This window comes from Salvelinus sp. IW2-2015, linkage group LG25 (assembly GCF_002910315.2).
Source record: "Salvelinus sp. IW2-2015 linkage group LG25, ASM291031v2, whole genome shotgun sequence".
Classification (NCBI taxonomy): Eukaryota; Metazoa; Chordata; class Actinopteri; order Salmoniformes; family Salmonidae; genus Salvelinus; species Salvelinus sp. IW2-2015.
In genome coordinates this window covers 13,243,713-13,315,801 of record NC_036865.1, presented here as the reverse complement: position 1 = coordinate 13,315,801, position 72,089 = coordinate 13,243,713, and the positions used below count along the sequence as shown (strand labels likewise).

The window sequence follows — 72,089 nt, the reverse complement described above, 5'->3', positions numbered from 1 at the left end:
AGTTATATTCCGGATTCTGACATTGCTTGTTCTGATATTTCTTAATTCCTTTCTTTTTATTTTTGGGATTTGTGTGTATTATTTTGTATAGTTAAGCATTATTGATCTGTTGGAGCTAGGAACATAAGCATTTCACTGCACCTGTGAACACCTGCAAAATATGTATATGTCATCAATAGAGTTTGATGATGTGTTATCACGTGATGCTGCCTTCCAATCCTGTCCCAAATGGAAGTAACCTAACTGGAAGAGTTCTACTTCTAAGGTGCCTTTGYAGGTAGGTAGGCAGCAGCCTTTGGATTGGTTAAATAATAACAGTAGGCTACACCAACGTTAGTTTCAATTCATACAAAGTGTCAAAGCGATTGCCCAGCACGGGGCGCGAACTCCTGATGCTCAGAGCCAAAGTGTGCTGCCCAGATCACTGCACTATGGGAGTTTACAATGCTCTAGCAAGCTGTGATGATACCTGATGGTATGAGGTCGGTTGGTTGGCAGAGCCTTCCCCAAACTATAGCCCCCTAGGTACGGTACTGCATTGTATAGCCTACAAACAAACATCGCTTCCAGCTGCCTCCTGACAGCCATTTTCAATATTCATTCAAATCCTCCTGCTGCAGGACTATTTTCCTCCTGCGGCATTTTAAGATCTGACATCTGTGACTAGCAGGTAGCCTGGTGGTTAGAGCGTTGGGCCAGTAACTGGCAGGTTGCTGGATCGGATCCCCTGAGCAAGGCAGTTAACCCACTGTTCCCCGGGCGCCGTGGATGTCGATTAAGGCACCTCTCTGATTCAGAGGGGTTGGGTTAAATGCGGAAGACACATTTCAGTTGAATGCATTCAGTTGTACAACTGACTAGGTAACCCCCTTTCCCTTATTATTTGTCCAGCCTCCCTCATTCACTCATTACTCACTCTAAGTAGAGTAAAACTAAATTTACTTTAGATTAACATGTATTGTTTTAATACAATAATTCTTACATTGCATTAATAGAAGCAACACCACCAATGAAATACGTAGACTCATGTGCACCAGAACAGTACATTACATAARAGGAATAGAGAGCACATAAGTCTGTCCTTGTAGATGTGTACAAGCACATTCGCAATGTCAATGTGTCCCAAACCACATAGAACTCTCTCCTTTTCCCCTGTTTTGAGTAGTGGGGTCATAGCAGGCCAGTGCTTTATGGTTTGTGTATTTTGGGATCAGAGGAAAATGGCTTCCCTGAATAAATAATCAGCACATTTGCGAGCCATCACCATCGGCAGCACACACAGGGAGATGAGAACTGCATCGCCCAAGATATATTACCCACAATGCTTTTCAACAAGGCAACTAATTAGAAGAAGAAAGGTCAAGTAAAAGCAGAGTGTGATTAGAGAGAGAGAGAGAGTGTGGAAAAAGAGAGCGGAAAAAATTTCACATACTGTACATAGTCGCTTTTGGACCGATGCCAAAAAGGCTTTTTTCTGCCACTAGAGCTGCTAGTAGCTTGTAAACGGTGGCTTCAATATTTAATGAAATGCTTATGTTGCAGCACCTGGACATATCCGCTCAGCCGCCCAACAGGGCGCTCCCAGGAGGGTCATTACCACAGCCATTTTCAGAGAGGGCAGATCCCAGGCCTGGGTGCCAACCATGATGCCTGTCTTCTGGAATCTACGCTCACTAAAACAGCAGGGGAGGGGGATGCACTGCTGCTGGGACCAGCGTCTGAGAAGGTGTGTGTGTGTGTGAGAGAGAGGGTGAAGAGGAGAGAGTAGTAGAACACGGTGGTGTAGTGTGGGGCCAGTGTATTCCCAGTGAGTGCGGTAGGTAGTATAGCCTGGGGCTTCTCTCCTGGCATCTAAACACCACAGTGGTCCTGCAGGGGGACATTGAGCATGGTGAAAACAGACTGAAGTATGCTTTCCTGTCAACACAAAAACACTTACAGTATGTGTGACGTTGCCTCGGCTGCAACCTGTCATGTAAACTGTACAAACTGACACTAACACACACGCACACACGTAAACACACTCTTTTGGGATCAGCAATGAAACATGGGAGGTCATAGAGACGCTTGCACTCATGAGTCCTTCACACACAGACTCACACACACACACACACACACGTGCCCTTTTCCCTAGGATGGACTGGCTGGGGATAATGCTGCTTTCATGCATTCCTCTACCTCCCGGCCTCCTGACTGTCCGGCACTGCCCTGGCACACGCACACACACACACACGTCCCTGGGTAAGTGAAGTCCCATCCTAATGGAGTTTAATTACTCACACCACATCCATCACAGCTCCAGTAGGAGCCCACAGTATTTTATCACCACTTTTAGGGGTTATTAGTACAAATACACTGTCACACTGCATTACCAGAGGAGCGCTTTAGGTGCCATCTCTCCTGAACATTCATTAAAATCTCTATCAATATCTATCAGCGCCTGCTCTCCCCTCGCACTCTCTCGCTCCCATTACAGAAGGCCGGGCAACTCTTCCCCATCGCCCCGGCCGGCTGCCGACACTCTGCATACCTCTAAAAGTTTTCACTTCATTTATCGCCCCTCTCTTCCTCTGTTCCGCCCATCGCCGGGCGATTGATGGAGGCTGGCAAGGACACCGGTGGCAGCGGCTTTAAGAGACCGCGTCCTGAGAAACATGGATCAGATGACTACTTTTAGGGGAAGCAGAGCACATTATTCATTCTGCACCATTACCAACTGGACAAAGGTGAGGGGATTAAGAAAGACTAAGCTTTTGCAAAGTTTTGGAAGAAAGGGACAGTTTGCAGTTCTGGAGAATGAACTAAGTTGGGCATCCATCACATAGTATCAGACACCAATTCACAGTACATTACAGTATCAGAACTGACATTCTGACAGAGTCTAATGGATCATTATGGTTAAGGCCTTTGGACAATGTTGGCAGTGTAGCTACTGCCCATATCTGAATGAATGGTTGTACCCTAATAGCTTTCATCAGACAGACAGAGAAGTTAAAAAAGCCTGACACCTCTAAGTGGCAGCTGTTGTGTTCGGGTGGCGGGTTGATGCCTCTAAATGTTATTTCCAGGTAAATGCACACAGCTTGGGGCCCTAAGTGGAACAATTAGCATCCTTACATGTCTGTTTAGGTATAGGACACAAACACCTGGTGCTGTTACCATGTGGATGTTCCCTTATCATCCCCCTATAGGAAATATTATCCCCCATCCAGCTCCTACTCTCTGTTCATGTCTGTGCCACTCAACTCTCTGGTCATCAGCTTGAGTGAGTTCCCTCACGTTAGAGACGAGAAAACTAAGACTCCAACTTGTCTTAAAGTTCATTTTTCCCCCGGTTCAGTCCCCCTCTGACCAGGTGCCTGTTTATTCAACTTGAATTATTTTGTATTTTTTTCCGTCCACGAAATAAAAATCTATAAGCGGATTCCCCAAGCTCTCATTATCCTGTTGAACATATTTTATAGTGAAATAAAAGGGCAGTGTAAAGAACGCTGGAATTTGATCCCTGCTGCTCGGGCGAAGCTAAGGTCAGGGAAATTAATTTTACTGACTGTTGAGGAGGGAAGACGAAGGCAAATAAAAAGAAAGAGAGATCGAGAGAGAAATATTGCAAACACAATCAAAATCGTGTAACATGAACCTCTTTTTTCAACTGCGAGTACAGTATTTCACCAGTTGATGTATTTCATATAATTAAAATATTCATCACTACACTAAATCTACTTGATTTAATTTGCTGTTCATACATTATTGAGATCTAGATCTATACACTGAGTGTACAAAACATTAGGAACACCTTTCTAATTGAGTTGCATCCCCTTTTTGCCATCAGAAACATTCCTGGACAATCCTATCCTTATGCTGAACAAATCAATTCGCAGATGGATATACTGCTGCCATGAAGGGATGCACCTGATTAACAATGATGTTCAAATATCCTGTGGCATTCAAACGTTCCTCCACTTTAATCAAGGGGACCAATAAGTGCCATGAAAACACGCCCCGCACCATCACCACCAGCCTGCAATGTTGACACGCAGCATGATGGATGCATATACTCATTTGGTTTTCTCCATACTCTAGTCGTCCCATCAGCGTGAAACAGCAGGAGCCGAGATTCATCAGACCAGGCAATGTTTTTCCAATTCTCCAGTGTCCAGTGTTTTCGTTCCTTAGCCCACTGCAACAGCATTGGAACTCTGTAAGGTCATCAGCTGCCATACCCCATTTGTGTCAAGGTACGACGAGTTGTGCATTCTTTCATGTGTCTTTGGGCACCAATGTTGTACTGGACTGTCAGTTGACTAACTGTAGCCCATCTGTTGCGCTGCACAATTCGTGTCAGCCTCCTTTGTCCCCTTTCGTCAATTACCCGTTTTTGACCACTGGCCTGCCGTTGGGTGGTGGAACATTATTGATACACAATGGAAACTGTTGAGTGTGAAAAACCCAGCAGCATTGCAGTTCTTGACACACTCAAACCGGTGCACCTGGCACCTACCACCATACTCCGTTCAAAGGCACTAAAAAATGTTGTCTTGCCCATTGACCCTATGAATGGCACACATACATAATCCATGTCTCAATTGTCCCAAGGCTTAAAAATCCTTCTTTAACCTCTCCTCCCCTTCATCTACACGGATTGAAGTGGATTGTGACATCAATAAGAAATCATAGCTTTCACCTGGATTTACCTGGTCAGTCTACACACATTGCTACACTTGCTATCCAAAATAGTTGAAATAAGTCTACAGATTTCTGGTAGAAAGAACACACATGTTGTGCTGTGCTAGTGTGTGTGTGTTTGTGTGTATCAGTGTGTGTGTGTGCGTGTGTTTACACATCTCCTCAGGTAGTGTCAAGCAGTTGGACTGCTTCTAAGCTGAGGATTCTGGATGCGAAAAAGACATGCGATGAGAGGAAGAGGAGGAGAGAGGAAGAGGAGAGAACCTCTGGCCGCCTGCCACTCATCTGGGCACCTTCCTAAGCAGGGCAGAAAATAAAACACGCTGGGAAAGAATTAAATAAAAGAGAGGAAGAAAAATGATTTCTTATAAATAGCAGGGCTCGCCAGAAGGCAGAGGAAATGAGAGCAGCGAGCTCTGGAAAGGAGCTTGAGCTTGACACGGGGCTTAAAATTGAGAGGGGGCGGAAAGAGGGACCTACTGTGCGAAAATGTCTCCAACCAAAGCGCAGATTAGTGTTCCAGCCTTCTCCACTGCCAAGATCCGCCAGAACAACTAATCACCTTCCAATTTTTTTCTCTTCTCCTTCCCTTCTTTCTCCCCTTCTCTTTAAAGTATCATTTCCCCCTCACCGTCTGTATGCCTAAAATGAAGCATAGAATGTTCTGCCAGGGCCGGTCAGACACATCAGACTATCTGGGTGCAGTGAGGTGCTGCTGCTGCTGCTGTGTGTGTTAGTCACTGACTATGCCTGTCTGTCTGTGTATGCTTTGTTAGAAAGCAACGGGACTGCAACTACAAAGGAATCTATATAGAGGTGTAGCAGATAAATTATCTCCCTCTGTCCCTTCATCCTTCATTTTATGATGACCTTTCATTCTCTTTCCTTCCATTTTGCCATCCATCTCCCTCTATCCCTTTCTCACAATCTATTTCTCCTGAAAAGATTGCGGCGGCGACAAGAAATCCTGCAGAAACCACATAAACAAGTCAAAGTGATCACATCAAGATCATTCGGTGGATCAGAAAGACAGGAGCGATTAAGCCTTCGTTCTCCCGGGTCGTGGAAGAGCGTTCCAGAATGCTGGGAGTAAAAGAGCCACTTCATAAACAGATGCCTGGCATACGATTTCACTGGGGGAGTGTGAATACATTTCAGTTATAAATACTCCCGTCTCTGTATAGGTGCGAGCATATGTAATTAGACACTGCAACAGAAAACCTACTTGTGTTCTTCTCTGTCTGCATATTTTGTCCACAAATAATGTACTACAAAGGCAGATCGTGCCTGTATATTCATTTACAAAATAACAGTTTGCTGATAAGACTGAGGCATGTGATAATCAATTAGCTAAATGTTAGACAAAAACCAAGCTGCTTTTTGGGCGTTTGTTGTTTGAGAAGACACAAAATGTCTACTTTAGCAAAACTCTCGTCTCTGAATATGAATTCCACATTAGCCCAGATAAGACCAAAGACAAAGAGGGAAACAGGAGATATATTTGTAATGAGTTAGTTTCGAGGGTTGTTCGGCAGTACAAGGGGTTTGTTTTACAGAATGGAAAGAGGGTGTCTAAATGCACCCGCTATTGCTGTTTATAAACAGACATTGGTGAAAATGAGCTTGCCACATACATTTGTCAGAAATCTATTGACAGTCAGAAAAATGTAAATAAAAATGTTATGACATTGAAGACGAAAACAGTAAATGGATAGACTTGGAAATCCTGTGTGCAATCTATTGTTTTGTGCAATCTATTTTTTAATACAGTAGAGTAAATTGTTACATATCACTTGAGCACAGCTTGACAAGAGAGATGAATGTTTTTAGTTCCACCTTGGTGATCCTGGAGAGCATGCATTGACCGACAAATGAAATGATCCCTGCATACTTGCAGATGTCTCACAAATATGCAAGTAATTTACCGTTAAATTCCATAACAGGAAAGTCTAATTGTACAGCATGTACAACTTAATTGAATTGTTCTACAATTACTGTACTGTAATGCATTTCCAGTGGTACCAGTATTCGTTTTTGTCCGGGCTAATACAGCAGTTATCTATCTATTAGTTTGTAATTAAGAGCACTACCTATTCACAGTATTAGTAATACTACTGAGTAGATATATTATAACTTAGTCCTTCCCAGTTATACCTTTAATAGTAATAATATGAGGAAGAAGAAGATGAAAATAATACTGTACATGTAGTCTGGTGTTTTCTCTAGTCGGGACAACCCTGTGGTTTTTAAAATGCCATACCACTACTGTACAATATCTCCTTCTCTCTCAAACTACGTCCCCGTGCCATGGCACCTTGCCCTCTGCTGGKCAGATATTGAACTACCACTGACCCTGCCACTGTCTTTCCAGCAGGCTGTCCCTGACAGGGAACAAAGGCAGAACACTGTGCCAAAGAGGGCTATCATTCTCCACCCAGGGACACGGGTTGAGGGAGGACAAGAGTGCAGGGTAAGGGGTTTCATGGTACAGAGGGTAGCAGTGGAGCTGAGGATGGTGGTCTCTTCAGCAGAATGGACTMGGGAAACTACTTGACTGGGACAACGATGGGGACGTGTTGATGTACACCCATAAAACTATTCTCACCGTTATATCCCAGCATTCTGTAGCAATCAAAAGTCAACTGTACGAATCAAAGATCACTTCAAATGGACAGCTTTAATCTGAATGTGGGGTGTTTTGTAAATGCAGAATTTTTGGAGATGACTTYGAGATTTCTCAAATGTTCCATTAACAAAGCTTCCATTAACAACAATGGTAAAGATAATGACACAATCTTAAATATGAATATCATTAAAAGATAACTCAAACTCAGACTAGAATAGTAATAAAAGTAAAGTAATAGAAGAGGGTTTGTTAAACAGCCAGACGCCCTTGGCTGAGGCCCAGCCAGGCAGCAGAGACGGTTTCAGGAGGAAGAGACTGGCACATTTAATTTTCCCCTTGTTTTGATTTGGCTTTCACGCCAAGGCAAGGTCTTTCATAATGGCACCTTGACTGTGAAGAACTTCATCCCAAGCCTCGCTATCTTTACCATGTGACAAGGTGCTGCTTTGTAGCCAGGAGAGTGGAAGGCGCTTTGAACTGCAGACTGACAGCGCGAGGGAAGCCGTTCCAAGCGTAAATGTAAATTATTGTTACTTACGCGTTTAACCCGACACATACAATCTCATTCAGGACCCAGAACAGGAATTCTGACATCATGTTGCCCTCTTTTGGTCGGCATGTGCAACTGCAACTCTCTCCTCACTGCAACATTCTCCTTATCTCAACATTCAAGATTAAATTACTAGATGCCCAGAAAAAAATATTATAGAATTAACTAAAGCAAGTAAGTGACAAATATTGCTGAAAATTAAAATTGTACAAAAAAGTTCAATTTCAATTCTCAATTCTTCAAGAAACTGATAATACAACAACAAATTATATAATTTTGGTTCAACTGAAAAGGGACCATAAACACAAACAATGAGAAGCATTCACAGACAATGAGAAGCATTCATACCAGTCACAGGAACAAAATAATGAATGTATTAACCTTGCTGTGGAAACACCTGCTAATATTTCCACATGTCTATTTATCTACTTGGACTTGAGGACAGACTGGGTGTTAATGGACTGACAAGCAGCAATGACCCCATCCGGTAAACAATAGACTACACAGTCAGACCAGCCTAATGCTGGTCTGAGATCAGCAACAATTCACCAGCAGCAGTCACATTAGGAGACGGTTACCAAGGTGATCAAAGAAATCTCAGTCATCTAAGCTACGGCACTACAGAGAGAGCATGCCCTCTTTCAACAGCAATGCCAGCCTCACCAGGAACCGTTTCAAAGAAATACACCACTTTAGATAACAAACACTGTAGAAATTCCCAATTTCCTCCAGCTCTCTCTCTCTTTCTCTCTCTCCACTTTCCTACCCCCTCCCACCCGCTCTCCACATCACTTTCCCAACTCACCTCTCTCTCCTTTCCTCCAGCAGATCRCTCCGTCCAGGGCTCAGCTTCACTCCTTCACTCACTCTCCAGCATCCAGCTCCTCTACATCTTCTGCAAAGAGAAAACATAAACCCGGACTTTAAGTCTCTCTGTATCCTTTCACACTGTCTTTACACCTGTCTGTTTGCAGTCCCCGTTTCCTTCCTTGTCTCCCCCCAGAGAGGAGAAGTGGAGAGGTGGGCAGTTTATTTGGTAATCTCACCCAACTGCAGATCTAAATAAAGATGGTCTTCAAATTCCATTACATGTCAGATAGTCTGCTGCAGTGGAAGGACTATAAATGTGATTTAAGCACGGCACAATAGTGAGAGAGAGGAAAGAAGACCCATCTTGTTTGGTGACAAGGTTTCCTTGTTGAGTATTCCAGTGCCTCAGAAATGCTAAGATCATTTTCTGGCTGGTGCAATTCAACATACTAACACTGAATCGAAGTGAGTGGCAGAGATTGCCAATAGGCAAATTTGCAATTCATTTAGTCCAGGTGCATCATAGGCTGAATCAATAAGCCTCTCTCAGCATATCATTATTGGCATAAGTATTATAATTACTTATGTTATAACATTTTTCTTAATATGAGGGTAATATGATATGTAATTCAACCCCTATTGAAGAGAGGGAAAATAAGATCATCATAAATGCATRTTTTTTTTTTTTTATCAATTCCAAGTGGATATTCCGATATCGCCCCACCACTGCCCTGTGGTTTTCTCATGCATATCAACCAATCATTTTCTGCATTCATCTGGAAAAATATATAAATATATCAACATATTTCACAGTGCCCCTGTCCAAGGAAAACAATATGGATTTGTATTTCTTTGCAAACAATTTTAATAAAAAGCTATTGATCAGCGATCGAGTGGCTAGCCCGTGGGCTGGGTACACAGACCCCAGTGAGTCTGGATCATTATGTCCTCAACTGCTGGGCTCATTCACACAGATTTGGTCAATAATGGTCGGGCACGCTTCAGGCTCCATTACCGCAAAGACTCCACACGATTCTCAGCTCTGACTGAGGGCCCTGTTCATTTAAAACCGCCAGAGTATGACTTCCTAGGTAGCACAGAAATAACATTGCTTTTATGCAAACAAGAGAGCATGTTCTGATTGTTGAGTTTCATTTTGTTTCAATGATAATGATTACAATGAAACATACCTGGCATCATGAATGCATTTCTTACATTGGATTAACGGGATTCACTGTTTATCATTTTTGACTGAACAGGGCCCATGTCTCAGGCCCCAAAAATGAGTTAAAGAGGTGACTGCATAGAGCCACAACATTTCAGTAGTCTATCAGGCCTATGGCAATACCTCAGCATACCACAGAGACAAAACTCAATCAATCCACAAAACAGACACACAAGGTAAACTGAATGTACATCCCTATTCTGAAAGAATGGCCTCCAATTTAATATATCCTAGACTGTGAACGCTATTGGATGGTGTGCACACACAAACACACACCCACGCGCACACATGCACACACACACACACACAGACACACACACACAGAGTCAGACAAACACACACAGACGTTTGAGTACGTATCAAAGCCCTGGCGCACCGAGACAGTTTTAATTATCAGGTACCGTCCTTATGCTATGATTTGAATTTTAGCAAAATGTGGTAATGATATTCCAAAAGCCTGCTGGCAATTCCAGCTCTTTCTCTCTCGCCTTTTATTTTCTTTCCATGAAAATGTGAATACTTCAGTTTATAGGCTTATTTAACGGCAAGTCACTATGTAAAATCTTTATTCTAGTGAACATATCTTTCACTGGAGAAATGGCAATAAAGGTTTGGAGGGGGATCAATTCAGAATGTATTAGTCTGCACTACAGAGGCCGCCTTTAATAATAAAAGAATTGATCCATTAAAGTGAACCTTAGTCTGTGCCAAAATAGGCGAGGTTAGTCCACTCTTCACTCTTCACTCTTTACTCGTGCCTATAAGGCCTATGTGGAGAATCGCTATATTTTACCGAGAGACATTTACATTTACATTTAAGTCATTTAGCAGACGCTCTTATCCAGAGCGACTTACAAATTGGTGCATTCACCTTATGACATCCAGTGGAAGACAGAATTAATGACAGCTTATTGGAAATGAAGAACACTCATTACTTCACTAAAATATACTATAGTCTGTATCTTTCAATGGATAACTTTAAGTTGATGTTTAAGAAAGAGATAAACAAAGGGAGAGCACGCAGAACTAACTTAAAAATAAATGAATGTTCTGTTTCAAGTACATCTAAACGACATCGCTCACCAGTGCAGCTATTTAACAAGACATTAGGGAAATGAAGTTGGAAATAACATATTTGATTGATGTGTTAGCCTACACTGTATAGTTCATATTTATATAATGACTTTGTGATTAATTTGATATATATGATTTCAAAAGACAAAAGAACACTTCCAAGCTTCTTTCTTTAGTCAGTAGTGCTGCTGAAGATAAGTGGATACAGACAAGTAATACATACTATAACACTACTGTATCACTGGGCATGGCAAACCTACCGTAGCCTACTGGTTAGATGACTGTAATCAACAGTATGGGGTGAAGGATACATCACAATAACACTCCACAGTGTGTATAACAAGCACACTTCACTAATCAGGTGGAACTTTCTACATCCACACCCTGAGTTTTCTCACCTTATCACATGGGAACCTCTTGATTATTAAATTGTGTTGATATTATTAGATATTACACTGAACAAAAATATAAATGCAACAATTTAAGGATTTTGAGTTACAGTTCATATAAGGAAATCAGTCAATTGAAATTAATTCATTAGGCCCTAATCTACAGATTTCACACAATTGGGAATAGAGATACGCATCTGTTGGKCACAGAAACGTAAAAGAAAAAAGTTGGGGCATGGATCAGAAAACCAGTCAGTATCTGGTGTGTCCACCATTTACATCATGCAGTGTGACACATCTCCTTKGCATAGAGTTGATCAGGGTATTGATTGTGGTCTGTGGAATGTTGTCCAGCTCCTCTTTAATGGCTGTGGAAGTTGCTGGATATTGGCGGGAATTGGAACAGGCTGTCATACAAGTCGATCCAGAGCATCCCAAACATGCTCAATGGGTGGCATGTCTGGTGAGTATGAGGGACATTTTCAGTTTCAGGGAATTGTGTACAGATCCTTGCGACATGGGGCCGTGTCTTATCGTACTGAAACATGAGGTGATGGCGGCGGATGAATGGCACAACAATGGGCCTCAGGATCTCGCCACAGTATCTCTGTGCATTCAAATGCCAGTGATAAAATGCAATTATGTTCATTGTTCGTAGCTTATTCCTGCCAATACCATAACCCCATCATCATCATGGGGCACTCCGTTCACAATGTTGGCATCAGCAAACTGCTTGTCCACATGTCTCCATGCACGCTGTCTGTCATCTGCCCGATACAGTTGAAACCAGAATTCATCCATGAAGAGCACACTTCTCCAGCGTACCAGTGGCCATCGAAGGTGAGCATTTGCCCACTGAATTCAGTTACCACACCAAACTGCAGTCAGGTCAAGACCCTGGTGAGGACGACGAGCACGCAGATGAGCTTCCCTGAGACGGTTTTTGACAGTTTGAGAAGAAATTCTTCGGTTGTGCAAACCCACAGTTTCATCAGCTGTCTGGGTAGCTGGTCTCAGACGATCCCGCAGGTGAAGAAGCCAGATGTCGAGGTCCTGGGCTAGCGAGGTTGCATGTAGTCTGTGGTTGTGAGGCTGGTTAGATGTACTGCCAAATTCTCTAAAACGACTTTGGAGGCTGCTTATGGTAGAGAAATTAACATTAAACTCTCTGCCAACCGCTCTGGTGGACATTCCTGTAGTCAGCATGCCAATTGCACGCTCCCTCAAAACCTGAAACATCTATGGCATTGATTTGTGTGACACAAAAACTGCAAAGAGTGGCCTTTATCCCCAGCACAAGGTGCACCTGTGTAATGATCATGCTGTTTAATTTTCTTGATATTCCACACCTGTCAGGTGGATGGACTATCTTGTCAAAGGAGAAATGCTCAATAACAGGGATGTAAACAGAGAAATAAGCTTATTTTTTATTAAATGTTTTTGTAATTGTACCCCCTTTTCTCCCCAATTTCGATCTTGTCTCATCGCTGCAACTCCCCAATAGGCTCGGGAGAGGCAAAGGTCGAGTCATGCTTCTTCCAAAACATGACCCGCTAAGCTTCACTTCTTAACACCTTGACACCCGCTCGCTTAACCCGGAAGTCGTTTAATCCCCCACAAGTGCCTTAGACCACTGCGCCACTCAGGAGGCCAGAAATAAGCTTTTTGAAATGCTTTCATGAAGGACAGGTTTGAATTGTGAGGATGACCACACAATTTATTTTCATAATAAGACAGATCTATTGGATTTCTACACAAAGTTGCAAAGGAAATGTTGATCTATTTAATAAACACAAGAGACCAGCAAAATGAATTTTAAAAAGTGTTACGGTATATCAGCAACAGTGTTATCTGGTGGTCAAAACCTGGTACTTTCACACTACTTTATGGTAAATAATGAAAGCAACATCAATGACACATTTATCTGAACAGGGGGAAAAAACATCACCATATTCACAGGGAATAGATGACAAAGAATGAAGAAGCAATACTCCAAGCCACAGCTTCATACTACTTGTCAAACATAGAGAACTAATACTGTTCACTGGTTGTTGGGTTGGGATTGGGGTGGGATTGGCATGGGATATGGGAGGTACGTGGGTGGCTTTTGAATAAGTTTTGGATTCCTCAAGTCTTACTCATTGGTAGGAAAAAGTTTGTTGGGCACTATATTCATTGAATATGATCTGAATCCTATAAATTAAAATGGCCAATTTGGGTGCAATTAATTTCTCTGAGATAAAAAACAATTTTAACAAAATAATGTTTCAGGTACCTGTCTCTAACTAAAGAAACTATTTCAGAACAATCTGAGATGCTGGGTGTCGAAATCCTCTTTTATTGTGCTTTCTGAGGTGGAAAGACCCCCCTACTGTTATTTAGGTAGGTTCCCTGCTGCAACTCAACACTGGTGATATCGATCTGTTCCTAAGCCTCCGCCAGGCTCCTAGGGATAACCCCCTCCCAGACAGGCAGACCTCCCTAGCCCACAAGACATTCAGGGAGTAAAGTCAATTATACACAACCTGCTTGGTCTCCCCGTGGGGGAAAGGAACCCACACTTTCTAATCCGATCAATTCATGTCAGACAGCTGGCTGGATTCAGCCCTATCTCTGAGCCCTGTAATCCAGGCTAAGACTTCACACTCTGCGCCGCTCCAACTCAGATCACCACACATCCGTGATACAGCAAATTAGAGTAAACACACCCACACTAACAGATATATATATATGTGCATAGTCAAACAAACACACAAACAAAACCATAAATGTACTCAGTTCCTAAACTTCATGGTGAATGCCACGATATAGGCTAGAACAAACAACAGAAAAAGCATGAAACCACAGAAAAAGTATTTATACTTATTTATCAAGAAGCTTGCCAGGTAAGAACTTAAACAGCAGTTTTAAAAACGGCCATGTCATTTGATGTCAGATAATCAGAGCTCATATTATAGTCCTTGGCAGCCCTCCTTCCTGCAGCACATTACATCTGACTCTTTGGCTCAGAGTTGGGTCCTGAGAGCAGTTTAGTGCTACTCAACACATTTCTCAGACTGTTGCCCATTCCTGTCAGTGCTCACAGTGAATCAAGAGGTTTGAAGATGAAGATGGAGCTGCAGTGTATAGCAGCRGTCTTAAAAGCGCCTGAAAAATGTTGCTATTTTTATTTTATTTTTTAAAGCTGATCTAATAAAAATGTGTACATAATGCCTCCGCCATAATTTCTTATGCCCGAAAACAGCTTCTGGACATCAGAACAGCAATCATGAACCTCGATTTGGATGAACATGTCTACCTCAACAAGTTGGCAGCTCTGGAGATTCTGCTTAATACGGACCAGGCCCTATTCCCTGTGACTCTAAAGAGGAAGAGACAGTGAAAAGGCGGCATCCTGACGAGACTACGTCGACGAACAAACAGACCGCCATCGGATTCTGTTCTGTAGGTGAACGTGCAGTCACTGGAGAACAAACTGGATGAGCTCTGTTCAAGACTATCCTATCAATGGACCTGAAAAACTGTGATATCCGAGGACTATACATCTCGCTGGTTTTTCTACGCATTGTCAACACCAGACGGCAGCCTCGGYTAAGACGAAGGGAGAATGGGTGTGTCTCTTTGTTAACAGCAGCTGGTGCGCAATCTATTGTTAACGAAGTCTCAAGTTTTTGCTCGACTGAGTTGGAATACCAATCATGATAAGCTGCAGACCATACTATTTGCCAAGAGAGTTTACTGTCTATTTACCACCACAAACCGATGCTGGCTCTAATACCGCACTCAACAAGATATAAGCAAACAAGAAAAGGCACATTCAGATGCAGCGATTCTCGTGGCCGATGATTGTAATGCAGGAAAAAAATGAGATCTGTTTTACCCTTATTTTACCAGCATGTGACCTGTGCAACTAAAGGCGACAACATTTTAGATCCCCTTTACTCCACCCACAGAAACACATACAAGGCCCTCCCTCGCCCTCACGTTMGCAAATCAGACCATAACTTTATCTTCCTGCTTCCTGCAAGCAAAAACTCAAAACAGGAAGTACCAGTGACACACTCAATACGGAAATAGTCTGATTAAGCAGATGCAGGATGGTTTCGCTAGCACATACTCAAACATTTCTGGGATTCATCCGATAACATTGAGGTTTACCACATCAGTCACTGGCTTCATTAATAAGTGCATCAACGACATCGTCACCAAAGTGACCGTACGTACATACCCCGAACAGAAGCCATGGATTACAGGCAACACCCTCACTGAGCTGAAGTCTAGAAAAAAGCGGGACACTAAAATGAATGCTTATAAGAAATCTCACTACGACCTCTGACGAGCCATCAAACAGGCCAAAAGTCCATACCAGGACTAAGATTGAATCCTACTATGCCAGCTCTGACACTCGGCAGATGTGGCAGGGCTTGCAAACGATTACGCATTGCAAWGGAAAACCCAGCTGTAAGCTGCCCACCGACGCAAGCCTACCAGAGGAGCGAAATGCTAAGCTCAAATGTTTTTTCACATTTTGTTAAGTTATAGCTTTATTCTAAAATTGATTAAATACATTTTTTGACTCATCAATCTACACACAATACCTCATAACGACAAAGCGAAAAKRAGAGCATTTTTGCTAATTTATGCAAAATAAAAACAGAATAACATTATTTACGTTAGTATTCAGAATCTTTGCTATGAGACTCGAAATTGAGCTCAGGTGCATCCTGTTTCCATTGATCATCCTTGAGATGTTTCCACAACTTGATTGGAGTCCACCTGTGGTAAATTCAATTGATTSGACTTGATAGGGAAAGGCACACACCTGTCTATATAAGGTCCCACAGTTGACAGTGCATGTCAGAGCAAAAAACAAGCCTTGAGGTTGAAGGAATTGTCTGTAGAGCTCCGAGACAAGATTGTCTCAAGGCACAGATCAGGGAAAGGGTACACACAAATGTTTGCAGTATTAAAGGTCCCCAAGAGCACAGTGGCCTCTGTCATTCTTAAATGGAAGAAGTTTGGAACCACCAAGACTCTTCCTAGAGCTGGCCGCCCAACCAAACTGAGCAATCGGGGGAGAAGGGCCTTGGTCTGGGAGGTGACCAAGTACCCCATGGTCACTGACAGAGCTCCAGAGTTCCTCTGTGGAGATGGGAGAACCTTCCAGAAGTACCACCATCTCTGCAGCACTCCAGCAATCAGGCCTTTATGGTAGAGTGGCCAGACGGAAGCCACTCCTTAGTAAAAGGCACATGACAGCCCGATTGGAATTTGCCAAAAGGCACTTAAAGGACTCTCAGACGATGAGAAACATGATTCTCTGGTCTGATGAAACCAAGATTGAAGTCTTTGGCCTGCATGCCAAGCGTCATATCTGGAGAAAACCTGGCACCATCCCTTCGATGAAGCATGGTGGTGGCAGCATCATGCTGTGGGGATGTTTTTCAGAGGCAGGGGCTGGGAGACTAGTCAGGATCGAGGGAAAGATGAACAGAGAAAAGTACAGAGAGATCCTTGATGAAAACCTTCTCCAGAGCACTCAGGACCTCCGACTGGGGAAAAGATTCACCTTCCAACTGGACAATGACCCTAACCACACAGCCAAGACAACGCAGGAGTGGCTTTGGGACAAGTATCTGAATGTCCTTGAGTGGCGCAGCTAGAGCCCGGACTTGAACCCGATCAAACATCTCTAGAGACCTGAAAATAGCTGTGCTGTGATGCTCCCCATCCAACCTGACAGAGCTTGAGAGTATCTGCAGAGATTAATGGGAGAAAGTCCCCAATTACAGGTGTGCCAAGCTTGTAGCATCATAGCCAAAAAAGACTTGAGGCTGTAATCACTGTCAAAGGTGCTTCAGCAAAGTTCTGAGTAAAGGGTCTGAGTACTTATGTAACTGTGATATTTCCGTTTTTATTTTTATAAAAAAATATAACAGTGGGGAGAACAAGTATTTGATACACTGACAATTTTGCAGGTTTTTCCTACTTACAAAGCATGTAGAGGTCTGTAATTTTTATCATATGTACACTTCACATGTGAGAGAAGGAATCTAAAACAAAAATCCAGAAAATCACATTGTATGATTTTTAATTAATTAATTAGCATTTTATTGCATGACATAAGTATTTGATACATCAGAAAAGCAGAACTGAATATTTGGTACAGAAACCTTAGTTTGCAATTACAGAGATCATACGTTCCTGTAGTTCTTGACCAGGTTTGCACACACTGCAGCAGGGATTTTGGCCCACTCCTCCATACAGACCTTCTCCAGATCCTTCAGGTTCGGGGCTGTCGCTGGGCAATACGGACTTTCGCTCCCTCCAAAGATTTTCTATTGGGTTCAGGTCTGGAGACTGGCTAGGCCACTCCAGGACCTTGAGATGCTTCTTACGGAGCCACTCTTAGTTGCCCTGGCTGTGTGTTCGGGTCGTTCATGCTGGAAGACCAGCCACGACCCATCTTCAATGCTCTTACTGAGGAAGGAGGTTGTTTGTCAAGATCTCGCGATACATGGCCCCACCATCCTCCCTTCAATACGGTGCAGTCGTCCTGTCCCCTTTGCAGAAAGCATCCCCAAAGAATGATGTTTCCACCTCCATGCTTCACGGTTGGGATGGTGTTCTTGGGTTGTACTCATCCTTCTATTCCTCCAAACACGGCGAGTGGAGTTTAGAGCAAAAAGCTCTATTTGTTCTCATCAGACCAACATGACCTTCTCCCATTCCTTCCTATGGATCATCCAGATGGTCATATGGCAAACTTCAGACGGGCCGTGGACATGCGCTGGCTTGAGCAGGGGGCCTTGCGTGCGCTGCAGGATTTTAATCCATGACGCGTTAGTGTGTTACTAATGGTTTTCTTTGAGACTGTGGTCCAGCTCTCTTCAGGTCATTGACCAGGTCCTGCCGGTGTAGTTCTGGGCTGATCCCTCACATTTCCTCATGATCATTGATGCCCCACGAGGTGAGATCTTTGCATGGAGCCCCAGACCGAGGGTGATTGACCGTCATCTTGAACTTCTTCCATTTCTAATAATTGTGCCAACAGTTGTTGCCTTCTCACCAAGCTGCTTGGCTATTGTCCTGCTGCCCATCCCAGCCTTGTGCAGGTCTACAATTTTATCCCTGATGTCCTTACACACTCTCTGGTCTTGGCCATTGTGGAGAGGTTGAGTCTGTTTGATTGAGTGTGTGGACAGGTGTCTTTTATACAGGAACGAGTTCAAACAAGTGCAGTTAATACAGGTAATGAGTGGAGAACAGGAGGGCTTCTTAAAGGAAAAACTACAGTCTGTGGAGAGCGGAATTCTTCACTGGTGGAGCTGATAAATACTTATTGTATCTGCAATAAAATGCTAAATTAATTATTTAAAAATCATACAATGTGATTTTTTGGATTTTTGTTTAGATTTCCGTCTCTCACAGTTGAAGTGTACTATTGATAAAATTACAGACCTCTACATGCTTGTAAGTAGGAAAACCTGCAAAATCGGCAGGTGTAATCAAATACTTGTTCTCCCCACGTTATATATATTTATTCGGTATATACTATATTATTACCATTGGGGAGAACAATGTACTTTGATACACTACCGACTTCTGCCCAGGTTTTCCTACTTACAAAGCTGTAGAGGTCTGTAATTTTTTATCATAGGTACACTTTCAACTCGTGAGAGACGGAATCTAAAACAAAAATCCAGAAATCACATTGTATTGATTTTTAAGTATTAATTTGCAATTTTATTGCATGACATAAGTATTTGACACATTCAGGAAAAGCCAGAAGTTAATATTTGGTACCAGAAACCTTTGTTTGCAATTTACAGGAGATTCATACGTTTTCCTCGTATTCTTTGACCAGGTTTGCACCACACTGCTGCAGCGATTTGGCCCCACTCCTCCATACAGACCTTCTCCAGGATCCTTCAGCGTTTCGGGGCTGTCGCTGGGCAATTTAGACTTTCAGCTCCATCCTCCAAGTTATTCATTGGGTTCAGGGTTGGAGATGCTATGCCACTCCAGGGACTTGAGTTATGCTTCTTTACCGAGCCTACTCCTTATTGCCACTGCTGTGTGTTTTGCGGTCTTTGTCATGTCTGCTGGAAGCACTCCAGCCACGGAGCCCCATCTTCAATGCTCTTACTGAGGGAAGGAGGTTGTTGGCCAAGATCTTCGCGATACATGGGCCCCATCCATCTCCCCTACAATATGTTGCAGTCGTCTGTCCCCTTTGCAGAAAAACCCATTCCTCCAAAGGAAATGATGTTTCCCAAAAAAACTCCCATAGCTTCACGGTATGTGGATGGGTTCCTGGGGTACTCATCCTTCTTCTTACCTACCAACCACGGCGAAGGTGGAGGTTTAGACCAAAAAGCCTCTATTTTTGTTCATCTCAGTTACCACATGACCCTTCCCCCATCCATCCTCTGGACTCATCCAGATCATCATTCGCAAACATTCAGACGGGCCTGACACTGCCTGCGCTTGAGCAGGGGACCTTGCGTGCCCTGCAGGATTTTATATCCATGACGGCGTAGTTGCTTACATAATGGTTTATCTGTAGGACTGTGGTGCCCAACTCTCTTTTCAGGTCCATTGACCAGTGTCCTGCCCGTGTAGTTACTGGGCTGATCCCTCACTTCTCATGCTCCATTGAGTGCTCCCACGACGGTTGAGATCTTGCATGGAGCCCCAGACCGAGGGTGATCGACCCGTCATCTTGAACTTTCTTCCATTTTTTTTCTAAATAATTGCTCGCGCCAACAGCTGTTGCCTTCTACACAAGGCTGCTTGCCTATTGTTACCTGTCGCCCATTCCCAAGCCTTTGGCTTTCAGGCTCCTACTCATTATATTATCCCTGATGTCCCTTACACCAGCTCTCTGTCATTGGCCCATTGTGGTTGAGATGGGAGTTCTGTTTGATTGATCCCCATCGGTGCTTATCTCTCTCTTTCCTGTTGGAGCAGGTGTCCTTTTATACTGGCTCAAACGTAGATTCAAACAGGATGCAGTTTCTAATACATGGTAATGAGTGTCGAGAGCTAGGAGGCTTCTTCAAGATATACTAACCTTTATTCCAGGTCTGTGAGAGCTGGAAATTCTTACTGGTTGGTAGGTGATCAAATACTTATGTCATGCAATAAAATGCTAATTAATTACTTAAAAATCATACAATGTGATTTTTTGGATTTTTGTTTTAGATTCTGTCTCTCACAGTTGAAGTGTATCTATGATAAAAATGACAGACCTCTACATGCTTTGTAAGTAGGAAAACCTGCAAAATCGGCAGTGTATCAAATACTTGTTCTCCCCACTGTATGTAATGATGGGGTATTGTGTGTAGAGTGATGAGGATAAACAACCATTTAATACATTTTACAATAAGCCTGCAATGTAACAACATGTGGAAAAAGTCAAAGGGTCTGAATACCTTCCGAATACACTGTACATGCAGCCCTTGAATTGTGCCGGAGCTATCCAGAGCGCCATACCGGCATTTCAAATGTTTGGGTAATTGCGTACCAGCTCCTCTATAAAACAAAGTAGCCTATCGCCGTCCCAGATTCACGCATAAGGCAAAAAAGGTTAATCAATGCGGAATGAAGGCGGGATCTGCATTGAATAGCAATGGTGAGTGGGCATTCGTTTCCTGATTCCGCTTTGTTCAAATTTATTTGCTGCTTGTCTGTAAATCTGTGCGTGACAGTAGGCTGTTCGAGATTGTGCAGATTGAAAATACACCAACCTYAATGCGCTTGATGCGCCGTTCCAAATGGTCAAATTAGGGTTTGTAAGATCAAGAAAAGTAATGTAATTCATGAAGGCACACTTTTAAATATGATCAATCACTTAAAAATACACATATCAGCCATTATCGGAAAGACCCTTCTTTGTGTGTTGCATGTGTGCCAGCAGGCCGTTGCCCGAGGAGAGAGACCGCGACAAATCAGCAGCATGTATAAAATAATGACAGACTAACTTGATAGCCAATTCAAAACATACCATTTAGCAGTTATCTCGCTAGTTAATAACTATAGTGATCAGGTCAGAGTCAGGCAGGTACAGGACAGCAGGCAGGCTCGGGGTCAGGGCAGGCAGAGGTACATAATCAGGTCAGGGTCAGGCAGGTACAGGAGGCAGACTATTATAATAGTCATGGAAATTTGGTTAAAAGTCATGGGAATTGTTTTTGATCCCTTAACAGTGAATAATCAGAGGTCTCTATAGCATAATGTAATTTGTGAATTTCCGTTAACATAGTCTAATGGGCCGACTTGGAAAAAGACAGCTCCAGCACTTCTTTCATCCCAATTCAAGCACTGCCTATATGTATATAGCCACCTCAATTACCTCGTACCCCTGCACATCGATTCGGTACTGGTACCCCCGTGTATATAGCCATGTTATTTTTTACTCTGCATTGTTATTTGTTATTCACTGTCTATTTATTCCTGGTGTCACTATTTCTATTTGTAATTGTATTTTTTGCCTTTAACTCTGCATTGTTGAAAAAGGACCCGGAAGTAAGCATTTCACTGTTAGTCTTCACCTGTTTTTCAAAAAGAATGTGGGAAATAACATCTGATTTTGATTCGATTTGTTTTTAAACAAGCGCTTTGTTTTTGAGTCTGTCTTGTTTGTCTGTGTGAGTCTATTTAATGGGGCTAAATAAGACATCCGGACCGGGGCCAGACTCTGGCACGCTGGGCTGGCCTGGTCAGTAGTGAGGCTTGGTCTGATTCCCTCCATTACTTCAAACCTTCATAGTGCACAGCCCTGCCTAATCTGGAACTAATCTGGTGTGGGACCACTCACATCCAGTCTTTTTTTTCAAAGGTAAGGTACAAAAACGCTTGATAGGTAACTCCTCATAGTCTTTGTTTTGTCTTTCATTATGTCTATCATATATTCGCTCTTGAAAATAASAGGTGCACATTGCAAATATTTTGTAACTCTGACTATAATGATGTAAATTTAAAAAATGTCTAGCGTGCATGTCTGAAGAGCCATTCGAGCAGAACAGATCTTGGCTCAAATAATAGAATAAAGACCTGGGTGACGGGCAGGGAGGTCCCATAATATAATATATACCTTCAATTATTTCTAAACAGCTGACKTAGAATGGCAACACACATTTTATATGTGAGATAAAAGTGTAAATTAAGTATAAATCTGTGGTAAGTGGTAACATAAAATATAGGTCATATCAGCAATCCCACCAGCATTCAAAACATAGCTAAAATAGTGTAACCTAAACGCAACCTACATCTTTAACAATAAAAACTATATTTACCGGTATGTCATTATTATTTTACTATTTAGTCGTTATGTCCATTTCAGCTCTTGCACAACAATATGTCCTATATATTGTCATTCAGATGAATGCAGAACACACAGAGAGAGAGAGAGAAGTGCGTTGGACCAGACACCCCTGCTCATATCTTGTCTCAACGGGATCTGTATGAACGAGCGAGAGAGAAAGAGAGAGCGAGGGAGAGAGAGAGAGGAAAAGAGAGAGAGGAGGAGGAAAAAACACTGGGTGCAGGACCCACACGCTGTAGTTCCAGCCAATTGCATTTCAGAGAAGTGACCATGGCTAGCGATAAACAAAGCACAATAGATCATTTCTCTCAGAGCTGGAGCCCAGCGCTGGAGGCTGCGGAAGGAAGGACAGAGAGAGGGAAAGAGAGAGACAGCACAATCTATGCACCGGCTTGGGCTATTCTCCAACACTCAATTCTTTAAGCCTTTTTTCTTTTTGAATGCTATTAAGCCAGCCGTGTTGCATGACTGCTGCACTTTGCACATGAAGAGAGACAGAGAGAGGGAGAGAGAGAAGGAGAATATCACTCACCCGTTTCACTGAGACAGGAGCCGTGCAGCCATTTGAGCGCGATGTCAAAACACACAAGCCCAGATAGTCCTCCACACAGATGTGTAAACAGCACCAGTAAGGTCTCTCTTTGTTTGTTTTTTTCCGGGCTGGGTAGGTCTCTCCGTTTGCTGCTGCCTGCCGGGTTTTACAGCTTTGAAGCAGGTGGATGACAAAACATCAATCTCTCCAGGCACATTGTGGAGCATGCACGGTTGACACACTCCTCTCACAAACCCATATATAATCACAAACTGCAATACAGTCATCCTGGCTGGAGGGATAAATATTTGCTTAAAGGGAGCTAAGCCTCAAACCTGCATATAGGAGCACGGCAATACGGTGGCTTTTGTAGTAATCATGGTTTGATTGGATTTGAATAGGAATTGTAATGACATATTTGGCATTCGGGAGAGGGAATTCATGCCACATGTTGTGGCATGCAATGCGTATGTAAATTGAAACAGAGACAGATGTCTTATTGGATTTCATAATATATGGAATATGAATGATACTGGCAGAATAATTACATGACAGTGTGAATGTTTTGTTGTTTTATGGTCAAGGTAATCTAGACTAAAAATAGATGTCGATGTAATGTCAATACCTACCTCAAAGGAGAACACATTATCTGAGGTTGGCAATGTCACCTGTAGAATAGAATAGAACAGAATAAACTGAGAATCCTTTCACAAAATTATCAGTAATACTTTTATTTCTTAACATATCCCTGTCCCTTACATATTGTCTTTATAATGAATAAAAAAGGAATACCCACTGTAAATACCTCCAGACATTATGCTTAGCCTATATTTCAACACATTGACTAGGCCTATGCCTTCCAGAGACCCTTTAGCTACTGCTTTGATACATTCTTCGACCATGAAATTCCATTCTTTATACTGTACATCAAAAGGTGTCCATTACCTGTGGGCTATTCATATAAAAGGACCAGTTAGCTGAACATCCTAGAAGTGCGGTTAAGCCTATTTCCATGATTTAATCATGTATTTAATTTGAGGCCAAGCTAATACAGGGTTATGTCTACTCAGCAACATTCATGAACCATTCAATATTTTGTAAACAGACTACAACAATAATTTACATGGAGAAAGGCAATTGATAATGTGTAATAACTTATAATAACCTTTTTTCTTAATCAATTAACTTTTTCAGTGAAAGTTGCATAAATACTTAAAATAATAGTAGCTTACCCGAAACACTGCTTAGTTGGCACTAGCTAATAAAGTTTTGTAATTCAAACCAAAGCCTGTGTGACGTATGTTACACTTTTTATTATAATTTTCTTGCGGGAAAAARAGTTAGCTGGCTAGCTACTCAACCAAAAATAACGTATCGGTTTGTGTACAAAGGCAATACTTGTATTTCTGAAATACCTTTTTCTCAAACGAACTCTTAGTTAATGTTCAAGTGTCACGAACGTGAGTACTGTATGCAGCTGAAAACTTGAGATGTTTACATGCTAACATGGTCAGCTAACCATGTTGTTACGTTAGCCCAGCACCACACAGCTGACTTCGAACTGTCAAGAATGGAGAGTTTACTTGTCAAAGAGAGTCCGCTGTTGTTACCACTCAACAAGGAGAAAACTGTCTATGATGGATTTATCACGGTTCAGGTGGGACAAACATGGTTTCTGAGCTAGGTAACTGTTACTTGCGCTACAATCAAGTTAAGATAATGTTGTAACGTTATCTTTGATATCATTTGTAACGTTGTTAGCTGTGTAGTAGTCGCGCGCATGCATCGATTCTTGGACAGTCAGCTGTTTATTTAGAAGTTGCCGGAAGAATATTTATGGTTTGAACAAGATCTGATGGCCTACTTTATCTACTATTGTTGCTATTTTATTTTAGGAGAGAGACTTCAGAATAAGAATACTGCTTCCACCAGATCATCAACTTAAACTGGCTAAGTAACGTTACAAGTCCCCTGTATTCTATTTGTGTGTGTGTGTGTGTGTGTCAGAGAAAGACAGACACAAGGAATTGTCTGTCAATTCGTCTCTCTGTTTGTCCATCTATTTCTTGCTCTCTCTACACGCACACAGACAGACTTATGTAGAGGATTGGTGGCCTCAAACTTAATGATACATGTTGCTTGCCCTCTTTCATACCCCAAATTAATTATATTTCACTCTATTCCCCTGGATCAAATGGAATCAATGATTTACAAAATATCATTCTGCATTGCAGGCTTCACTGCTGCTGGCAGTTGAAACAGCTATTGTGTGGATATGGGCACATAGTAAAACAGGTAATAAAAAATCAAAGCAATCCACACCAACACTTTAATAACTCTAATCAATTGAGAGGCCAACTCATTTCAGATGAAGATGTTTTCAAGGATAGGTAGACTGGACTGCTTAGCGAACTGTATGTTCACTTATGCATTCCATCACTTGCTGTGTTCCATTCGCTTGTTGAAAAAAATATTTTCCACTGCATAATTAACATTGCCTTGGAAATGTCCCTATTTGTTATGTGGTCACCTCTGGGTTATTGGGATTAGATTTATATTTCACCCCTGGCTGTAAAGTTCATTATTTTCACAGGCTTTAAGCTATCATTAATTATTAAACCTAGTGGCAGGCTCCATTAATCAAAACATTGGCCTTGATTTGAACAGCTACTAAGTTGGTTTGAAAGAAGACACTACAGTAACACTTAATTTTCCAGCTAATCAGATCTCTCTTGTTTTGTCTTTTCGCAGAGATTACATCACTCTCCTGATCTAGTCAGCTTTGTTCTGGAGCTGAAGACTGTCCTGGTAAGAGCATCTGTTTTTACCTCAGATTGATATTGACATATTCCTTGATGTCATAATACATACAGTAAAATAATACCGTACTGAAATGCTGGTGATTGAATGTAAACAGGAAGTGTTCTATGTTCCAGGAAGTGGCCCTCAAGTGCAGGCCAGAGTGTCGCTCCATCCCACCTCCACAGTACTACTCTCAGCTCATCATTGAGATGGAGGACCTGGGATGGGATAAGTATGTACTGGAGCAAGTAGGGATAGGGCCAGGAGCTTTACCACYTGACCTGACCAGGAAAAACTCTTGTCACTAGTCATAGAATATAACTATGACCTGCATTACCTGCATTACCTGTTGAGTTCAATTATACAGGCCAGTGACTAACTATTACCCTATAGCGGCCATACCATCAGCCTGAACCATAAAATAAAGGCTTAGGACAATATTATACTGCATTATTAACTGACTAATAATGACATCCTTATTTTTTTGTTATTGAGTTATAGTTAAAGCCAGATCCCATTTAATAACACTGCCTAGCTATATGTCAGCTAGGGCCAATACCGTCTTCTCTTTGTGACTGGTGATGCATCTCAGCTACCATTTAGCTCGGCTACTCATTTTCCACTTTCCCTATTAATGACTACAGCTGCAATTATGATATTAGCAAATGCAAATTGGTCTAATTGAAGACCCTACTCTTAGGTTTAATGGGGGGGATGTTGAAGTTATGTGGAAATGAGGTGAACGTCATTTCAATACTGTATTACCTTTAGAAGCATTACGCAGCAGGCCTCAATGCACTCGAGATTCGTTTAACGTCTTAATTGGCAGTGGCATTAATAGCCTGGGTGTTTTCACTCGTTCACTCATTTTGTCTGCTGATAGGTGCAGGTAAGAGAGGCTTGCGTTGAGCCTGGTCATTTGAATGGGCTTGAGACTGCCTTGAGAAGTCATGAGTTAGTGAATGGGAATATGGAGTCAAGTATCTCCACTCCAGCTCCCTATATGCCTAAAACACATGCTTTAAAGTGTTTGGCATCATTAAATAGACACAACTCTATTCCATATTCACCACTCTGAGGCATATCCATTTTTTTATTCTCTGTTTGAAGTAAGAGGTGTGTGAATGTGTCTTTGCCTTCACCTTTTGTGTATTGCTCTTCAATCTGCCTTTAGGTTTCCCAAAGACCGTATACCACGTGTCAATCTCATTCCACGGAGGGCAGTGTCTGCAGGTTTTCGCTCCTCCCTTGTACTTGATTGATGAATTAAGGTCACTAATTAGTAAACAACTCCCCTCACCTGATGGTCTAGATCCTAATTGACAGGAAGAAGGGGGAAAAATGCAGACACTAGGCCCTCCATGGATTGACTTTGACACCCCTGRTGTATACTTTTCCTTTACCCCAAATGGCCATACTTCCATTTGGCTTTTARTGTAATCGATATAGGTGTCACATCTTCCTAACTTGGAGGAGTCTGCTAGGCATCATTGAATATATATATTTTTTTGTTTGTTTGCAAATGTATTAAAAATAAAAAACAAAAATACCTTATTTACAGAAGTATTCAGACCCTTTGCTATGAGACCTGAAATCGAGCTCAGGTGCATCCTGTTTCCATTGATCATCCTTGAGATGTTTCTACAACTTTATTGGAGTCCACCTGTGGTAAATTCAATTGATTGGACATGATTAGGAAAGGCATACCCCTGTCTATATAAGGTCCCACAGTTGACAGAGCAAAAACGAAGCATTAAAGTCGAAGGAATTGTCCGTAGAGCTCCGAGACAGGATTGTGTCGAAGCACAGATCTGGGGAAGGGTACCAAAATATGTCTGCAGCATTGAAGGTCCCCAAGAACACAGTGGCCTCCATAATTCTTAAATGGAAGAAGTTTGGAACCACCAAGACTCTTCCTAGAGCTGGCCGCCCAGCCAAACTGAGCACTCGAGGGAGAAGGGCCTTGGTCAGGGAGGTGACCAAGAACCCCATGGTCACTCTGACAGAGCTCTACAGTTGCTCTGTGGAGATGGGAGAACCTTCCAGAAGGACAACCATCTCTGCAGCAATCAGGCCTTTATTGTAGTGTGGCCAGACACAAGCCACTCCTCAGTAAAAGGCACATGACCACCCGCTTGGAGTTTTCCAAAAGGCACCTAAAGACTCAGACCATGAGAAACAAGATTATTTGGTCTGATGAAACCAAGATTGAACTATCTGGCCTTAATACCAAGTGTCACATCTGGAGGAAACCTGGCACCATCCCTACGGTGAAGCATGCTGATGGCAGCATTGAGGCAAAGATGAATGGAGTGAATTACAGAGAGATCCTTGATGAAAACCTACTCCAGAGTGCTCAGGACCTCAGACTGGGTTGAAGGTTCACCTTCCAACAGGACAATGATCATAAGCACATAGCCAAGACAACACAGGAGTGGCTTCGGGACATGTCTCTGAATGTCCTTGAGTGGCCCAGCCAGAGTCCGGACTTTGAACCCGATCAAACATTTCTGGAGAGACCTGAAAATAGCTGTGAAGCAACGCTCCCCATCCAACCTCCCTCTGTATCTGAATCCTGGACTTACTGACGGGCCGCCCCTAGTTGGTAAGAGTAGGTAACAACACATCCACCACGCTGATCAACAACACGGGGGCCCCTCAGGGGTGCGTGCTCAGTCCCCTCCTGTAGTCCCTGTTCACTCATGACTGCACAGCCAGGCACAACTCCAACACCATCATTAAGTTTGCCGATGACACAACAGTGGTAAGCCTGATCACCGACAATGATGAGACAGCCTGACCGTGTGGTGCAAGGACAACAACCTCTCCCTCAACTTGATCAAGACAAAGGAGAYGATTGTGGACTTCAGGAAAAGGAGGACCGAGCATGCCCCCATTCTCATCGACAGGGCCGTAGTGTAGCAGGTTGAGAGCTTCAAGTTCCTTAGCGTCCACATCACCAACAAACTAACATGGTCCAAGCACACCAAGACAGTTGTGAAGACGGCACAACAAAACCTATTCCCCCTGCACCATCAAGAGCATCCTGACGGGTTGCATCACTGCCTGGTATGGCAACTGCTCAACCTCCAACTTCAAGGCACTAGAGGGCAGTGCGAACGGCCCAGTACATCACCGGGGCCAAGCTTCCTGCTATCCGGGACCTCTATTCCAGGCGGTGTCAAAGGAAGGCCCTAAAAATTGTCAAAGACTCCAGCCACCCTAGTCATAGACTGTTCTCTCTGCTACCGCACAGTAAGRGGTACCAAAGCGCCAAGTCTAGGTCCAAGAGGCTTCTAAACAGCTTCTACCCCCAAGCTATAAGACTCCTGAACATCTAATCAAATAGTTAACCAGACTATTTGCATTTCACCCCCTCTTCTACGCTGCTGCTACTCTCTGTTATTATCTATGCATAGTCACTTTAATAACTCTACCTACATGTACATTACCTCAATACCGGTGCCCTCGCACATTGACTCTGTACCGGTACCCCCTGTATATAGCCCCGCTATTGTTAACTTTAATTATTTGTTATCCTTATCTCTTACTTTTTTTGTATTTTCTTAAATCTGCATTGTTGGTTAAAGGCTTGTCAGTAAGCATTTCACTGTTGTATTCAGCGCATGTGACAAATTTGATTTAAATTTAACCTGACAAACCTTGAGAGGATCTGCAGAGAAGAATGGGAGAAACTCCCCAGATAGAGGTGTGCTAAGCTTGTAGCGTCATACCCAAGAAGACTCATACCCAAGAAGACTCGAGTAAAGGGTCTGAATAATTATGTAAATGTGTAGATTAATGAGGGGGGGGGGAATATTTAACTATTTTAGAATAAGGCTGTAACATAACCAAATTTGGAAAAAGTCAAGGGGTCTGAATACTTTCCGAAGGCACTGTAATAGTGAGTGGAATTTTACATGACTGTCTGGCTTTCTATACAGATCTCATACTTTTCATACGATATCTGGAGCACCACAGTTCTCATCATTACTTTAACAAATTACTTTTTCACCACTGTACAGCTAGCTCCATCCATATACTGCTCACTCAAACACACGTGTGTCATCTGTTCCTGTTTTCTAAGCAGCTCCGTTCCTGTAGTTGCAATTGCACTGCTATCATCAGTCTTCACAGTGGGGCATCACACTGTCACGCTGTGTCCATCGCGCCAAGTGCCAGCCAGCCCCTGCTTTTGTGGGGCGGGAGGCCGCGTGTGAATGCAGAGTAGAGGATATGGGACTGTGATTCAAGAATGGAGCTGTGATACTGATATGCAGAAATGTTTTTGCTAGATTGTCACTGCAATGAAATGGAATGAGGGAAGGGGGAAAAGAGGGAGATGAATTGAGTGAGTGAAACATTTTCTGTGTGTTACTAGATTAAAGGAGTGAGGTGCTGTGTTGGATCACAGTGTGTGTGTGTGTGTGTGTTTGAGCATATTTCCACTCATTTCTGTGTTTTTGTCAGTTTTACGATCATCCTAGTCGGGTCCGTCAGAAACGCTGCCCTGCTCCATGCCTTCAGAAGTTGCACACTGACCACCACACCACATAAATCCCCAGCAGAAATATGGCCATGTCAGCCACAGCAGAGTTCCATTACTGCACTGGAAATCTAGGAGGAAGTTACCCCCCCAGAGTCTAGAAACTGATCTAGGGTCAGTTTGACATTTCCTCCGCTTAAGGTTAAGGTTAGGATTAGGGAAATGTAAGCTGGTCCTAAAGCTGTACCTACGGGGGATTTCTAACTGTTTAGACATCTTACTGCCTCTCAGAGGGTGTGGGCTACGATGGGAGCAACCTGCTTTCCCTCTACTAAACACCTCTGAGTCTGTCTGTGTGTGAGGACGCATCACCTCTTTATGKAGTATGTGTCTGACCAGACTGACCGATGTCTGTGTGTTCCCAGGCTGGTGTCCATTGACACGGAGTTCCGCACACTGAGACTGAGGGCTGAGGACTCCTCAGGACGACAGCACGTCGTCACCGTCAAACTGACGCCCAAGGTAAGGGAACACACACACACTATGCAGGCTAACACAGCTAAGCTAACTAAAGCCTGAAGTGAGAACACACACATTGTAACAGTCAATGAAAAAACCCAAGTCATACTCTTACACAGTATGTTCAAATATCCATCTTGTGTTAAAAAGACAGTACTTCTCTGAGCAGTCCCATATCTAGGGCAAACATAGTTTTCTGAAGTCTGCGTGAGAGGTTCCAACACCCTGTGAGATGGGAGTGTAGAGATATCCACTTTAGATTCACAGTTGCATGATACAACCCTCCAGAAGCAGAGGAGAGGAGGGAGATAAGACCATGTGGGCATAACTAGTAGAAATGCATATTGCTGGTCCTCTTAAAAGGTAGAACATCTAGATCAGTTTTAGCACAGACCATGCCTACATCTTGGTTGGCGTTAGCCGGCATATCACTCTTTCCATGCCTGCCTGCCCCCTCCCTCTGGGTATAGCAGGGTGGCAGTGCTGGGTTCGGGAGTAGTGAGCAGGGTGGCCGCATGGCAGGTTGGTGGTAGCTGGCCCAGATGATATCCAGAGGAGGTGGTTGGTTTCACCCTGTGCACACCTGCCTGTGTGCCCACCTGCCTGCCCCRGTCACTGTGTAAAAATAGCCTGGATTCCCCCTGTGGCCCAGCTGCCTCGCCCGCCCTTCTCCCCTACCCAGGTCACCCCACACAGGCGCACAGTCAGAGGGTGGAAGGTAGGGGTTGACATGCAGAGATAGGGGGGGCAGGCAGGGAAAGAGTGATATGGGGAAAGAAGGAGAGGAATTAAGAAAGAGATGTAAGGAAAGGGTTTGGGTTAACTTCTGAAAAACAACTTTACCAGTAGTCTATAGCCTGTTTAGTGTACGTACAGTATTGGTAACAGGCAAGTACCCAGGGACATTGATATGCATGTTGGCCAACTCTAGGGTGTTAAGGCAAGTTTCCCTCCTATTCACAGCACCCTGTAGAGGCCCCATGGTGCTCCGCAGACCTACCTGTTCCACTGGCCATGACTTGGACACCACAGGTACTGTACACACAAACACATCACACTGTTTCAGTCCAACTGTCTCACACTCGTACATGGGGTTGGGAATTGCCAGGGACCTCCCAATACAATATTATCACGATACTTAGGTGCCGATTCTATATGTATTGTATATGTATTGTGATTCGATACTGGGATTTTATTGCGATTTGATATTCCAAACATAATGCTCACTATGTCTGCTGCAGAAAGACAAGAGAGCCATGAGAAAACAAATGTTGATCAGTCATGTAATGAAAGTGCTGAAAACATGTTGGCTCACTGTTTAAAAAGATGGATAACAAGCTATAGGATGAAAAATACCGGCGTTTTAGCGCAGGTACAGCTGACTAGCGCTAGCTAACGCAACCTAACAACAAAGAAATTGTCAAAAATAACGATATGCGATATGTAACTATATTAATTTTTGATTTTATTTTTCTTTACTACTTATACACACTAACACACTTTTTCAGTCGCAATTCACACACTTGATGTCTGTCTCAGTACAACCTTTAAAGGATTCCCTTTTAACTCCTATTTTATTCTCAGTTACAGTCAGTAATATTGAGCCCTAGACACTGACAGCTGTTCTCTTTCTATTGTGCTGGGTGTGTCCCTCTACACGTGTGTTGTGTGTGTGTGTGTGTGTGTGTGTGTGTGTGTGTGTGTGTGTGTGTGTGTGTGTGTGTGTGTGTGTGTGTGTGTGTGTGTGTGTGTGTGTGTGTGTGTGTGTGTCGTGTGTGTGTGTGTGTGTGTGTGTGTGTGTGTGTGTGTGGGGTACATGGCAGCCGTACAGAGAAGACGAGCTAAGTACAGCGCTGCCGTATGGAGCCTGTCTGCCTGCTGGGCAGCTGATGGATCTCTCCTGTGCTGTGAGAGGAGTGTGTGTGTTGTGGGGGAAGGGCTTGTCTGTCGGCTGTCCTGACATGTTCATTTGAATGAGTAATTATTGCCTGCTCTGTTGCAGGGCCAAGATGTGCCACACTGTGTTTGTGTGAAAGAATGAGAGGGACAGAGAGACACTGTAGTTTGTGTGCACATTAGAGAGGAAAAACAAGACAATGTGTCATATACACTCAGTGGCCAGTTTATTAGGTACACCCCGTTCCCATTCAAATGGTTCACTCCTGCAAGACAGTGAGTCACGTGGCTGTGGCTTGCTATATAAAGCAGGAAGACAGGCATCGAGGCATTCAGTTACTTTTCAATGAAACGTTAGAATGGGCAAAACGAGTGACCTCAGCGACTCTGCGTGGTATGATCGTCGGTGCCAGGCGTGCCAGTTTCAGTATCTCAGAAACGGTCGGCCTCCTGGGCTTTTTARTCATGYTAGTGTCTAAGGTTTACAGAGAATGGTGCTACACACTAAAAAACATCCAGTCAGCGGCATTCCTGTGGGCTGAAACAGCTATTTGATGAGAGGTCGAAGGAGAATGGCAAGAATTGTGCAAGCCAACAAGCGGGCCACAAAAGGGCAAATAACGGTGCAGTACAACAGTGATGTGCAGAACGGCATCTCGGAATGCACAACTCGTCAGTCCTTGTCACCGATGGGCTATTGTAGCAGACGACCACACCGGGCTCCACTCCTATCAGCTAAAAACAAGAAGTGGCTCCAGTGGACACACGATCACCAACACTGGACACACTGGACAATTGAGAATTGGAAAAACATTGCCCGGTCAGACAAATCCCGGTTCCTGTTGCGTCATGCTGATGGCAGTCAGGATTTGGCGTAAGCAACATGAGTCCTTGGCCCCATCCTGCCTATTGTCAACGGTGCAGGCTGGTGGTGGTGGTGTAACGTTGTGGGGAATGTTTTCTTGGCACACGTTAGGTCCCTTGATACAAATTGAGCAACYTTTTCCAACCCGAAGAAMTCAGGCTGTTCTGGAGGCAAAGGTGGGGTCTGACCCGGCACTAGATGGGTGTACCTAATAAGCTGGCAAATMAGTGTATGTTCATTCAGTAATACATACCTGTTTTGTGTCTTTTAACATCAGTGTGTGGTGATTGACGTCTGTATCAGATTGTGGCTGGGCAGGACCATTGGTGGGCACCAGACCCACCACTGCAGGTGTGGCACAGCATGAGCAACCTCTGCCAGCAGTCTGTGTGTTTGTGAGTCCGTGCGTGTACAACCGTATGTACCGGACCTACAGTAATAGATGATTAGAGCACGGGGTTAGAATCCTATCTGTCATCAGCCAGAAGAAGAGAGCCCAGGCAGATGCATCACAGGTCCCTCAATGTCTACACAAGCCACCATTATAAAGGCTTTAGGTGTATCCATTCATACGTCGTTACTCCATTTGAACCACACTAGATGATTGCTTTTATTAGCAGTGTTTTAGTATGTACGGTTAGGCTCTCATTTCCTCAGGAGTTAAGCCTGTAGCGAGGATAGATCTGTTTTTACTCAGTGCTAGATGAAGAGGCCTAATTGAGGCACTCAAGGAGTACTGAGCGGATCTTAGCTTTCCACAGACACACACTCTTACATCCTGCCACTCAAATCCAGCAGGAATTCAATTACCAAGCCCCCTTTTACTGGGTCCACTGTATTTCTATGGAGCCGTAACCATAATCACGCCACTGGCATTAATTGGCCAGTAATTGCGGAGTCTCTGCACCTGTGCGATGCTAAATTGTGTGCACTGTGCTGGCACAATGACCCATCATTTTTGGTTCATTCCTCTATTTTTTTTGTATTTTTTCTCCCTCATGTCGGATTTCCCGGGACAAAGCTAGTCTAATAAAATAGTTTGTTAAAGGGAATTTGATTTGTTGAGCCTGTGCCTGCATTAAATGCTAAATAGTCAAATKATTTTCTAAATCATGTTTGTATATAATGTGATACTATCTCATGTTCGTCTATAGTTTCATCTTCACCTCACAAATCTAGGCAAAGAGATTTCCCTAACCGTTAGATAGCTTAATTGGTGTAAGTTATAATTGTGGTCATTTTAATACAATGAAAATTATTAGGCTACACGGGTCATTCTCTCCAAGGTCAGACCTTCTATAGATGCCAATTTTTCTGCAAAWCATTACCATTTAATTGACATGGGTATAAAGTATTCACATCCCTTTACTTTTTCCACATTTTGTTACGTTACAGCCTGAATTGAAAATTGATTCAACTGAGATTTTTGTCACTGGCCTACACACATTCAAAGTGGAATTTTGTATTTAGACATTTTTACAAATTAATTAAATATGCAATGTCTTGAGTCAATAAGTATTCAACCCCTTTGTTATGGCAAGCCTAAATAAGTTCAGGGCTAAACATTTGAAAGACTGAACTATAATCGCTGCCAAGGGCGATTTTTAACATGTATTGACTCAGGGTGTTGAATACTTATCTAATCAAGATATATTAGTGTTTTTATTTTATATAAATATTTTACAAATGTTAGAATTTTTCTTCTACTTTGACATTAAGAGTATTATGTGTCGATAATTGTTTTAAATAAAATAATTACATCAATTTTAATCTCACTTTGGAACAACATAATGTGGGAAAAGTGATGTGAATACTTTGAAGGAACTGTATTAACTAATTATAATTTTTCTCAGTTAAGATAATGAATTTCTTTATTCAAAAGTATCCACTCACACATTTGAACCCTAGTTTAGGTTGTCATACCTGTTGTGTTCTGTTCCCCACAGAGTTCTCTGGGCCATGTTCACACTCAGTTCCTGCTGCTTCTAGAGTCTCTGGCTGAGTTTTGGGCGGTTCTAGATGAGATCGATGAAAAGACCTGGGTTCTAGAGCCAGAGAAACCCAGCAGAGCCGACACCATGAGGAGGATCGCCATCGGTAACGCACACACAGACATGCAAACTCACTAACTAGAGACCTCAATAGGCCATAATTAACCCTCATGCACACTGAACTGAACAGACCTCTACTGCTACTACCTATATACACTCACTTTTATCATTCCCCCCTTTGTGTTGTGGTCAGCTATTCCTTGTCTCCAATCACTGATTAACTATGTCTGCAGCAAATAACGTGTCCATAAAAGTGGAGGTTGACACGCAACACCCAAAGATGTTGCCAGAGTGCTGCCTGCTTGGAGCTGAGCATGGTAGGTAAAATACTGTATACTTATGGTTGTTCCTTTTTTTAAATATTTTTTTTATCGATAATGTATATGAAATGTGTACCCTATATTAAATGACGGCACACTGCCATGTTTCATTTTTTTTTTTTTTTTTATGCATCCTCCTGTCTATTAACTGATCTGACTCAATTTGATAAGCACATGCAGTATTGAGGAAACCTGGTTTCCACCTACCCTTATTCTATCATATCTGTGATCACAGACAAAGGAAAGATGTATTATTTTGGGGGGCGCATTCTGGGTACTGATGAATGTGTACTACCCAACAAAGTTTTTACAACATAATCAGGCTTTTGATTTGGTACGAGTAGGAGCGGACCAACCAAGGTCGAGTTTGTTCTATTTAAGTCCTAACAATTGTTGCCAATTGTTTCTTTAAATCCAAGGTCATGCTTGGCCAACAGTGCCACACAGAACTCATTGTTGGTTGCCTAGCAATGCTATTAAACACACACTGCTGTCGCCAAGACTGAGGCAGGCAGCGACCCTCAAATAGATGGGGTCACGCAGAAATATTGCTTTTTGCATTTAAGAATAACAAACAACAGAATGCAATGATGGCTGTACACAAAGACGGGGCTCATGGGGTGGAACGGACTAGAGCAGAGCGTTTATGTCGAAGTTATTGGAATATTTCCTCTTTGCCTGACTCTCTGTCATCAAATATGAAGAGCTGTTTGTAAGAGCCTGTGTGCTGCATCCAGGAAAACACTTGACATCACCCCAAATTAGATTTGGGGTGATGTTTTCTGAAATGCATTGAAATGCACAAAAACGACTGTTAAATCCCCCTGCAAGTGTTGTGTATCTCTAAACCTCTCTTTTTACAATGTCCATTTGAATTCACAACTTAATTGTGTGGGTTATTTTCCCCTGCAGTGGTAACACCTTTGAGGAACAAGCTGAATGCCAACATGCATTTATGGTAAGTTAGGTAGTCAGTCATTTGGATACAGTCTACTTATTGGTATTATATGTTCCATACAATGTGATTCTAAATGAACAGTCTTCTATGCCATTTCAACGTGATAGCCTTGGTCAACATTTCCTWGCTGGGAGAGAAATAGACATATTGGTCAAAATTGCAAACTCCTCTTCCCTCCGTCTCTCCCTCATTTGCATGTGTTTAATTAGTGTGTGAAGGAGCTGTTTTGTGTCTTTCAGGAACCCGGACTGCAGCATCTTGCAGAACCTCCGGGATGTTTTGGAGATAGAATTCCCATCACCTGCCACCCACGAAAAATCTGTACGTTGCATTTCCCTGTTTCAAACACCAAGCCCTCACAATTACCTCTGCCGAGCAATCGTGTGTGTAGAAATATATTTTTATTTCTGTTCTTGATTGTTTGCTGGAGGTGGGTGTGCATCCCCTTTAATTGGGTTGTTTACAGATAAGATCATTAGAATAACAAAGATGGCAGAATCCTCGGCACTATCGAGATCGCTTTAATCACACCCCCATTTATCTCTTTTTTGCCGCCGGATGGGTTGAAAGGGCGCCGTGTTTATCCACTGTCGCCACGGTGATTAATGCCTCAGCATCATTAACATTCCGAAGAGCAAAGTTTACTTTACCAGATGTTGAAATTGTACCTGCCATCCTCTTTTTAATGGATCGCTTGGAGAGAAAAAGGGCTTCTCGTTACATGAAAAGAAATATGCAAACAGAGAGGGGGAAGGGGGACACTGGTAGAGAAGGGATAGACAGGAGAGCTACTATGAATGTCTCCTGTAGAGTTTCAGTGCAGAGTGTGGGATCTGTTACGCCTACCGTCTGGAGTCGGCCATTCCTGACCAGGTGTGCAACGACCCTCGCTGCGGCCAACCCTTCCACCAGGCCTGTCTGTACGAGGTAAGGGACACGCACACAACTATCCTACCCAATCAGTAGGCATGTCTGTTTTACAAAACAATATCCAGGATAAGACATGCATGAATTTAAAATAATTTGTTATTAATTCATACAAAAATGGGATGTAAAAGCATCAAATTCATTTCAGGTGTTTGGCTTCTTTGCATTTCTCAAATCTTGCCACAAGGAATTGGTCAGCTTCAATTTGAGTAGTTTAGTTTGACTAGTTCTTGTTTGGTTTCTCTCCAGTGGTTGCGTGGACTACCTTCCAGTCGCCAGAGCTTCAACATAGTGTTTGGAGAGTGTCCCTACTGCAGCAAGGTATTTCAAGCCGCCATATGGCATTATTAACTCACTTTACAGTCGATGTCCTTCATAAAAGGTCATATAACATACACATGATATAGTCTTCATATATTGTGTCATTCATAAAGTTTCAAAAGGTAATATAGAGCGCTGTTTATGCACAATAAGTACATTGAATATAGCAGGTCACATTTAGTAGTGTGGAGGTACCATGTCCTTGGTTAGTACAAAACAACAGTCACACATAAATCAACACACTGTAAGCCTATAGAAAATCCCCAGAGGTGCAGTTGCAAATCACAATAAGTCACAATCAAGTTTGTTWGTTTTTTTAGTAATTGATACAGCGAGCCTGTTTTGACATTTTTACTTTTGTTGTTTACAGCCCATCACAGTGAAGATGTCCACCCAGAAACCCTGAGCGCCGACTGAAGCCTGGGCATAGAGCTATATGGTTTAACATGAGCCTCAGCAAATACACTCACATCTAATGTACAATACATCTCATCTAATGTATATCGTCTCACTCATGTCATGACACTGTAGCGAACTGGAGTAAGAGTTGGGGATGATGCAAACCTAAAATAGGCATGATGAATAGGAAACAACAAAAAAGATCAGAGTAGCAGGAAAACAGCACCAAGTCATCATTCAGGACTGTCAGCCAGAGTGAATAGAAAGGCCAGAGACAGGAATAAGACCACCACTAAGGCACTACAGTACAGTGTGACATTACAGACACTCTTCTGTTTGGGAGAAGGCTCTGCTCTCTGGTCGTGGTCTTTGTGTCTGTATTCCTCCCACTCACCACGGTCATATATGTGGATGGGATTTTCCCAGTGGTCAGATTCTGGGGGATTGTGCTTCTGACTCTTACCCCCACACTGGTGATCATGGTTGAAGATCTCTGAACCATCCTCTTTGTACAGATGTTTTTCCCAGTGTGTCTGACTGTGGTCCTCCCAGTGATCATCATGTGTTTGACCCAATTTGCTTTTTGTAGGGGTTGTACTTTCTCTGGGTCTATGGTTGACTTGTGGTCTTGAGGTCACAACAACGGCGTCATCAGCAACTATTTTCCTGACGCGACGTTTGGTTTGTGTTGATGTTTTCTGTTAGGGGATAATTCACACATTTGCTTGGGTTTCTTCCATTGACCTGAACTTTTGTAACAGCCGTTAATGTGAAATTACAACAAAGGCAATAAAAATAAATAATCGCAATTCAAAAATATTGTGATATTTATTTTGGGTTTGAACTTGCTTTGATAAAACGTATTTCATTATCAGTTGGGTGTCAAAAGTAAAGTAGCTGGTCATTTTGTCCATTCTTGTAAAACCAGTTTGACAACATTATAGTAAAATGCTGTGAATCCTGTCAATATTACACTACAAGCAGGACTTAGTGCCTTGGCCTCACCGCCTGTTCTGGCTGGGGCTTGAATGGTCCTCTGATGTATTGAGACGGCACAMGTCTGGGTCTCTCCATCTCCTCCTCTTTCTCACTCTTGTCATCCTCCACATATACAGACTTTGGTTTGGACGACCCTCTAGCTCGTCCTGCTTTCTGTGGGGAAAAGATACAGGAAGACCGGATTGAAATTTCACGTGAAGCTAGCATGCACTAGTTTATGACATACTCCTCAACCTGGACATTTCTTGCTTGTGAATTCACTAACACCTTACCCCATGTTCTGACTGGGGGTTGGATACAGGTGGTCCCCTAATGTAACGAGATGGTACAGGTTTGGGTCTCCCCTCTTCAATCTCCATCTTTTCTTCATCACTGTCATCCTCCACATATACAGGATTTGGTTTGGAGGCCCCTCTAGTTGCAGGTTTAGCCCGGCCCGCTTTCTGTGGMGGAAGGACACCGGAATAATTATTTCATGTGACGCAAACGAACAACTGAATGAAAACATACTTTTACTCCTGTTGTCAACACATTAGAATAAAAGGGCATTTCCCCATGTGTGTCAACTACTGTACATTCCAATACATTTATTTTGGGGTCATATTGCAACCAGCTCAGTAGTAAAGTTTAGTGAATCCCGTTTATAGCCAACACCTTTACGCCCTTGGGTGGTACAGGTTTGGGCCTCGCTTCATCCAACTCCAACTTCTCATCCTCTTCATCACTCTCCTCATCCTCCACAACTACGGGCTTTAGTTTGGATGAGCCTCTACCGCGGCCTGCTTTCTGTGGGGAAAGGATACAGGAAGAGAGAGTGAGGGGCTTAGTAAGAMGCTAACATGCAACTGTTTCTGATAGTAGAAACTTGCTTGATTCTCCATTGAACTTTTAGACCAGGAGAAGGCCACCTACTGTGTTGAAGACAAAGCATTGTTCACTGAATTATTAATTTGTCTTTGAATGATGAAGAGAAGTAATAATAATAATAATAATACGGGAGTCCGTACGGGACACGACTAACTACCAATTGGATATCACGAAATTGGGGAGGAAAAAGGAGTAAATAACAATACAGAGGAGTAGGACAGACACTGAAAGCAGCCTTTCCATGACCCCTATTAATTCAATTGACATTTACACTCACTTTCCAAACCTCCAAAAATTGACTTCTATTTGACTACAGATCCAACTGCCCAGCAGTTCAGCATGGAAATTAGAGCGAAAATTAGAACAATTATGGCTGCTGATCCTCTGCCCCTGTAAAGTGTGTGTAAAGTGTGTGTCATCAATCGCCTCAAATTGGGCTGTTTTGGCCATCTGCGGGTCAAGTTAGTCGCCATTGAAGGCTCAAGTGATTCCGGTAAATTCCAGAAAATCCCCACCTCTCCGCTCCAGAGCCTCTTGAGGGGGGACGCGGTGTGCCTCCGTGGGGATCAGGGGCAAGTTGACCCCTTTTACTGCGGTCAAGATACCCGCCAGGCATTTAGAGAAGAAAATGTGATTCACCTCTACACTGCTATGCAAAGAGCCAGAGCCAGAGAGATGTGACATATTTGGTACAGTCCAATTGAAATGCACATATCTGATGAGAAATACTTTCTGCGTGTTGTAAATAAAGACCTGGATTTGTATGTGATCTGTGGCTGAGGCTGTCAGTGTGTGTAAATCTCCCACACTGCACTGGGGCTCCCGACAGACCCACACACAGACACCTCACCTCTCGCAGAGGGTTATAAATCAGAGTATAAACAATGAACATGAAGTGAGTCTAGCCATCTGGTCTCCATTACACTCCCCTGACCTGCACTTTACCCTATCCAGCTATATTAGATACTGAACAAAAATATCAACACAACATGTTGGTTTCATGAGCTGAAATAAAAGATCCCAGAAATGTTCCACACACACACACCACGGCTTATTTCTCTCAAAATCCGGTTAGTGAGGCTCTCTCATTTGCCAAGACAATCCATCCTAACAGGTGTGGCATATCAAGAAGCTCATTATAACAGCATGACACACACAGAATTATGACATCCCTTCAAATTAGTGGATGCAACTATTTCAGCCACACCCATTGCTGATAGTTGTATAAAATCGACCAAAGTGGCAATGTCTAGGAACAACAACGGCTCAGCTGTGAAGTGGTAGGCCACACAAGCTAACAGAGCGGGACCGCTGAGTGCTGAAGCACGTATCGCGTAAAAATCGTCTGCACTCGGTTGCAACACTCACTACCGAGTTCCAAACCGCCTCTGGAAGCAACGTCAGCACAAGACCTGTTTGTCGGGAGCTTCATGAAATGGGTTTCCATGGCCAAGCATCCACACACAAGCCTGAGATCACCATGCGCAATGCCAAGTGTCGGCTGGAGTGGTGCAAATTGGATTCTGGAGTAGTGGAAACGCGTTCTCTGGAGTGATGAATCACGTTTCACCATCTGGCAGTCCGACGGACGAATCTGGGTTTGGCAGATGCCAGGAGAACGCTACCTGCGCGAATGCATAGTGCCAACTAAAGTTTGGTGGAGGAGCAATAATGGTCTGGGGCTGTTTTTCAAGGTTTGGGCTAGGCCCCTTAGTTCCAGTGAAGATAAATCTTAATGCTACAGCATACAATGACATTCTAGACAATTCTGTGCTTCCAACATTGTAGCAACAGTTTGGAGAAGGCCCTTACCTGTTTCTGCATGAAAATGTCCCCATGCACAAAGCGAGGTCCTAGCCCATACAGAAAATGTTTGTTGAGATCGGTATGGAAGAACTTGACTGGCCTGCACAGAGCCCTGACCTCAACCCCATCGAACACCTTTAGGATGAATTGGAACGCTGACTGCAAGCCAGGCCTAATTGCCTAACATCAGTGCCCGACCTTACTAATGCTCGTGGCTGAATGGAAGCAAGTCCCRGCAGAAATGTTGCTACATCTAGTGGAAAGCTTTCCCAGAAGAGCCTATTTAGCCTACATTTGTGAGTAGATCTGGATGTGTGCGATTGATTAATTGACGATTTGATTAATAGGAGTACATTAGGGGTCCCCAATAGGCAGTTTTCTGAGCAAGGTAATCTCTCAGGTACTCTCACCTTGCCACTGTCTGGCCAATCAGACCCTCTGGTGGAGGAACCCCCTGACATTGCTCCTCGTGGCATAGACAGGTCCAGCCTTCCCTGGCCTCCGCTCGCTCTCGGTCCCCCCTCAGACAGCAGCTCTCTTAGCCTCTGGTAGTCCGGACGTTCCTTATACCCCAGAGATTTGACACTGAGCAGGAAACTGGCCAATTTATCTGGGAGAGGAAGAGAGACAAAAGAGAGAGAATGCGCAATAGTCCCACTTTGACGTATCTGTGATGTTTTATAAACACTGGCTATGTGCCGTGTGAAACCGTCACCCCTTACTGCAACTAACATGTCCAGCTACCTAGTGTATCACACACACACACTGTGGTTGAGTGTGTATCACACACACACTGTGGTTGAGTGTGTATCACACACACACTGTGGTTGAGTGTGTATCACACACACTCATATACAATAGGGTTGATGCATGTCCTGGGCCTTATCTGTGGCGACCAGCCCGGCCCTGCCTCTGGAGGAGGTGCAGAGAATCATCCCAGTCAGTCACCACTATACATCACATAGCCCTAACCTCACAGAGACGTGACCTCTGTTTACAGTACCAGAGATAACAACACTGGAGTCTAAGACATCTCTCTGGGATGGATAATGGAGTTGTGGGAACATATTTCAAAAAKCCCTCCTAAAAATGTTTCATTCCCATCTGGGACAAAGTGGTGTGACTCTGGAGTCTGACTACTGGACAAGTACTGACTGGTACGGAGGCCCTCTCCCTCACCTGTGCAAGCTCCACCCACAGACAGCTCCTGCACCGAGCCAGGTAGATTACCTATGAGTCTGGAAAGAGAAATAGGTATGAAATAGAGTGGGAGAGAGAAACAAGGGTTTAACTTAAAGACAGACATACTGTAAGGACAAAGGTTTTGAAGGGTCTGTCCTATATCCAAGAGATATACTTTTGGTCAATTAGTGTGGACACAGGTTCGAACATTTCATTCTAAAATCATGGGCATTAATATAGAGATGGTCCCCCCTTTGCTGCTATAACTGGCTCCACTCTTCTGGGAAGGCTTTCCACTAGATGTTGGAATATTGCTGCAGGGACAAGAGCATTAGTGAGGTCGGGCACTGATGTTGGGCGATTAGGCCTGGTTTACAGTCGGTGTTCCAATTCATCCCAAAGGTGTTCGATGGGGTTGAGGTCAGGGCTCTGTGCAGGCCAGTCAAGTTCTTCCACACCGATCTCGACAAACCATTTCTGTATGGACCTCGCTTTGTGCACGGGGGCGTTGTCATGCTGAAACAGAAAATGTCCTTCCCCAAACTGGTGCCACAAAGTTGGAAGCCCAGAATCGTCGAGAATGTCATTGRATGCTGTAGCGTTAAGATTTCCCTTCACTGGAACTAAGGGGCCTAGCCCAAACCTTTAAAAACAGCCCCAGATCATTATTCCTCCAGTTGGCACGATGCATTTGGGCAGGTAACATTCTCCTGGCATCTGCCAAACCCAGATTGGTCCGCCAGACGGTGAAGGGTGATTCATCAGTCCAGAGAACACGTTTCCACTGCTCCAGAGTCCAATGGCGGCAAGCTTTACACCACTCTAGCCGACACAGCATTACGCATGGTGATCTTAGGCTTGTGTGCGGCTGTTCGGCTGTGAAAACTAATTTCACGAAGCTCCCGACGAACAGTTCTTGTGCTGACGTTGCTTCCAGAGGCGGTTTGAAACTCGGTAGTGAGTGTTGCAACCGAGGACATGATTTTTACGTGCTATGCGCTTCAGCGGTCCCGTTCTGTGAGCTTGTGTGGCCTACCACTTCACGGCTGAGCCGTTGTTGCTCCTAGACGTTTCTACTTCACAAGAACTGCACTTACAGTTGACCAGGGCAGACATTTTACGAACTTGTTATAAAAAGGTGGCATCCTATGACGGTGCCACGTTGGAAGTCACTGAGCTCTTTAGTAAGGCCATTCTGTTTGTCTATGGAGATTGTATGGCTGTGTGCTCGATTTTGATATATATAGTGTATACACACAAAAGTATGTGGACAGGTGTATAAGAAAGCTCAGGAAATATATATTTTGGGACACATTTAACCCCTTATTTTTTACAAAACTACCTCCATATTTTATTTTTAACTGGTACCGGGTTACCTTCAGACAAGTCACGTGACAAACACCACYGTAGCTCGGCCAGCTCGGCCACCGCAGATGCGGAAGACTGACATTGTAGGTGGATGTGGTGAATTGACATCTCTAGCTTAAAACTGACAGATTTTGATGGGGATTTAACACTAATAAGGATCAATAGGGATCCAGAGAGAGTGTGGTCTTGACCTGGTCTTGGCCTCTTGGACCTGTATAGGGTTCTTGAGCATAGAGTCCCAGGGCAACGCCCCACACAGCCAGTGGAGCAGACAGAAGCCCAACACCTCCAGGTCTCCACGTCTAGATGGAGCTACACAGAGACAGAAGAAGAAGATGATCAGAACCTGGTTTGGGAGGATAGAAACAGCTTTGATTTTTGGGCTGTGTTCAGAGGTAAAACAGTATGCAAAGAGAGGGTAAAGAGGATGACAATTATGGAGGGAGTGTTAGTCTTTCAACTTTTCCTGTGCTCTGCAGACAGACAGGGCTTTGAGGGGAGGGCTGACATTTTAGGTCAGTTTTCCTTCTTCTCTGGCCTGTTCCAGGAAACTGGATCCTTGTGGCCTCTGACATGATTCAGACGCCCGCTGCACAGCCTAAACACACACACTCGATTGCTCAAACACCCCCTCTCTTAGGCAGTAAAACACACACAGAGATATCTACGCCCAAATCAATACCACAGGTTACAGAAGTCGACAGGGTGCTGTGCACTGGGGAGATATCTAAATACTAAATACTGATGATGGCTAGACATTAACCTCTAGACTTGCCTCGTTGTAAACAATGCCTTCCATCTAGTTTTAATACAAGGAAGTGAACAAACCCTGCACTGAGKCAGTGTCTTTATGAAAAACTGTGGGGAGTTCATCAATACGTCTGGATTGAGTGCATGTGAGGGGTCGAGCCCGAGGAGTTTTAGCAGCTCAATACTGTAACGGCCGTGCATCTCCGGAGAAATTACCCATCGACTGGCTTCGTCGGAAGGAGAAATCTCGAGCCAGATCCATGGCTAGCATTGATCCCAGACAGTGTTCCCAATTAAATAGGCTGCTGCCACAGTGGCTGCCAGGCAGCGGCACCCAGCAGGACAGCACTACTGGCTAGCCTTGAGACGGACAACAGGGGTTGGTTGGTTGGTTGTAGTTAGATGTTGGTTGGTTGCCACTGTGTCTGCCTCTGTTGTTGCCTTCAACATTTTTGTGATTAAGCCGCTTGTTTAAGTAATTTACTGAATCAATTATCTCAAGAGTGGAAGGTGTAAAGTACTTAAGTGTATAGGTCAGCATTACAGTATATTTGTTGCTGCCACTTCTAATTAAGCCATTGTTGTAAACAATTATATAAAGCCTCATTGATACTGAGAGGCAGATAAGAGGGAATAAAGATGAAAAACACAAGTGACACCAGCACTCAAAAACTACCAACTCCCACAGCCACAAAATAGATTAACAATTAAAAAGATCAACAACTACATTAAGCACCAGTGGCGTGCTTTCACCATATTGTCCCTGTTCACAATAGCTTTTCCTTTGCTGTTTGGTCATGTATTTATGAATCTTTCCCTAATGAGACGGCAGCACACACACACAGCTCTCTTTAATGCACACACACACGCATATGCTTGCGTGCACACACACATATATGCTTGCGTGCACACACACACACACACACACATATGCTTGCGTACACACACACGCATATTCTTGCTTGCGCGGGTAGTTCTCTCCTATTGATATTCCGATTTTCACTCTTAACCCGCTCTTTCGGAATCTCCGTGTTCCAAAGAATCCCGCTCCAATAGGTGATAATTAGCTCAGAGTTCAGTGATGCATCACTCTGTTCTATCTCCACCCTTGTCATGGCAACATCTACCCAGCGAGGGTGACGATAGGTAAGATGAGAGTGTGGGATCTTGAGCAAAAAGTAGTCTTGTAGCTCGTCAAAATATGCATGCATCTCGATTTCCATTTGACCCAAAGAAACTCAAACTGCCTCACAACATGGAGGTCAAGTAAGACCAGCCATCATATTTAGGCACCTGGAATATAATTCTGGTTTGTTTATCAACTGTAGATAAAAAGGGAAACGTTACCCGATTGACTCATTCCAATAGTAGAGTACTGTAGGCCTAACATAAGTTATTACATCAAAGGACTGATGATTWTCAGTGGTTAGAAGCATAAACACATACCAGACAGACAGTTTATTAGGTACACCACCCAATTTACAAAAAAAATGTGATCGCTCCGACAGACAGTGAGTCACGTGGTCGTGGCTTGCTATATAAAGCACGCACAGGCATTGAGGCATTCAGTTACTGTTGGGATGAATGTTAGAGTGGGCAAAACGAGTGACCCAAGCAACTTTGAGCGGGTTACGATCTTCGGTGCCAGGTGCYCCGGATCAAGTATCTCAGAAACGGCCAGCCTCCTGGGCTTTTCACGCGAGACAGTGTCTATGGTTTACAGAGACTGGTACGACAAACAAACATCCAAATGTATTGGTCACATTCACATATTTAGCATTTGTTATTGCGGGTGTGGCAAAATGCTTGTGTTCCTAGCGCCAACAGTGCAGTAGCATCTAACAATTAACAATACACAACTAAAAAAATGGAATTAAGAAATATAAATATTAAGACGATCAATGTCGGAGTGGCATTGACAAAAAAAAAAAATATGTTTACCTTTTTTATTTTACCAGGTAAGTTGACTGAGAACACGTTCTCATTTGCAGCAACGACCTGGGAATAGTTACAGGGGAGAGGAAGGGGATGAAATGAGCCAATTGTAAACTGGGGATATTTAGGTGACCGTGATGGTTGAGGGCCAGAATGGGAATTTAGCCAGGACACCGGGGTTAACACCCCTACTCTTACATAAGTGCCATGGGATCTTTAATGACCTCAGAGAGTCAGGACACCCGTTTAACGTCCCATCCGAAAGACGGCACCCTACACAGAGCAGTGTCCCCAATCACTGCCCTGGGGCATTGGGATCTTTGTTTAGACCAGAGGAAAGAGTGCCTCCTACTGGCCCTCCAACACCACTTCCAGCAGCACCTGGTCTCCCATCCAGGGACTGACCAGGACCAACCCTGCTTAGCTTCAGAAGCATGCCAGCAGTGGTATGCCAGCAGAATACACATATGATATGAATAAAGCAGTATGTAAACATTAGTGGCTAGTGTTCCATTATTAAAGTGGCCAGTGATTTCATATCTATGTATATAGGGCAGCAGCCTTTAAGGTGCAGGGTTAAGTAGCCAGGTGGTAGCTGGCTATTTAACAGTCTGACGGCCTAGAGGCAGGCAGTGTGCCCCCGGTGAGGTTTTGGGCAGACCATACCACCCTCTGGAGAGTTCTGCGGTTGCGGGCTGTGCAGTTGCCGTACCAGGCGGTGATACAGCTCGGCAGGATGTTGCGCCTCCCCCACACTGTRTGTGTAGGTGGACCATTAAAGTGTCAGTGATGTGTACGCCAAGGAACTTGAAGCTTTCCACCTTCTCCACTGCGGTCCCGTCACTGTGGATAGGGGCGTGCTCCCTCTGCGGTTTCCTGAAGTCCACGATCAGCTCCTTCGTTTTGTTGACATTGAGGGAGAGGTTATTTTCCTGGCACCACTCCACCAGGYCCCTCACCTCCTCCTTGTAGGCTGTCTCGTCATTGTTGGTATTCAGGCCAACGACTGTTGTGTTGTCTGAAAACTTTATGATTGAGTTGGAGGTGTGCGTGGCCACGCAGTCATGGGTGAACGGCTGAGCCCGCATCCTTGTGGGGCCCCAGTGTTGAGGATCAGCGAAGTGGAGGTGTTGTTTCCTACCTTCACCACCTGGGGAGCGGCCCGTCAGGAAGTCCAGGACCCAGGGCCTCAAGTTTAATGCTGAGCTTGGAGAGTACTYTGGTGTTGAATGCTGAGCTATAGTCAATGAACAGCATTCTTACATAAGTATTCCTCTTGTCCAGATGGGATAGGGCAGTGTGCAGAGTGATGGCGATTGCATTGTCTGTGGACCTATTGGGGCAGTAAGCGAATTGAAGTGGATCTAGGGTGACAGGTAAGGTGGAGGTGATATGATCTTTGACTAGTCTCTCAAAGCACTTCATGATGACAGAAGTGAGTGCTACGGGGCGATAGTCATTTAGTTCAGATACCTTTGCTTTCTTGGGTACAGGAACAGTAGTGGACATCTTGAAGCAAGTGGGGACAGCAGACTGGGATAGGGAGAGATTGAATAAGTCTGTAAACACTCCAGCCAGCTGGTCTGTGCATGCTCTGAGGATGTGGCTAGGGATGCCGTCTGGGCCGGCAGCCTTGCAAGAGTTAACACGCTTAAATGTCTTACTCACGTCAGCCACACAGAACAAGAGCCCACAGTCCTTGGGAGCGGGCCGCATCGTTGGCACTGTGTTATCCTCAAAGCGAGCGAAGAAGGTGTTAGCTTCTTTGGAAGAAAAACATCAATAATCCGTGATTGTCTGTAGATCCTGCCACATACTTTGTCTGTCCACTTTGTACTGACATTTTGCCTGTTTGATTGCCTTACAGAGGGAATAACTACACTGTATTTGACCATATTCCTAGTCACCTTGCCATGGTTAAATGTGGTTCGCGCTTTCAGTTTTGCACGAATGCAGCCATCTATCCACGGTTTCTGTTTTGGGTAGGTTTTAGTCATGGTAGGAAAAATATACCCTATACACTTCCTGATGAACTAGGTCACCGAAGGGAGGGCCTTATAGGCATTTTGAAAAGGTGAATAGCAGTGATCTAGTGTTTTCCCTAAGCGAGTTCTACAGTCAATGTGTTGATAGAACTTCGGTAGCGTTTGCCTCAAATTTGCTTTGTTAAAATCCCCAGCTACAATAAATGCTGCCTCAGAATGTGGTTTCAAGTTTGCATAAACTCCAGTGTAGTTTCTTGAGGGCTGTGACTATAACCAAAGAGAATTCTCTTGGGAGGTAATACGGTCAGCATTTGATTGTATTCTAGGTCGGGTGAACAAAAGGACTTAAGTTTCTGTATATTATCCCAATCACACCATGAAGCATACACCCACACCTTTCTTCCCGGAGAGTTCTTTATTCCTATCTGCGCGATGAACTGAGAACAGAGCTGGTTGTATGGACGGGGACAGTATATCCCGAGAGTGCCATGATTCTGTGAAACAGAGTATGTTACAGTCCCTGATGTCTTTCTGGAAGGAGATCCTCGCCCTGAGCTCGTCTACTTTGTTGTCCAAAGACTGAACATTAGCGAGTAAAATACTCGGAAGCGGTGGATTGACTAGAAGTCCACTCCAAATACATTAGCCAGCAGCATACCACCCTGCATACCACTGCTGGCTTGCTTCTGAAGCTAAGCAGGGTTGGTCCTGGTCAGTCCCTGGATGGGAGACCAGGTGCTGCTGGAAGTGGTGTTGGAGGGCCAGTAGGAGGCACTCTTTCCTCTGGTCTAAACAAAGATCCCAATGCCCCAGGGCAGTGATTGGGGACACTGCTCTGTGTAGGGTGCCGTCTTTCGGATGGGACGATAAACGGGTGTCCTGACTCTCTGAGGTCATTAAAAGATCCCATGGCACTTATCGTAAGAGTAGGGGTGTTAACCCCGGTGTCCTGGCTAAATTCCCAATCTGGCCCTCTACCATCACGGTCACCTAATAATCCCCAGTCTACAATTGGCTCATTCATCCCCCTCCTTTCCCCTGTAACTATTCCCCAGGTCGTTGCTGCAAATGAGAACGTGTTCTCAGTCAACTTACCTGGTAAAATAACGGTAAAATTAAAAAAAATAAAAATACCTCTTCTCTGCCGGCGCCGACTTGGAGCAGCCTCTGGGATAAGTTTGTTTGCCCAGGGGGGTACGAACAAAGGATTCAATTTGGGAAAGTCATATTCCTGGTTGTATTGCAGCTCTGATATCCGAAAGTTATTTCCGGCTGTATGTAATAACACAAAAACATTCTGGGCTAATAATGTAAGAAATAACACCCGAAATACTGCAAAGTTGCTTAGGAGCCAGAAGCAGAGCGGCCATGTCTGTTGGCGTCATTACATTGACAGTCCTGTGGGCAAAAACAGCTCGTTGATAAGAGGTTGAAGGAGAACGGCAATCGTGCAAGTTAACAGGCAGGCCAAACAGACAAATAACGGCACAGTACAACAGCGGTGAGCAGAATGGCATCTCGGAACACACAACTCGTCGATCCTTGTCACGGATGGGCTATTGCAGCAAATGACCACACTGGATTCCACTCCAATCAGCTAAGAAGCAGCTCCAGTGGGCACACAATCACCAACACTGGACAATTGAGGAATGGAAAAACGTTGCCTGGAACAGGACAGCGAGTTCAGTTTACTTGAGTGGCCTGCACAGTCCCCAGACCTCAACCCAATAGAGCATCTTAGGGATGGAACTGGCTATACCACCATCCAATCTGCAGCAATTGCGTGATGCCATCACGTCAGCATGGACCAACATCCCGTGGAACGTTTCCGACACCTTGTAGAATGCCCTGAAGAATTCAGGCTGTTCTGGAGGCAAAGGGGGGGGGGGCAACCCGATACTAGATGGGTGTATGTAATAAACTGGCCAGTGAGTGTATATTTTCATCTTATACCTACTTTAGTTTGTAGAAGATTTTTTACCCCTGTGCTATTGAAGCAAAGGAATGATTCACCTATACAACAGCTTCTACTGTTAAGCGAAGACCAAAAAGTTGAAATGAGGACCATATGCAACGACATACAGTATATGTTATATGAGAACAAATTGCACTAGATGACAGTGTGTGTGTACTTCTATGTAGGTCTGTAAAAGAACAGACCTGTGTTTAAACCAGTCCTGTGATTTAAATGTCATTCCTWTCCAACCGCTTGTTAAATTAAATTCACGGCCATATATCAACGACTCAGAACATGTTGAAGCATGTTCCACCTGCCACATTTCAGCTTGTATGCAACTGTGAATTACATGGGCCCAACATACACCTCTTGATTCAGAGAACCGAACATAAAAACACAAGCTCAGCATGTTTACCCCCACCACCCTCTTCGCTCTATAAAAGATTAAAATTGACGAGTTTGCCTTTATCAATAACGCTGACTAAGCACCTTGTCTGTTTTCATACATATGGACAGCATTGATAGAAACAGTTGCATGGCGATTAGGGAGTCTTCGCCACACTCGTTCAGCATATCGAACCCGGCACCGTCCTCCGCTCTTAGCAAACAGAGGTTATCAGTGGCCAGTCCCGCTCTAACCAAACATCAAAGCCTTAATTAATGGGGGATGAATACACGATGCAGGTTATGACTTTAGCTAATTAGGGGATTTTTTTAATGGAGTCTGTGTCGGGGAATACGAGGCCGGGAGAATCAATGTCCAATAAAAAAGGACCATGTACGCAATTTGCCAGCTAATGTGTTCCCTACTGAGGGCGGTTTTATAGCAAGGAACGAAGGGGTGGGTTCACTTTATGCATTGATAAACAAGTACACTGCCAACTGAAAGATACAGTAACACAGTTAGTATACACAGCAAGATACATCCATACGAGATCATTGGCCACACAGTCAAGACAAGTGAGCTATTGTCCACCAATTCTTGTATGTTTACCCAGAAACCTTGGCCTTTCACTACACAATAGTTGTTGCCACCTGAAACTATGAGTGTTCATATCAATGAAATCCCACTTTACCGACTCCATTGTGGGCATCTATGCTGGTGTACTCTATGGTTCCGTTGTGTCCCTTTTTTGGGTTCTCTTTGTACTCTTTGTGTACGCCGTCTGGGCTGTACCTGTAGGACAGGCCGTAGTCAGCCAGGTACACCTGCAGTACAGGGAATAAACAGACAGTATGTGTAGATAACAGTCAGCCCACCTACAAGTAAAAAGCTTAACATATACATTGCTCAATGTTAATATAGCTAGTAAAGGTCTTCTACGTACGTTTTATACACAGTAAAAGAAATGCCTTGAATACGCATTCCTACTGTTCTGAGACAGTGCTAGCGCTAACCTTGTCAGGGTCTGTGTGACCAACCATCAGGTTGGCAGCCTTTATGTCTGCATGGACATACTCATTGTCATGGATATACTCAAGCACATCCAGCTGTAGGAAGACAAAGAGAAGGTGAAATCTTTACATTCCATCTTGGAAGAGGATGTTTTATTAATATTATTTATTGTGTTTATTTTTATGTTTAGTTTATTTAGTAAATATTTTCTTAACTTCATTGTTGGCTTGTAKGTAAGCATTTCACTGTAAGGTCTACTACACCTGTTGTACTCGTCACAAGTGACGAATACGATTTGATTTGAACAGAGGGAGGGACTCACCAGGACACGTCCTAGCTGTAGTACTGTGTGCTTCTTCAGCTTGCCACCGTTTCTCTCACACACCTTCTGCAGGTCACTGCCCAGGCGGTCCATCACCATGAACCTGTACCTGAATTGTAAATAAGAATTTGTTCTTAATTGAGTCACCTGGATAAAAACTGTACAGGGCAAAGGTCAAGGATAAGAGGTAAAATCATCTCGGACACTTCCAACCAGGAAGCAAGGGATTATTAATTAAGTATTAATGCCTTCATCATGACCATCACTACACCAGTCAGTGTAGTGGTTCCAGTAGTACCTGGTTCCGTTGTGTTCTGCCAGTCCTGATCCCCAGTATGCAGGGATCCCCAGAAAGTCCAGCGTCTTGCTCCTCATCCACCTCTGCACTGAATCAACAGCAGGACAGAATTACAAGGGCCAAAAAAAAGGCTACCTGCCGCCCCTTTTTACAACGTATTTTCACCAGTGCAACGATTACACCTATTGTTTTTCTACAGAAATAATGGACACAACAAGAGTGCAAAAACAGATATTTGCTCTTTTGCATTTTTGTTTTATGAATTACTTGTTGCTCTCATTATTTACCTTCATGCCATTTTGTTTTATTCCCTCTGAAAGGTAGCAGGTGCACAACTGGTGCTGATCAAATATGGCCAAGTGCCCAAGATACGATTCTAGAGGACCTAAGCCTTTGGTCTTAAAAGTGGTGCAACAAATTAGGACGAGATGTGGTTTTAATGACTGTGGATTCAGGTTGGACTGTCTGAACTGTTCACAAAAACACATATGACCACTTAGACAGAGGAAATAATCATGCACTTCTAAATCACAGACACAGAAACGCACAAAGTGAACAGGAAGCCTGTCTTGGAGTCCTGGCTGGCTCTCCACCAGACTGGCAGGTGGTCAGGGGCCCAGCAGAGGAGCAGGCATCATTATGTGGGATTGGGTCCCTCTCTATGAATTAAGAGCTCAAACAAGCAGGGAAGGGGCTAACTGCCACTGAGGTGCATGTTTGCTTTGGCTTATTAATTACACCAGGCAGCAGTCTTGGGCACTTCATCAGCCAAGTACACTCCCGCTGCACTGGGCCTGGCCGCTCATATAAGATGTAGCCTAAAATAGGTTTGGTTGTAACCATACAGTATGTAGCCTATATTGGACATAGGCTATGAACTCTTGGTCATATTTCTGCTACATCATGATGTTGCCTAATTGAATGTGTTGATACTCACTGTTCTCAGCTTTAGCTGCCCTCTGATAGAACTTGAGCTCAGAAAACAGAGGCCCATTCTCATGATACTCCTGCAGACAATGAAATTAGAGGGTCAAATATGAGGAAATAGAAATGCTGAGAACTGTTGCATGTGACTGCCGTACAATTATAGGTTTATTTATAAGCATATTAACACGGCAGTTCCTTATTATACCTTCCCATATCCACAAAAAACCCAGTAAGCAGAGAGCAAGCGAGAGAGAAAGACAAAGTGAAAGAGTTTCACAGCAAATTATTGTGGTTAAGTCAAACTGTCAATCACATCTGGAGTTATCTCTGAACAAATGACAAAGTGTATACAGTGATGGAAATGCCCTGACTCACAACACAGCCATCCCTGTACTCACCACTTTAATCACAAAATGAGAGTCCTCCCCAACAGGCATTTCCATGTCCTGCGAAGCTGAAGGAAAAGAAAGGGAGAGGGAGAGAAAGGTAGGAGATGGAAAAAAAGGAGGGAGAGCGATATGGTGTGCGAGAGAGAAAAATAAAAAAAACAGGGACACATAAATAAACCTTGATAAACATGACAGTAATTTTGCATCAATCAGATGTACTCCAGTTTTTATGCTCTGTAGGTAATGCTTTACACCCAAATCAGTGATTCCTGGTAAAATAAATTGGGATGTGTGTGTTCATTTGAGAATCAGTGATACCTTGATGGATTGACATACTAGTCTGGTTACTTACCTAGGTAGATCAATCCAAAACCTCCTTGGCCAATAATTCTGCCCAGTTTCCATTGCTTCTTCTCAGTGTCGATCAGTGTAAACCCGTCTGGTAGGGGTGCAGGCAATGCTCGTTTCCTAGGAGGGGCCATAGGGCTAGCCAGCAATAGGAACCTATTTGGGGGTAAAAGAGAGTCAAGTTAGTTGGCTGGCAATAGTAACTTATGGTACAGACAGACTATTGACATGTGGTCAACAGATGCAACTACAGCCACCCAGCTAGCTTGCAAAGTAGAGAGCAGCTATATAGACCCGTAATACATCCAGAAACAAAACTGAAAGTCAGTTAAATCTGGAAACTGGCGAGCAGATTAGCTAGCTACCTAGATAGCTACAGAAAGCTAACCGACTATATCGAATAAACTAGTTAGCTCTTCCTACATAGAACAAAATTAGCTAACGTTAGCTAGCAAAACAATATATTCGATTCATTTGGCTCGGTGGCATTGCACAGTTCAGTGTCAACTTGTTCTTACCAAGATACCTAACTAGATAGCTACTTTAAAAATGAAACATCTGGCGATACATTACCATTACAGTTTGGATAATTTTCCGTGAAATGTATCAAAGATCTAGGAAGCGATGGCTCTGGCTATTCAACCGCCAATGAATGCTATCTTGAGGCGGGACGATGACACAGCATGTACCGTACAGGTTTACACTGCTGTCAGTCACCTTTAAAACGTCTGACCTGGGATGCGTTAAGTGGAGTGCAACGTTACAGAACGTTCTGGTAAAACGGCATAGAACAGAAACCCTATGTCACTTTGATTAGGCCAGGGATCAATTTGATTGATATATTTGTAAGAAAGACACGTAGGCTGCTTTAGACAGGCGGCCAAATGACGAACGTGCATAAAGATGGCAGAACGCAGATATGACGTCAATGTTTTAGCACTATCCACTGAGTTTTTAAACTGTTTTATTTTTTTTATTTCACCTTTATTTAACCAGGTAGGCTAGTTGAGAACAAGTTCTCATTTGCAACTGCGACCRAGCCAAGATAAAGCAAAGCAGTGTGACACAGACAACAACACAGAGTTACACATGGAGTAAACAATAAACAAGCCAATAACACAATAAGCAAGTCAATGACACAGTAGAAAAAAGAAAGTCTATATACAGTGTGTGCAAAATGCATGAGGAGGTAGGCAATAAATAGGCCATAGGAGCGAATAATTACAATTTAGCAGATTAACACTGGAGTGATAAATMAGCAGATGATGATGTGCAAGTAGAGATACTGGTGTGCAAAAGAGCAGAAAAGTAAATAAAATAAAAACAGTATGGGGATGAGGTAGATAGATTGGGTGGGCTATTTACAGATGGACTATGTACAGCTGCTGCGATCGGTTAGCTGCTCAGATAGTTGATGTTTAAAGTTGGTGAGGGAAATAAAAGTCTCCAACTTCAGCAATTTTTGCAATTCGTTCCAGTCACTGGCAGCAGAGAACTGGAAGGAAAGGCGGCCAAATGAGGTGATGGCTTTGGGGATGATCAGTGAGATATACCTGCTGGGACYTGTCTACAGGTTGCGATATGGTTCAATGTGCTAATAAATCAGCACAATCTACTCTTTCTGTATTTCAAATTCCCAGCATCTTGAAGCTGAAATGGGGATCATGTATATCCTGCTAATGACCAGACAAAAAAAAGAGTAATGGAAAGCAATGTACAATATATTGTGAATTTACTAAAAGGAGGAATTTGTGGTAAGTGCATGGGGGCCGCTAGCCCAAGATGTACTCTTAAGGAGCATACCGTCACTCCMTAAGGTCCAAGGATCTTATGTTATTTTCAGAGGTAGACTGATTCTGGCTGCCAAAACAGCCAAATACGCCATCTAAACGCGAATTGAATGTCAATTGCGATATGATTCTAAAAACATAAAGCCCTTTACTTTCATGTCACATCAAAATAATTATACTAATCAAAATATACACTATTTTAACCGGCTTTATCACAGTTGCAGCCAACAGTATTTTTCAGTGACAAGTGTCTGGCGTCCTTCCATTATGCACAAGTGTTCGGATCATGCTAAATAGCTAATTAGCACAGGTGATGCTTCGGTCTTCCATAAACACGCGCTGTAACATGGAGATATGGCCATCTGGGAACACAACCATAACCTTATAAAAGGTGAGTATTAATTTAACATATTGTTTTTTGAAAATTATTTCTCACTGATATGAAAGATTAGGTTCTAATGCTTCCAAAACCATACTGCAAGTGATGCATAGTAACGTTCAGACCGAACATTGGGGATCTTAAAACTCCCCCCTAAGAAAGACGCCTTCGTCCAATGACTTATGTGTAATGGAACTGAGAGTCATCACGATCAAAGGCTAAAGGGCCGCCATCTTTATCCTCCTCCGCTATTTTGATGCTTTTTTCCAGATCTTTTTCAGGGTTGATCTGATTGGTCAAATTACCAATTAGTTAAAACAACTATCAGAATTGGACTGCCTGTCTAAAAGCATTAGTGTCTGTCTTTCTGATTGATGGCACTGATGGCACTGATGGAGTGGAAGGAGGGAGTCGTGGCACTAGGAATCCAAGTCTAGGGTTTTCCTTTTCTTGGAGGGCTCAAAAGGTAAAAATCTTGCAGAAACTTTGTACAAACATGGTGTGACCCAGCCCTTGATCATGACTCAGTTCCATTACATTACACATAAGTCATTGGACAAAGGTGTCTTTTGTAGGGGAGAGTTTTGTTAAGAGCCGCTACACTCCGTCTGAACAGTAACACGCATGACTTGCGGTATGGTTTTGGAAGCATAAGGTCCTTATCTTTCATATCAGTGAGAAAGAATTTTCAAAAAATAAATTGATACACACCTTTATGGGGTTAGGGTTCCCACACAGCCATATTTCCATGTTGCAGCGTTTGTTTACGGAAAACAGACGGAAGACAGAGTGGACTACCTGTGCTAATTACCTATCTTCGTCACCGAACACGTGTGACGTGTGTAAATGGAAGACAGACACCACAAATATTTTGATGTGATATGAAAGTAGAGGGATTTATGTTTCTAGATCTATACAGCAATTGAGAATCAATTCACATTAAGATGGAGTATTTGACTATTTGGGCTTCTAGAGCCAATGCGCCCTTTACACAGAATACATAAGGTCCTTGGACTAAGGAGTAACGTTAGGCTCCTTTAGTCCATTATTGGGCTAAGTGTGACCTAGCTTTCTACGGGCTAGAAGGATGATGGTTCCCCATGCAGGCCACCTTGGACAAGCTCTGGTTGATTGGTCACTTTCCTCGCAATATCGCAGAGGATTTGCATAAAGTTCAGCTTTCCCCAATGCTCCTTTCGCCCATGCTCCTTTCGCTCAACGATCCCCGCCCACTCCGCTTGATTTTTAATGGCTTACGATGTTTCACTGCACAATGCCGCATTATATTAGCACGGGCTGTAAAAGTGGCTTCACATACTCATGGGAAATGGTCAACTGGGAAGTCCGACATGATTGTGTTCAAGTGGTTTTGAACGCTCCCAGCGCCTGTACAATCTTTCTTGGGCACACTACCTGCAGCTTGCTACTCCCCACCACTCTGTCCTGGAGAGAGACACTAAAATAACAAAGACAAGATTCAAGTTAATGCTAATGTTAGACAAGAGTTTATCAAGCTCTGTGTTTTTCATTTACTGATATGATGTTTTCAACTTTTGACCAAAGAATAAAACATTGCTGCATTGCGTTCACCGGCCTATGCCATGGCTAGTGCTAATGGAACAATCAAATGTGTAGAGCAAGTGGAATTAACACTATTCTCCACAATACTATTAATATACTTAGCCTGAATAATAGGTTACATGAAGCAGCTATACAGGTAGGCTGATAAATCAGACTATGATACCAGAAAGTTTCCTTACAAGCCAAAATGTTGAATACAATTCAATTTATACTTACTCTGCACGCGGGCAAAATTTGAGACAAAATATCCACAGGAAAGTATTGTTTGCCCAACTTTTTAGAGCGTCGGTACTGCCATTGAAGAGTCTATCACCTGGCACATGCGCAAAACCATGTAAATAAAACACCTGCAAGACTTCGGTTAGCATGCATTTATCATGTGCATGTACTTCCGTCTTGTGTACGTGCCTTATGTGATACGCAAACAAGTCTTGATTGCCACACACAGAGACCCACATTTTGAAATGGGTTTAATAATACTTTCCTGAAGACATTTTGTCTAAAATTTCGACCCGAGTAAGTACCAACCCCACAGACAATCAACAGAGTAAATATAAATGTATTAAACATTATAGCCACGCATAATATGTAATTATGTGTGGCTATGCTATACAGGCAATGGAAAGCATAGTCACATTTGGGACTACTATACTGTACATGCTATTTGGATGCTTTGGGAAGGGCCACTCTGGATCTGCATGAACACCGAGCCTAATGTAGGCCTAACCACAAAGTCTTCCTGAATTTTGAGTGGGCACAACAGTAACACATCTGGTGGCACAGACTGAGAGGGGGCCAATAAGACTATAACAATAACTCACTGTAATCTCAGTTGTCTAAACCAAAGCTTTTTGGATGATTGTAGAAGTAGGCACTAAAACCATTGCCAAGATCTCTTCAGCTCATGGGATGAGGCCAGGGGAGAACAACTGCCCCCTCTCATTGAAGCCACGGTGTTCAAGGCCAATCAACAGTACTGCAGGCATTGTTTGCAGAAAACAGGATCCCCCATTTTAGTGAATGGGAAAATGGGAATTTTTGTGTTCCATCTTTGTGTAAAAAATAAAATAAAAAATGTTCAGAAGACACTCATGTTACCAATAATTACTTCTAATACACCAGATGTATGTCCTTGGACCGATTGTTTGAAAAATCGCACACCGAAGACGTTATAAAGATAATTTAGTTGTTAATTGCAGCCTGCAGTACCCCGGTAGGCCATCAACTTTAGTTACTCATTGAGAGGGGGCAGCACTGAGCTAGCCTGCAACGTTGCTTCCTGGAGTAGCTCAAACTGCACATGTTAAGTATCCATGAGATGCCATCTTAACCAACTTAATTTGGCTTCAATGGGTTATTGAGTCTTCACATAGGAATGAAMGGTGTCACGTGATCGATGGCATTGTCTATTCATGGGCCAAGGCTATAGAGACTGTGAACACAAGCTAAACTTTTGACACGTAAAAGATGCACAAAGATGTGTAAAACGTAGAGCTGCCAGTTGTCTCTGTCCTAGTCAAGATGACCCAGTGGTCATCAGCTTAAACCTTTACGTCATGACATTGGCTCTAACCTTGCTCCAAACCTGTCAGATCCCATAATGCCCTAGGCTTTATCTTAGAGACCTTGATGTCGCTCCAGCATGGTTTGTGTAACAGRCAACACAGCACATTATCATCATAGCCGTTCTTGATACAGTGAAACTTCAATTTCAGACTATTTATAAAGAGATTGAAGAAACCACAACAGAGAGACACTAACAACAATTATTTACCAGAATAACAACCTRCCAGTTCTTGCTGGTTTAGTTCACACACAGATCAATAGGCAGTTGTTTTTTGGACAGCAGTCTGGTGGTCTCTGAGATGTATCACAGCTTGATCCTAGTCTTGCTTTACAGCATGTATTGGTCAATATTATCCTTCCATAATGTACCCAGAGTGGTTTAACAAACGGAGCGTTCAAACTGATGGCGAACGCGCTCTCTGCTCTCAGCCCAGGTTGTTTTATTTAGAGCAGAGCAAAACTGCCGTTTTTTCCCATCGGCACGCACCTGCAGCGAGGCTATCGATCGGTGGGCACCCGTAGGGCCTAATTTAAGACTCAAGGACTCTGCTAAAGTACATTAAGGGCTGAGCACAAAGAGAGGGGAAGGAAAAAATCGGAAGAATGTTAATTTAGAGAAAAAAGTGAAGTCTAACCGATGCATGTGCTGCTGCATATGAAAGATCAATGGATAACAGTGGGTTTATATCCAACTACACGCAATTTGGCCTAATTGCGTGTAGGCCTTCTGTATATGAATGACCAGCCAATGATTAGGTTCTATATAATTGGCATGGAGCCCTTGGTGTTGCATAATCTCTCACATATTTTGCATTCACCCATCTTCAATTCCAAGTAAGTCTCTGTTATTGCAAAGCAAGTTACGTTTTTACTACATTCGCTAATATGAAACTACCAAAAACATCCACAGCCTACGCATCTGCACTCTCATCTCTGTTGGCCTGCCGTTTCCCTAATGTTATTCTATCTAGGTCGCCTTATTCATGCGAAACAGTGGAGTTCACAGTAACATCACTTTGGTTCTGACTTTGTAGAGATGTAGAGAAGGCGATTCATCTCTAAAAGTCACCTACATTAACGCAGAGGATCCCCTAATCTCTGGCTAGCCTGGTGTAGCTGTCTCCCTCCTCTGCCCTCTCTCCGTCTCCTCTCCCTTCACCCAGGGTAATTGCTCTGTGAGCTCCAAGAGGCCTTCCGAGTGCCACCGGGCACCTCTCCCCAGCTCTCATAGTCTGGGCACAGTGACACCAATCTCGGGAAGGCCGTGACACCATTTTGTGTAACTGGCCCTCGTGATGGAGATGGCATAATTGTTATAATTAGGCGGAGCAGAGCAGGGTGGCGCTGTGGTGACCCACCCCAGCCCAAGTCCATATGGTGGGAAATAGATAATGAGCCAGTTAATGTGCTGTGTCCATCAGGAAGAGATACTCAATATGGAACCGCGGCCATCAGTCTGGCTGGAGAGTTTTCTGTTCCTTTTCTTTGTCTGTCGTGATATGAGTTTGCACTGTAGAGTGAGCATCGCTGCCACCATGTGACAGTGAGGTCTGAATTGTAGTCATCTACCTATAACTCTTCAAATCTCTAGAAGTCTCACAATATTTAATCAACATGAATGTGTTTCTGAGACTGTGTGTGTGCATGTGTATTTGTCTTGTTCTTTTGAATTCCATCATGCATCAGATGTAACTTTTATGCTTTGTGGCTCTCTCAATTTTTTGGAATATGAGATTGCCATTTCAAATGAACATACATMATACATCTAATGGCCAGTAATGTGAAGCAGTGTCTCCATAATAGACAGTGGCCCTGTGTGAGTGAAGGTCTATGTGTGTGATGTGAGGCTGATAAAGCCTGCTTTCTGCTCCAGGGAACAGGCACTGACCAGGATTCAGATTAGGCCATAATGGCTCTGAGGCCTGGGGCTAAATTGAAATGTAAAACCCCAAACCAAACATAATTTAGCCCTATACGTCTGCCCTGTTGATGTGGCCCTGCATGTGGATATTGACGACGCTGTTGGAGTTGTTGGACTATAATTTCTTGGACTGTAGTTTTGGACTATAATTTCTTGGACTGTAGTTGTTGGACTATAATTTCTTGGACTGTAGTTGTTGGACTGTCATTCTTGGACTGTAGTGTTGGACTGTAATTTCTTGGACTGTAGTTGTTGACTATAATTTCTTGGACTGTAGTGTTTGGACTATAATTTCTTGGACTGTAGTTGTTGGACTATAATTTCTTGGACTGTAGTTGTTGATATAATTTCTTGGACTGTAGTTGTTAGACTATAATTTCTTGGACTGTAGTTGTTGACTATAATTTTTGGACTGTAGTTGTTGGACTATATTTTCTTGGACTGTAGTTGTTGGACTATAATTTCTTTGACGTAGTTGTTGGACTATAATTTATTGGACTGTAGTTGTTGGACTGTAACTTCTTTGGATCTGTAGTTGTTGACTATAATTCTTGGACTGTAGTTGTTGGACTGTAATTTCTTCTTGGACTTAAGTTGTTGGACTATAATTTCTTGGACTGTAATTGTTGGACTGTAATTTCTTGGACTGTAGTTGTTGGACTATAATTTCTTGGACTGTAGTTGTTGGACTATAATTTCTTGGACTGTAGTTGTTAGACTATAATTTCTTGGACTGTAGTTGTTTGGACTATAATTTTCTGGACTGTAGTTGTTGGACTGTAATTTCTTGGACTGTAGTTGTTAGACTATAATTTCTTGGACTGTAGTTGTTAGACTATAATTTCTTGGACTGTAGTTGTTGGACTATAATTTCTTGGACTGTAGTTGTTGGACTATAATTTCTTGGACTGTAGTTGTTGGACTTGTAATTTCTTGGACTGTAGTTGTTGGACTAATAATTTCTTGGACTGTAGTTGTTTGGACTATAATTTCTTGGACTGTAATTGTTGGACTGTAATTTCTTGGACTGTAGTTGTTGGACTATAATTTCTTGGACTGTAGTTGTTGGACTATAATTTCTTGGACTGTAGTTGTTTGGACAGTAATTTCTTGGACTGTAGTTGTTGGACTATAATTTCTTGGACTGTAGTTGTTGGACTGTAATTTCTTGGACTGTAGTTGTTGGACTGTAATTTACTTTGTTCTAAAGAGCCACTCATCTTCAGGAGAACTATGAGACTGAAATGAGTTAGTTAGGCCTATGAGAATGTATGTTCAGGTGATGCCATATCATTTGACAGGCATGATTGTGCAACCTTACATTACTGTACTGTTAATGATTTCCATAGACGTTTTCATAAGAATGAAAGAGAGGACCAAAGGAGTGCTGCTAACTGTCAGACCATGGTGTATAAAATCAAATAAAGTACCTCTATGTATTTAGTAACTACCATTCAATGTCAGTTTCCTTTGTCAAACACTGATCAATATAATAACGTATTATATTTCCAATCAAACAGCATGAGCAACGAGGAAATTAGCGATTGAGATGTTGCACAGAGCATAAGAAATACATGTTTCCGAGAAGTTTGACAAAGAGAAAATCAAGTTTGTCTCTTTCCTCGAGTATCTCTGACTCTCCATACACACAGAGAGAGAGCTTGGCCAATTCAGGCTAGAGCCCTATGGAAAAGAAGAGGGGGGAAAAAGAACTTGGTTGAAGTCCTAAAATACCAATGGCACGTTCGTAAATTCACTCTGGCTATCTACTCCCATTTCAGAGCACTCTCGTCTGAGTGTGCCAGAGTGAATTTACGAACACACCCCAAATGTCGTTGGTATTTTTCAGTGGTCACTGTATCCCATACATTTTTTCAATCTTTAACATTTCTTTTCAATATTTATTTTTTGATGTTCACCATTATGTGTTCTTGTGGTTCAAGGAGAAAGCAGAAGTCTTGAAATGAGAAATTAAATGAAAACACACGAACGTGTTTGTCATCTTGTTGTCATTGTTGATTCCAGGGTCAGTGTGTGTGTGGGGGGGGGGGGCATGTTGAACAGACACATGCACTGAGGAGTCTCTTTGGATATGCACACACACATAGTGGCAGGAAAGGGCTCGTAAAGTAAGCATTTCATGGTAAAGTCTACATCTGATGTATTCGGCGCATGTTTCAAATACAATTTGATTTGATTTGACACTACCTGGCCCCATACGACAACCAATTAGAGACCAGCATACCATGGGAGACGAGACAAAGTATTCCCAGTACTCCCAGTGCTCTTATAAAGATAACTTGTAAAATACACTGTCCTTGAAATGTATATAGTACTGTATGTATAAGCTGGAAGTAGAAGCATAAGTGTTGTTGTCCGTTAGTTTACTCAAATTAGGGGAGGGGTGGTAGGGTTAGGGGAAAATAATAAAGGAACATATATATATTTTTTAAATGTATATATATATATACAGTATATTTATACTTACAAAAATATATATATGGGGGATTGGAAATGATGCACACAATTTCACTGATGGAAGGCTACAACCTATCTGCGATATTAACACTGATCTACCCCCTAAAAATGGTAAATGAAAAATGAAAAAGACTGTACGGCCTGATCAGAGAACTCTACACAAAGACAAGCCAGGACATCCTCAGAGGTCTGACCCTGAACTTTTGTAGCATAACATGAGGAAAGTGAACGGTTTGCCCTGTATCTGTAAAGGACGGACTGCTTTCCTTATGGCCTGCAAGGTGTTATGGCTTGTACAGCACAGTGGCTGGGAAATGTACTTTTTGAAGTTATTCTGGCAAATATGGAACCACCTGTAGTCTCACCTTGCAGAGATCATATGCAGACCACAGCAGAGAAGAGATGGCATAGAGAGGGGGTGTAGCGAGAGGAGGAAGAGGGTGAAAGGCAGAGAAGAATTGATGGCCTGGTTGTCAGATTTGAGCAGCGGAACATTCCTAACACCTGGTAGATTACTGCTCTCCATGAGGCTCTGTTTGTTCCAACAGGCCACTTCCTAAAGGGAGACGGCGAGAGAGAGGGGTGGAGAGGGCCAGCAAATAAGATAGGTGGAGCGTACAGTAAGTATGAAATAGATGGAGGAAGAGTGCTCAGAGAACGAGAGTTAAAGTTGAAAAGAGGTAGAGGACATAAGGGAAGAAAGAGAGAGGAGACAGTGATTTAACAGAGAGGAGGGTGGAGGATACAGCTGCTGAGTAGTAGTTTACTGGATTAGAGTTGATTGACAAGGCTGTGTAAGTTAACAGTCGAGTTTGAAGTTGAACACGAACAAGCTACAAACACAATAACCGTGGTGCTTTTCGTTTCGGCCCAAATCCTTCTCCAAATCACTCTGACCTTGATAAACAATGGAGACTTTTGAAATACAAAAGCACTTCAGATGCTGATTTGAAAGTTTACATTTAATTTGTGTKTGTTTGTCTGTACTTGTGCTTGTTTAATGTGGTGTGAGGGGAGACTGGGGGATGCAGGGGAGCCAACCCCACTGTTCTCTTCTCTGGTCTCACCTGGGGCTTCTAACTAGCTCAGAGAATATCTCCACAATACTCCCAGGTATGGCAATTACAGGCCTATCATTTGCTCAAGATTCCATTTCCCTTTCATGTTGTTCCTAAACAACAATGGATTCACATTCTTATCATCGAGGTGCCCACTCTGGCATTGTTAATTACAAAGGCTATTATCATCAGCATCTAAATATATCCTCCACACACACACACATGGACACACACACACAGACACCAGAACACACATACTCTCAGTACCTGCAGTACTGTCCACGCCCATATGCATTATTTGGCCAACACACATAAACAGCAATGAAACGTACAGATACAGAGAGTGAAAATGTACATGAACTGCACACTGCACACTGCACACTGTAATCGAGAAAACTCTCTCACATGCACATACACTTTTGCCTTGTACTAAGATAAAAATTGTGAGTCAACAGCAGTTGGGTTATTTTATGTTTAGAGATCTCTTCCTTACAGTAAATGCTTATTTTAAAGTTTGTACACATATATAAGCATGCTATATTGCAGGTTAATATGTGTGCCTGTCTAAACAGTTGCTGGACGTCAAGCCTAGGCTAGATAGGCACACTCTCTTTCAGATGAGAATTTATTATGCAGAAGCATCTATTTTTATTAGTTTATTTTTTCTTCTCAGATGACTGTGGCACAATCATCCATGAAATAAGTTAGGTGTATAAATTTGTTTAGTTTTTTTCAGGTCTTTCAGGTGCGCCTTTTGTATTCATGACGGTTTCCCTGCACCAAAAATCTATCTCAATCAAAGGTGCTGTGAGTTTATCATAAATTATCATGAAAAGGGTTCCCACTCAGTAGATCCTTAATTACAATCTCATTTGAATAAGTTTGCATATTAATGAGTTTGGAATGAAAATGGTTTGGGGGGATTCTGACGGGGGCCGGGGTAACCCACGGCGATAATGGCAGCGCTTTAAAATGATCTTATTACCAGCAGAGGCTCAGCCATCACACACACAAGCGCACACACACACACAGACACACACAGTCACACACACTCACAGGGGTGTTATAACGTGATTAATCGCAGAGTGTCTCTGACATTAATATACTATAACCAAATGAAAGACTTCATTAGTTTCAACTTGGATGCCGTGTTTGGTCACATCGTGAATCAGCGCTGTGTGATATTTGCCTCTTGTGACTTTTTAAACTTTGCGATAAAAGTTTGCTTCAATGTTTCGCTTCAAGAATCTGGAACGAGTAGTTTCATGTGTTAGAGTGTGACTTTAATACATATCTCTGAATAAAGGTATCTTAATTTGCTTCAGTTTACTTAATTTCCATGATATTGTTTTTACATGTAGGTCTAAGTTTAAATTCTGACAGTTAGACTTATAGCTTTGGATGATTTGAGTGTTGTAACAAACAGTCTGGCACCCAGGCTAGAAATAGCTGCTGCTTGTGACACGTGCCTTACAAAATTGTGAAACGCTTAGTCATTGACGAGCAAAGGCTTCTAATACAGCAGATGTAGAGTGAGTGACTATAGTTACTCAGTGTGTAGTGTTATTTTCAGTGAAGCTACAGTACATAGAAGGGGAGGCAAAAGTGATGCAACAGCAGAGACATGTGGTGAGTGGGAGATGTGCGGGGAACTTTCTGTTTTCCCTCCTCTCTCTATCCCTCTCTCTCTCTCTCTCTCTCTCTCTCTCACACACTCTCTCTCTCTCTTTCCTTCTTACCTCCCTCCATCTTCCCCTCACAGCCCTGACCTTTTCCTCTGTTTGCAGGATTATTACGGCTACAATTATTACAGATTACACTGAGAAGAAGCTCTTCAGCGTTGAGTTGAGAAACCTCTTTATTAAAGGCTTCTAATAGATCTTATTGACTTGATTTCATAAAGGGCAATCACAAGCACTGTAATAAAGGGGCTTTAAATATCACTGTCATTTTGTTCATGAATATGCAGTTGCATATTTCTATCTTATACACGCACCAATATGGGCTAATACTGTATGTTTATGTGGGCTTACACCTCCCAGAGGTTTGTGGGGGTCTTGGAAGTATCTCCTACTTCCTGGTTGTCCTGTGTTTCCTAGATCTGTTCCTGTGTTGTTGTTCCTGGTGAGTATGACTAGGCTGAGGAGGCCTGAAGAAGACTGGTGGAGTGATCATGAAGTATCTGAGTTTAATCAGAGCTGAGGAGCAGCTTATTAATTACAGCGGGAGTCATAGTCATGATACCTAAGAATCACACACACACACACACACACAATGGCCGCCCTCTAGCAATCACACTGCACCCACATTCTCCAGTTCAGACATACGTGCACACACGCACACACACACACACAGACACACACACACACAAAGGATGGGTCAAAGACACCGGCTGCTCCAGCTAATAAAGGCAGCATGCTAATGAGCTAGCTGAGGCTGGAAAAATAGACCCAGGCCAGATAATTAATAAAGTATATTGATCTCCCAGTGAAGACGTTAAGCCCCGATTAAGGGCAACAAAAGGAAAGGCATCGCACTTCATCAAGTGGTGGAGCTGAAGGAAGAAATGAGAGAGCACAGACAGATTGTCATTAAGGAAGTCACTTGCCAAACGCACAGGCACACACACAGACACAACAAAACTGCCACATACGTTCTTCACAATGTAAAAAAGAGGGAGGGAGAGAGAGGAGGAGGTAGGGTTTCTCTAATAAATCAGAGTGCAGACCGAGTGTTGTGTGTTTTGTTTGTTTGGTAATGGACTCTAACAAGACTTTATGGCAGCCGTGTGGTCCAGCTCTACGCATCTCACCTGACAAATAATGTGGCATGTACAGTGCCTTCAGAAAGTATTCATACCCCTTGACTTATGCCACATAACTTATGCCCTTGACTTATGCCACACGTATGTGTTACAGCCTGAATTCAAAATTGATTAAATATATACTTTTTTAAATCTCACCCATCTACACATAATACCCCATAATAATAAAGTTAAAACATGGTTTAATACATTTTTGCAAATTTATTGAAATGAATTGCAAAAATATCTAATTTACGTAAGTATTCACACCCCTGAGTCAAAACTTTGTAGAAGCACCTTTGGCAGTGATTACAGCTGTGTGTCATTCTGGGTAAGTCTCTAAGAGCTTTCCACACCTGGATTGTGCAACATTTGCCCATTATTCTTTTCAAGATTCTTCAAGCTCTGTCAAATTGGTTGTTGATCATTTAAGTGATAATGCCCGAGAAGCTGGTGTTTGGAGGACTGTCCACCCCTCATAGCCTGGTTCCTCTCTAGGTTTCTTCCTAGGTTTTGGCCTTTCTAGGGAGTTTTTCCTAGCCACCGTGCTTCTACACCTGCATTGCTTGCTGTTTGGGGTTTTAGGCTGGGTTTCTGTACAGCACTTCGAGATATTAGCTGATGTCGAAAGGAAGATAGTATTAAAATAAAATAAATGAATATATTGGCACGGGTGTTGTTAGGCCCGAGACGAAGTCAAGGGCTGGGCAAACTGGTGCCAAATATCCTCCAAACACCCGGCTTCGAAGGCATTATCACTTTTATAATAACGGGTTACCACATATTCAAATGATGATTGACATTTTTTATTAAAATCATTTAATGAATTTTTGCATACTATTCTTCTTCCAACGAGATATAGTCCCGACGCAAATCTAGGGTTGCTTCCCAAGCCGGCTGGTCATTCGTTCTATCGGTTCGGTTGCCAGAGACGCGACCAGATCCGTTCAGTCCTTTTTGTCTTGTGTCTATGGATGCGACCCAGTCATTCGTTCTAAATGTTCCATTGCCATACCAGCTTGCAACGTTGCTTATTCCTTATACAAATCTCAGCTGTTTAAAATGAAATATTAGTTAAAAGAAATGTGAGATAATGTGTAGATGCTTTATATAGTGAGAGATCAAGTTTTAAATCTGCTGGCTGGGCTGATGAGACAGTGGATTGCGGCAGTCAAGATATGTTAAGGAGTAATAAGGTGTAACGCTCGCGTCGTTGGATATGAGAAGAGATGTCGGACCAATACGCAGCGTGGTAAGTGTCCATATTCGATTTATTAACTGAACACTAAGAACAATACAAAATAAACACGTGAAATACAACGAAAACGAAACAGTCCGGTATGGTGATAACAACAGACAAGGAAACAACCACCCAAAAGACACAAAGGAAAACAGGCTAACCTAAATAATGGCTCCCATCAGAGACAACGACTGACACCTGCCTCTGATTGAGAACCATACTGAGCCAAACACATAGAAAAAGACAACCTAGACATACAACATAGAATGCCACCCACCATCACACCCTGACCAAACAAAACATAGAAACATACAAAGCAATCTATGGTCAGGGCGTGACAGTATCCCCCCCAAAGGTGCGGACTCCTGGCCGCAAAACCTGAACCTATAGGGGAGGTCTGGGTGGGGATCTGCCACGGCTGGCGGCTCTGGCGCGGGACGTGGACCCCACTCCACCATAGTCTTACGCCCGCTTAAGTGGCGTCTTTGCGCGGCGACCCTCGCCGACGACCTTGGGACTGGGACCCTAACTAAAGGGCACCACTGGACTCCAGAGGACTGAGGGGAAATACAAAACGGAAACGAAACAGTCCCGTATTGGTGATAAACACAGACACAGGAAACAAAAACACAAAGGAAAACAGCACCCTTAATATGGTTCCAGAGGGACTGGGGCAGCTCGGACTGGAAGGGCAGCTCCGACTGGAAGGGCAGCTCCGGACGTGGAGGGAGACTCTGGCAGACCCGGACTGGAGGGAGACTCTAGCAGATCCAGACTGGAGGGAGACTCTGGCAGATCCGGACTGAGGGAGGCAGCTCTGGCAGATCCGGACTGGAGGGAGACCTGGCAGATCCGGACTGGAGGGAGACTCTGGCAGATCCGGACTGGAGGGAGACTCTGGCGGCTCGCTGGACTGACGACGGGCGGCTCAGGCGGCTCCTGACTGCGGGCGGGCTCAGAGCGGCGTCCCGCTGACGGGCGGCTCAGGCGGCTCGACAGAAGGGCCGGCTCAGGCGGCTCAGGACAGACGGGCGGCTCAGGCGGCTCAGGACAGACGGGCGGCCCTAGGCGGCTCACGACAGACGGGCGGCTCAGGTGGCTCCTGACTGACGGGCGCCAGGCGGCCTCAGACAGCACGGGCGGCTTCAGGCGGCTCAGGACAGACGGGCGGCTCAGGCGGGCTCAGGACAGACGGGCGGCTCCAGGCGGCTCAGGACAGACGGGCGGCTCAGCGGGCTCAGGACGACGGCGGCTCAGGCGGCTCAGGACAGACGGCGGCCTCAGGCGGCCGGACAGACGGGAGCACCTGTAGGGAGGAGACGGAGAGACAGCGGCGGGGGGGCGACAGGCACCAGCTGGGAGCTACAGGAGGCCTGGTGCTTCCGGAGGAGGCGCACCGAAACGCCGGCTGTGGGGAGCACTGGAGCTCTGGTGCCAGCCTTGGCTGCCTCTGTGGCCTGTCGCGCTGCGTGCTATTTCCTCATATGCGCCGCGGCTACAGCTTTCGCTGCCTCCAGTTCTTTCTGGGCGGCGATATTCCAGCCTGTGCCAGGGTCCTTACGTCTAAAATCTCCTCCCATGTCCAGGAGTCCCAGAACTCGCTGCTGCCGATACCAACGCAGCTTGGACCTTAGTTGGTGGGTGATTCTGTAACCGCTCGTCGTTGAGATGAGAAGAGATGTCGGACCAATACGCAGCGTGGTAAGTGTCCATATTCGATTTATTAACTGAACACTAAGAAATCAAAATAACACCATGAAAACAAAATAAACGAAACCAAGTCCCGTATGGTGATAAACACAGACACAGGAAACAACCACCCACAAAACCCAAAGGAAAACAGGCTACCTAAATATGGCTCCCAATCAGAGACAACGACTGACACCTGCCTTCTGATTGAGAACCATACTAGGCCAAACACAGAAACAGACAACCTAGACATACAACATAGAATGCCACCCACATCACTGACCATGGTC

General features: G+C 43.5%; 2 protein-coding genes across 3 annotated transcripts; one reads left to right on the top strand and one right to left on the bottom strand.

Moving 5' to 3' along the window:
* Nucleotides 1–20,958: 20,958 nt before the first annotated feature.
* fancl (FA complementation group L) lies at nt 20,959–38,824 on the top strand. 2 transcript variants are annotated; one of them, XM_070434944.1, is made up of 14 exons: nt 20,959–20,997; nt 25,117–25,175; nt 25,456–25,516; nt 25,973–26,029; nt 26,158–26,255; nt 30,935–31,031; nt 31,992–32,060; nt 35,736–35,886; nt 36,074–36,157; nt 37,073–37,118; nt 37,358–37,439; nt 37,929–38,045; nt 38,295–38,366; nt 38,737–38,824. In XM_070434944.1, the coding sequence occupies exons 1-14, from the start codon at nt 20,995–20,997 to the stop codon at nt 38,770–38,772; spliced, it is 1,032 nt and encodes a 343-aa protein (XP_070291045.1). In that variant the 5' UTR covers nt 20,959–20,994; the 3' UTR covers nt 38,773–38,824. The 2 variants fall into 2 exon arrangements, with proteins under 2 accessions (XP_070291045.1, XP_023825587.1); XM_023969819.2 differs by lacking the exon at nt 20,959–20,997 and adding an exon at nt 24,618–24,878.
* Nucleotides 38,490–55,955, bottom strand: vrk2 (VRK serine/threonine kinase 2). The gene is made up of 15 exons (XM_023969818.2): nt 55,868–55,955; nt 55,299–55,450; nt 54,956–55,011; nt 54,568–54,637; nt 53,631–53,718; nt 53,333–53,441; nt 53,013–53,105; nt 52,691–52,823; nt 45,179–45,299; nt 43,617–43,675; nt 42,848–43,047; nt 40,419–40,550; nt 40,037–40,207; nt 39,771–39,917; nt 38,490–39,463 (listed from the first exon to the last, which is right to left on the bottom strand). The coding sequence occupies exons 2-15, from the start codon at nt 55,426–55,428 to the stop codon at nt 38,999–39,001; spliced, it is 1,974 nt and encodes a 657-aa protein (XP_023825586.1). The 5' UTR covers nt 55,429–55,450; nt 55,868–55,955; the 3' UTR covers nt 38,490–38,998.
* Between the last annotated feature and the right edge of the window lie 16,134 nt (nt 55,956–72,089).

Excerpts from the sequence above, each read along its gene's own strand:
- fancl (XM_023969819.2), top strand. The coding sequence starts at position 24,720 with ATGCTAACATGGTCAGCTAACCATGTTGTTACGTTAGCCCAGCACCAC. Across the intron at positions 25,517-25,972 it reads ATGGGCACATAGTAAAACAG|AGATTACATCACTCTCCTGA; the intron begins GTAATAAAAAAT and ends GTCTTTTCGCAG. Across the intron at positions 32,061-35,735 it reads CCATGACTTGGACACCACAG|AGTTCTCTGGGCCATGTTCA; the intron begins GTACTGTACACA and ends TGTTCCCCACAG.